The sequence below is a fragment of the Octopus sinensis genome, linkage group LG8 (genome assembly GCF_006345805.1).
Source record: "Octopus sinensis linkage group LG8, ASM634580v1, whole genome shotgun sequence".
Taxonomy (NCBI): domain Eukaryota; kingdom Metazoa; phylum Mollusca; class Cephalopoda; order Octopoda; family Octopodidae; genus Octopus; species Octopus sinensis.
In genome coordinates, this window is record NC_043004.1 from 5,205,521 (window position 1) to 5,266,468 (window position 60,948).

The 60,948-nt window shown below is 37.4% G+C and overlaps 2 protein-coding genes across 2 annotated transcripts; one reads left to right on the forward strand and one right to left on the reverse strand.

Annotated features, from left to right (window-relative positions):
* The first annotated feature begins 9,305 nt into the window (after positions 1-9,305).
* LOC115215091 (serine O-succinyltransferase) lies at positions 9,306-41,061 on the forward strand. Its single transcript, XM_029784255.2, has 11 exons — positions 9,306-9,617; positions 13,569-13,782; positions 18,612-18,724; positions 22,112-22,145; positions 24,135-24,221; positions 26,278-26,357; positions 28,369-28,518; positions 32,521-32,704; positions 34,602-34,755; positions 36,353-36,444; positions 39,678-41,061. The coding sequence occupies exons 1-11, from the start codon at positions 9,394-9,396 to the stop codon at positions 39,738-39,740; spliced, it is 1,395 nt and encodes a 464-aa protein (XP_029640115.1). The 5' UTR covers positions 9,306-9,393; the 3' UTR covers positions 39,741-41,061.
* Positions 41,062-45,071: 4,010 nt separating this feature from the next.
* LOC115215032 (UPF0428 protein CXorf56 homolog) lies at positions 45,072-54,490 on the reverse strand. Its single transcript, XM_029784162.2, has 7 exons — positions 54,223-54,490; positions 50,809-50,923; positions 50,061-50,102; positions 49,599-49,728; positions 47,924-48,013; positions 47,707-47,799; positions 45,072-45,711 (listed from the first exon to the last, which is right to left on the reverse strand). Exons 1-7 carry the CDS (start codon positions 54,341-54,343, stop codon positions 45,661-45,663), a joined length of 642 nt encoding a protein of 213 aa, XP_029640022.1. The 5' UTR covers positions 54,344-54,490; the 3' UTR covers positions 45,072-45,660.
* Between the last annotated feature and the right edge of the window lie 6,458 nt (positions 54,491-60,948).

Sequence of the window (60,948 nt, forward strand, 5' to 3'; positions counted from 1 at the left end):
TATGCGGGGTGGGGTTAAAAGACAAAAAAAAAATCTTACAGACTGCTTATGCCATAAGAATTTAGAAATTTTGAGAGAACGTGAGATAATTAATTTTTCATCGGTTGAACTCTATATTGATAAAACTATAAATAATAGCATGTAAATACCACATCATTTCACGTTCTCTAGAAGCTTCTAAATCCTTACAAGGTAAGTAACATACAATTCTCATTAGTAAGAACAAAACATTTAAAATGAATGGAGAAATTCGAAGAATTACTTTGGTCCATTAGTGGAACGTCTGTCGTTTTTACGAGAATATGTAGGTTCACGTCGCCTTCGGCTTTATCTATCCAAAGGCTTTTTTTTTACCCAGTATATACACGCTATTATTAATCTTAACAGAATATGAATAAATATCAACAAGCCACCCAATCGAAATAATAATAAGCTATAGCTTATATTTGCTTGAAATGATGTCAATACATTATATATACACTTGATAACACTGTAGACTGGGGAATGAACATTAGTAAAATAAATACTAACGCTAATAATAATAATTTATATCTTTATTGCCCACAAGAGGCTAAATACAGACGAGACAAACAAGGACAAAGGGATTAAGTCGATTACATCGATCCCAGTGCGTAATTGGTACTTATTTAATCGACCCAGAAAGGATGAAAGGCAAAGTCGACCTTGGTGGAATTTGAACTCAGAACGTAGCGGCAGACAAAATAATAATAATTATTATTATCATTGCCTTTCCACGGCTGACCAAAGACTGAAACAAGTGAAAGATAGACGATAAAAGAAACAGCATTCGTGAGTACGTATACATTATTCTTGTCACGCCAGTCTCTTTTCATGTTACATGGAGACAACAAATATCCCCGCAAATTAGAGATAGTAAAAGTTCCTACTGAGAAAAGCATTTAAATTTTCCTCTTATCCGTGATTACGAATATATTATCTTTGTCACGCTTAAACATTTTGATGTTACATAGGCACACAGATACAAAATGTGTTGATGTCCACACAGATACAAAATACTTCTGGTAAAATTCCTAGAAGGGCATTTAGACTCTCCTCTTTTTACAATTAATTATCTGTAATTATAAATACATTGGGTTTTTTCTTTTCACGTTTGCAAATTTTGATATGCACAGACACAACGAATGCCGACTGAAATACAAAACATAAGATTTTTTAGAAGATAATTTACTCCAGGAATTTTAAACATGGTCTGCGGCAGCAATATACGAAGATGCAATAATTTCGGGAGAATGCCAATGATTTCATAGCTCATGCAAACAAAATTGTTTTTAAAATTATTCAAAACTTGCAGCAACCGATTTCGGAATGTAACTGATTACAGAACAAAGCTAAAGCACCGCATTGAAGGGTCAGAGAACCGAGATAAATTACCCCAAGTGGGGTAAAAATTAAATACTTCGGGGTAATGAGGACTAATTAGACATCCTTGTTACAACAGAATTTTTTCTCCCGGCAACACTGCATCTGTCCAATGTAAAGGACGTGTAAATAGATTCATATGCAGTAATTTCTCGCCATATCGCGGCTCACCTATTGCGGTTTATTATTTAAGCTTACATCGATTCCTCCAAGGTGTTGTTTTACATTTATAATAAAATAAATATATACAAATTATAAAAATAATAATAAAAAAACATACAGTACAGCACTGTTTCTACTTCGCGGATTTTCACCTATCGTTGGGGGTTTTGGAACGTAACCCCCGCGATCAGTGGCGGACTGGGTATAAAGATATTGGTTGCCAGGAGACTAAGGGGGCCCACCCGCAACAACAAGGGGGTCCACCCGCACAAGGGGGCCACCCGCAAATACAATGCTATCATTTTTTTTCAACTGTCTACAAACACAGCCAGGCTGAAATAATTAATGCATTCTTCCAGGAGTGAATAAAAAATTCTCAACCTTGAGGGCTGGGCCCCTTAGATACTAACATGGGCCCCCATGTATGGATTCTAATGGCGCAGGGGCTCACTTGCCATCGGGCAAGCTGGCAACCTGGCCAGTCCGCCACTACCCGCGATAGTCGAGGGATTACTGTAAATAGATTCAATAAACCTTTTGAATTCAAAGAATCTATGATTCTCTTTTCAAATCAAAGGGGTAACGTTGGCGTAAATCAATATATTTTGGGGTAATTGGTTAAAAAAAGTTCTCCGACCCCTAGGTTAGTCGAATCGAGCCCAGTGCTTACTTTTTAGTTTGATACTTATTCAATTAGTCTTTCTTTTAATGAACCGCGACTTTACAGGGACGTAAACAAACCAAACCCGGTCGTCAAGCGATGGTGGAAGACAAACACGGAGACGAAGACACACGCGTGCACATATACACGACAGGCTTCCACATAGATTCTGTCTTCTAAATTCATTTGCAAGGAATCAGTCGGCTCGGGACTATAGTAAAAGGCACATGCCCAAGGTGTCACGCAGTGGGATCGAACTCAAAACCACGTGATTGGAAAGCAAGCTTCTTAACTATATAGTCACAACGAATGCCAACACAGATACGAAGCGTAAATGGTGAAATTCTAATTTAGAAGATAATTCAGATGAGGAATGTCAAACACGATCTGCAGCAGTCGTGTGAAAGAATGCTATAATTACGGAAGAATGTAAATGATTTCATAGTCCGTAGCTGTGTTGGAAGAAGTTTGCTTCCTAACCATATGGTTCCGGATTCAGTCCCACTGTGTGACACTGGGCTAGTGTCTTCTACTGTAGCCTCGGGTCGATCAAAGTGGATTTGGTTGACGGAAACTGAAAGAAGCCTGTTATATATATATATATATATATATATATTTGAGCAAGACACTTTATTTCACGTTGCTCCAGTTCACTCAGCTGTAGAAATGAGTTGCTACGTCACAGGTGCCAAGCTGTATCGGCCCTTGCCTTTCCCTTGGACAACATCGGTGACGTGGAGAGGGGAGGCCGGTATGCATGGGCGACTGCTGGTCTTCCATAAAACAACCTTGCCCAGACTGTGCCTCAGAGGGTAACTCTCTAGGTGCAAACCCATGGTCAGTGTCTGACCGAAGGGGGTCAAATAATAAGAATAATATATATATATATATATATATATATATATATATATATATATATATATATATATATATATATATATAGGTTTTTCAGAGGTACAGCCTCCTAAAAATCTCCTGCGTATTATACTAAAGGGCGGACTATACTCGAGGATTTACGGTATATATATATATATATATATATATATATATATATATATATATATATATATATATATATATATATATGTATAAGGTGAAAAGGAACACACGAGTTGATATATATGAAAAAACAAGTAAAAAATAGAAAATGCTAAAATAATTTTATAGTGAACATTTCTGAAATGTTCACTATAAAATTATTTTAGCATTTTCTATTTTTACTTGTTTTTTCATATATATATATATATATATATATATATATATATATATGAAAAAACAAGTAAAAAATAGAAAATGCTAAAATAATTTTATAGTGAACATTTCAGAAATGTTCACTATAAAATTATTTTAGCATTTTCTATTTTTTACTTGTTTTTTCATATATATCAACTCGTGTGTTCCTTTTCACCCTTATACATATATATATATATATATATATATATATATATATATATATACCGTAAATCCTCGAGTATAGTCCGCCCTTTAGTATAATACGCAGGAGATTTTTAGGAGGCTGTACCTCTGAAAAACCTAAACCTTGTGTATAAATACGCATCCCCTTCTCTAACTATATAGGAGTTCTATATAACGTCCTTGGTTTGTAAAAATGTACACGGTAACGTCCTTTATTGTTATTATATATATATAACATAATGCAAACGTAGCTTTTTTGTACATTTTGTTTGCAGAAAATAAAGAAATAACAGTAATAACGTCAGTGAAAAATAAATATTAAGTAAATTGCCTTTACATATTTATCACTATCAGTTACAAAAAGTAAAAACATTTATTCAAATCCTTCAAATTCAACGTCACTTTCAGCATCAAATAACTGTTCTACTTGTTCCTCTGTAAACATGTCAGCATCATTGTAGTGTAATTCTCCGTCATCGTCAGATTCGTAGTCAAAATCAGAAGATTCACTTTCATTCATTTCATCTTTCCATGCAACGTCATCCTGAGTACCATCCAGTGCAGACGATATACAACATTTGATAAAACTTTTCACAATAATCTGGGGATCAAGTTCATTCCATGCATACACGATCCATTTGCATATCAAAGTCAGGTCGGTAGCGCGAACCTTTCCACCTTTAGTGAACGACTTTTCTCCACTCGACATCCTTTCAGTCCATAAATCACTTTATGACTTTATTGCTTTCAGGCTTAGCTTAAGGTATTTTCGCGCCCGACATCACAAAATGCGTCTGAATAAACATTGCCGGACAGCAAATAGAAATTCGGACATTGCTTAGAAAATATTTTTCATTTTTAACCTCGTATATAGTACGCACTAGGGATTTTGACCATTAAATTTTGGGGGAAAATGCGGATTATACTCGAGGATTATATATATATATATATATATATATATATATATATGTGTGTGTGTGTGTGTGTGTGTGTGTGTGTGTGTGTGTATGTGTGTGTGTATATACACACACGCACACATATTTATATATAAATCTACGAAGTGGACAAATATATGTACCAGTCAATATATGTCAAGTCACTCTTACTGCTACTGGTAACTTGTAAGTTGGTACAACTTGCCACGTGGTTGGAGCAGCGGCGACTTAATCGGCGAACTTATCGAGTTGGCTTGGTAATGTGAGTGGTTTTTGTCAGAGACCTAGCAAGACAGAAATCAAGATATGTCAAAAGGCGGCTGAACTCAGTTTAGTCAACAACCATCCATCATTTTGGAGTGAAAGATACTTCATCTTTGATTAGCCATTTCTTTCGTGGAAGGAAAACTGATGTAACGCCTGCGATTTTGTTTGCAATCAATGATGTAGACAAGTTTTTTTTTTATTGAAGGGGGCTGGGGAAAATATATTCGTTGTTTGGAGAATGTGCAAGACCTTTCTTCATTTTAAAAGTTTCAAGTACAGGCAACATTTCAGTTAGCATTTTTGCTATGCGTTGCATATGTTGCATACTATGGCTGGCCGTAACCGAAACAGGGAAAACACTCAAAAGAAAAACTTCATGACGGAATGACAGCATGTATCAACGTGGGTGGTCAGCTCTCTGAACACCTGCTGCAAGAAGTGCCCATCATTGCTACATCCTATACAAAAGAATATCCGGACTGTTGCTAAAAGACGCAGAGTGAAGCCGCTTAGCAATGATTGACCTTGAACTCTGCTGTGCATGTGCACTAGGCTCTAACGTTCTAGCCCACTTCTGCTGTTTACAGCAGTGCTTGGAAGGAAGGTGTGTAGCGTGTGATCGTCACATTGACCATAACAGAGAAAGTTGTCCAGATGATACCTGCACAGAATTGCAGAAAGTGCATGGAGGAGTGTATGAGCCGCACACAAGTGTACGAGTAGTTCAGACGTTTCCAAGATGGCCGAAAAAATGTCGATATTGATGAATGTTCTGGGAGACCCACAACCAACAGAACTGAGATAAACATCGCAGATGTGCGTGCAGCTGTGAGGGGAAATCGTCGAACAACCATCCGTGAGATATCAGAGGATGTGCAGATTAGTTATGGTTTAGTTCAATCCATTATCACGTTTAAATATTTGTTGTGGAAGATTTTTTATGTGAAGTCGTGTGTTGAAACAGATATTGTTATATTCCGGAATGGTCATTTTGCCAGTTTAGCCAATAAAAACACACGCACTATATATTTGGTGTTATTTATTTTTTACATTAATCTTAATCTTATTTCGGCCAGAGTTCTTTCGTCACACTCCTGTGACCGCATCAGTGGTCCTTTGTTTTCTTCTTTCTTATTTGTGTCTCTCCTTACTAACCGTCAGCCGTTATTTCTATTGTATGTCTTCATTTGCGCATGCTTATATCTCTGTGCATTTATGTTTATTTAGTGTGTGTATGTGGGGGGATGCCTGTAATATTTGTATCTTCTGTTTATATATGTTCATGTAATTTGTAATTTTATATGTTCATGTAATTTGTATTTTGTTTTTTGTTTTTGTTGTTTTTGTTTATTCTTATTTTGTTCATGTGTTTACATCCACCTATTATTATCATTACATATGCTTGTATGTATGTATAACAACAATAATAGTAATAATAATAAATTGAATCGAAAAATATAGTTATTTATTTCTATTAGTTTATTTATCTGTGTATTTATTATGTTTTCAGGATCCTCTATCGTCATATGTTGTGGTGTGTGTTAGTGCTCCATTCTAGTTTTCTATTCAGGCTAGGTTTATTTTCTATTATGTGTATAGCTTCTGTAATTTGTCTAATTGTTGCATCTGATCTATGTGTGGATAATATTTTAATTTCTATGTTATTGATTGATCCCCTGTGTTCTTGTTCGGCGTGTTGGTCATCGATTCTGTACCAACACGCCGAACAAGAACACAGGGGATCAATCAATAACATAGAAATTAAAATATTATCCACACATAGATCAGATGCAACAATTAGACAAATTACAGAAGCTACACACATAATAGAAAATAAACCTAGCCTGAATAGAAAACTAGAATGGAGCACTAACACACACCACAACATATGACGATAGAGGATCCTGAAAACATAATAAATACACAGATAAATAAACTAATAGAAATAAATAACTATATATATATTTTTTTTTTTCGATTCAATTTATTATTATTATTACTAGTATTGTTGTTATACATACATACATACATACATACAAGCATATGTAATGATAATAATAGGTGGATGTAAACACATGAACAAAATAAGAATAAACAAAACAACAAAAACAAAAAACAAAATACAAATTACATGAACATATGAAATTACAAATTACATGAACATATATAAACAGAAGATACAAATATTACAAGCATCCCCCCACATACACACACTAAATAAACATAAACGCACATAGAGATATAAGCATGCGCAAATGAAGACATACAATAGAAATACAAAATGGCTGACGGTTAGTAAGGAGAGACACAAATAAGAAAGAAGAAAACAAAGGACCACTGATGCGGTCACAGGAGTGTGACGAAAGAACTCTGGCCGAAATAAGATTAAGATTAATGTAAAAAATAACACTGAAGCAAAATAACACCAAATATATATATAGTGCGTGTGTTTTTATTGGCTAAACTGGCAAAATGACCATTCCGAAATATAACAAAATCCATTATCACTGAAGATTTAAGTATGAGACGCATGTCTGCCAAATTTGTGCCATAACAGCTTTCAGCTGACCAAAATGACACTCGGGTTTCAGTTGCGCAAGATCTCCTTGATTGTGTCAAGAACGATGAAAACTTTTTGAAAACTTTGCGTGGGCTTCTGAGCAGGTATCGCCAAGCTTTTGGCGAAATTTGATGCAGATTCTCTGCTCAACTTTCTTTGATGTAGTCAATGTAACGATCACAAGCTACACACTTTCCTTCCAAGTACTGCTGTAAACAGCAGAAGTGAGCTAGAATGTTAAAACTTAGTGCGCATGCACAGCAGAGTTGACGGTCAATCTGTTCCAAGTGGTTTCTCTCTGCGTGCTTCAGTTTACACAACACGCACAACAAACACACATACACACACACGCACGCACGCAGACATGCACGCAGATACGCACACATGCAGGCAGGCACACTCACAGAAGGCCGGGCGAAAGTAAAGAATACGTACACTCAGTGTTAAGGGTTAGGGTTTTTGTTACGTTGAAAACGGGTGGTGTACTTATTCTTTACTCCCCCCCTCAAGATTGCCTGGAGAAATTTTGCGACGTAGAACGGGGCCACTTTATGGGCCTTGTCAGGTATTCCCAGGTTCTTCCTTGGCTTTTTACGGCCCCAGGCCAGCTACTGGGTGAATACTCCTTTTATAGGTCCTAGATGTTTTCAACTTTAATGACTAATGACCGAGTTTCAGTAACTCTTTCAAATATATACTATGAAACTCTAACTGCAGTCCGTTGTTTCAAAAACATGAAAACTTAAATCATAAAATATGCAAGTAACTCCCACTTCTTAAAAATTACTGGCTTTGTGCCCAAATTTGAAACTATTATTATTATTTTAATACAATTTATTGTGATATTATCAAGTCTGTAAGGGTGACACAGATGGTGATGTACTGAGTAGTCATTAGTTTCGATTATTAATGACCGTGTTCAAAGCCAACCAGTCAGCTTCGGCGTTACCTTTCATTCTACCATTGGTCTGCAAGAAATAGTTACTGTATCCATCCAGTTCTATGAACTACAGCAGCTCTAACACATTATGTATGTGTATAGTGTAGATACAAATTATATTATGCAACAGAATTTTGTGTAGGGTAAATGTGTCACCGACGAGGGAGTACAGCTAAACTCAAATAAGGGGGTATTCAGTGACAATAGAACTTCTCACTTTGTATATTTACGAAAGTAATATATCGTTCATTTTCGAAAGAAACATTTGCTTATCACTTCACGGCGTCATTCTTACACTTTTCTTTTAACAAAATAATACGTAGCTTCACTTTCTTTTCCTTTCTGTTTTTCTGTCTTTAATAAATACAAAAGGTCTTTTCTTCGTCACGTTTACACACACACACTTCTCTTTGAATTATTTTTAAAACCTGCACACACTCCAACCACACTTCTTCATTAACTTTTCCCCAGCAGTTATTTTACCTCGCTTCTTTATCTCCTATCTAATACACAGACACTCGAAATCTCACACACTTGTTAGTTTTCTAAATACAGACTGAACTGAACATTCTTCGCTTCACTCTCATTTTCTTTTTTTCCCTCTCTCATACTTTCTCCATTTATCACCTCCTCACTCTCTCTCTCTCTTTCTTCACTACACTCTTTCAAACATACACGTTCCCGCTCTTTTTGTTACACTCTATCACTCTCTCTTTGTCACACACTCTTTCACTTCGCCACACTATCTCTTTCCATTACTCTTTCACACACTCTCTCTTTCTGTCACACATATTCTCTTGTTCACGCTCTCTTTCTCTGTCACATACACACACTCTGTCTCTCTCTCTGTCATCCTCTCTCTATTCGTCACTATTTCACACTCTGTTTTTCTGTCACTCTTCCACACTCCCGCCCCCGTTACTCTCTCTATCTTACACATTCTCTTTCCCTCACACGCTCCCTCACACACAATTCTCTCCCTTCTGTCTGTCATATATAAACTTTTCCCCCACCAAGAACATCCGTCCATTCTTACTTTAATCCACCAACAATGACTTCTGTTCAGCTCAGTCTTCGACAGCTGAGACGATCGTTGTTAAATATATCACAATGCCAACGACGATCAATTCCTTCAACTTTTCTCGCTTCCAAAAGGCATCTTCCAGTAACAGCTTATAAGCAAAAAAGTTCGCTAGTTAAAGAAGCAGAGGAAACAAACGGAAACAATTTTCTTTTTAAAGGAATGGAGACAGAATTTCCCTGCGTTTCTCGAACGTAAGACAACTTTGGAATTCGATCTGTATCTGTTTTTGTTATTTTTTTTCTGTATTATATGTGCCAAAAAGCAAACAAACTAATAATGCAAACGTGGACATATGCTTGTATAAACTTTTTTTTAGTGTCAGTGGTATTTTCAGTTGCAAATATTCTGCTAATTCCGCCCCACTATTTTGATTTTCCACACACACACACATTCACACATGGTTTACTCGAAGTTTTACTGCTATGCGTGTGTGTAATATGTGTGGGTGGCCGATGGATGTAAGACTAGCAGAAACACAACTCGCCCAGGCAGAGATAGACCCTACGTAGTGGGAGGGAGGCCCAGGACAGAGAGATGTGTGGCAAGTTTGCATCTAGACCACTGCAAGCAATTTTGAGAAGACCAGAGCAACTGCAACGGATGAGAAAACACCAAGCAAGAAATTAACCATTGCCACGACGAAAGCCTATACATTTGCCTCAAATGCACTATATCCTGTTGTTCAATGCTCTGTTTACATTACCACTTAAAAGCTTGTCGCTCCTCCTTATCTTTGGACGCGAAGAACTATATATATATATATATATATATATATATAACTACAAAATTAGAAAATGGAGAAACATACTTAAATCAATCAAATATCAACCATCAGATGATACCCAATCAATACTTTATTACACCATTACATAACAGTAAAGGCATTATACAAAATATATAGTAAATATAATTAGACAAGGAAATAGAAATATAAAATATAATATATAATTATATCATATCTGACAGCTGATATATATATATACAATTGCAGCGTGGAAGGTGTTTATAAGCCATTTAAGAAACACACAAAAGCCGTTCGATTCACTTCAACATTTAAGTTTAATTTGTCAAAATATTTTCGTCGCTAAAATCCGCGACCTGTTCACTGACAAAAATCCGTGCTGCATCTGTTGAAGTGAATCGAACGGCTTTTGTGTGTTTCTTAAATGGCTTATAAACACTTTCCACGCTGCAATTGTTTTTGTTTCAGCACACAATCTCAGATCAAATTACTTGCTATGCGAGTACATCTCCTATATATATATATATATATATATATATATATATATAGTGGCTTCGGAGAGACGTCAGCCGTAGATTTTTCGAGCTGTCAGTTTCAGTACGCTACCAGTGACGGAATTTCAAAGTAACTGGCAACTGTTTACTATAAGTATTGCTTCTTTGCGTATTTAGTTACTATTTGTAGTTTTTGCGCATTTAAATTCAGTTATAGGATTGCAACCATGTTGGAGTACCGCATGATTTAGTCAAACAAATAGATACCAGTACTTATTCTATCGGTTTGTTGCTGTCATTTATCAATGGTTTCTGCTTGTTGCTATTTTCTATCAATAATAAATATGTTGGAATTTTTGACGACACGGGTATGCTAGTATGTATATATTAAAGATTAGTGTTTTTAATACACACGGAGAAATACAGTGTAGGAGAAATACAAACAGAGCAATTTTAACTATTTCTCCGTCGATTAAAAAAACAAAACAAAAAGAATGAATTGCCTCTTCATCAGTTTTCGAATCTTATTGGATAATCACCAGAAGTGTCCACATCATTTGACCAATCCTTGTAAGCAGCCAATCTGTTTATACTACAGAGAAATGAGGCTAAGAAGCTTACATCCCAACCACATCGTTCCGGGTTCAGTCCCACTGCGTGGCACCTTGGGCAAGTGTCTTCTACTATAGCCTCGGGCCTACCAAAGCCTTGTGAGTGGATTTGGCAGACGGAAGCTGAAAGAAGCCCCGTCGTATATATATATATGTATATATTTGTGTGTCTGTGTTTGTCCTTCCACAATCGCTTGACAACCGATGTTGGTGTGTTTACGTCCCCGTAACCTAGCGTTTCAGCAAAAGAAGCCGATAGAATAAGTACTAGTCTTACAGAGAATAAGTCCTGGGGTCGATTTGTTCGACTAAAGGCGGTGCTCCAGCATAGCCGCAATCAAATGACTGAAACCAAGAGTTGACCAGCTAATAACATTTAGCAGAGAATTCAGTATCCCTAGTATGTCTGTGCTACTCACACACATCCACTTTGTTTCCTCATAACTTTATAAATAAATTCTGTTTTATTTTTGTTTGTTTTTTCTTAATGAACTTATGCAGCGATTAAATTTTCGAAGGTATACATTGCAATTATGTCAATAGAAATTCTACTTTATTTATTCATTTATTTTAATCAGAAAGTGAAAGTCCATAGCTTTTTGACTACTTATACACGAGTGCGACTTATTCAGGAGTAAATACAGTACTTACACGAAAATGTTCATTAACAAAACTACTACATTTTCATTTTGGGTTTTTACGGCGTTAAAATAGGAAACAACCAAATGGAATGCGTTATAAACTTTCTTGTGTACTTTATTCTTTGTACTGTGTGTAAACTATGTCAGTGGAGAAGTTGTTATTTAGCCAGATGTCATTTAATAAAAGGCCTTTCAACCGTCTTTAAATATATCTTAGTCCACATTACTCCTGGTGTCGCCCTCACAAACGACCAGCAATACATTGAGAGTCCGGCGGGTCATTTTTTTCCTATTTTTGCTGTCCAACTTTAATTCTTGTAATTACGATTTGTTCAAAGTACATTTCTAAAAATGAAAATGGGTCAACACATTTAACGTTCCACTAATCAATCAAACTCACAAGGGAAAGACTTCCGCCCTTCCCCCCCACCACCATTCTCTCCCAAATTTGTTTATTTTTGTAATTTTTTTTTGCCAAAAATCCCCGTTTTCGGATACGAAGGTTCCGGAAAATTGCCAAAAATCGGCATTGTGAAATTCCCCCCTCCCCCCAAACTTTTTCAATTTTGACATTTTTCCGCATATTTAGAAAAAAAAATTCTAAAAAAAATTTTACAAAGATTTTTGGAAATTTTTTTCAGAATCATAGACTCCCTATTTTTCCGCATATATTGAAGAAAAAAAATTGGGGAAAAAGTTAAAATTAAAGGAAATGTCGATTTTTTGCCAAGCTTTCCTACTTTTTCCACTCAAAAGTTTTCTTCTGACGCTTTTGTATTGCTTATAATCTTTCTCAGCAAGACTTCCTTTTGTACCCTCCCAAAACACCCCTTTTTTTATTTAATTTTTTCTCTCTACACAAACCCCCATTCTCACCTATGGAGAATACGAATCTGCAAAAAAATTGGCAAAAATCAGCATTTTGAAATTACCCCTAAACCCCCAGCCCCTAAATTCTTCATTTTGAACTTTTTTCAGAAATTTTTTTGTTTTCAAAATATGCGGAAAAATACGGAGATTATGATTGTGAAAAAAGTTTCCAAACATTTTTCTACTTAGGGTTAGGTTTCAGGTTTTAGGGTTAGATTTACAGAAAAAAGTGAAAAATGAAGAAATTGTGGGGTTTAAGGGAGTGCAAAAAATTTCAAAATTCCGATTTTTGGCAATTTTCTGGCGTCTCCATATCTGAAAACGTGGGTTTTTGACAAAACAAAAAAAATTAGAATTTAAAAAAAAAACAATAATTTGCGAGAAAATGGGTGGGGGTGACGGGAGGAAGTTTTTCTCTTTTTACCAGCTCCTGCAAACTGTCCAACCCATTCCAGCATGGAAAACGGACGTTAAATGTTGCTGCTGCTGTTGATTATATATATATATATATATATATATATATATATATATATTGTTTGTAGGGTAGGTATGATATACCAGATCTGGCTGGTTTATGTATAAAACAAGTAGGATATTTTGGCTGGATGTGGTCAGTTTAAATGCTAGTGTTAAGGTGGTGCTCCAACATGGCTGCAGGCCAATGACTGAAATAAGTAAAAAATACAAGATGTCATATACATTACTTGTTTGTTGTTTTGCGGTGGTATTCACAAATCTCTCATCAAACTCGTGTATTGATTATTTTTATTTTTTATTGTTGCAGAAATATATCGGGCCCAGAACCTCAATATGACTTGGTTCAGTCTGGCTATGAAGTATTCACATATGACCAACCTTTCTATATGAAATATGGTGGTCGAATATTGCCTCAGTTAGACATTGCTTATGAAACCTGGGGAGAACTGAACGAAGACCGAGACAACACTGTAATGATATTCACTGGCCTGTCTGCCAGCTCACATGCAAGAAGTCACAAGGTAATGTATTCATTGTATGGGTGCAAGAAAAACTGAAACAGGTGTAAATTTCTAAAGAAGCGTTCCACAACAATTTGACCTTCTAAGGCACCACTGAACTAAATGGTACTAAGTAGTGTCTTATTTAGTTATACTCCTTTACATTCTGAGTTCAAATCCTGCCAGGATCTACATTATCCTTCATGATTTCTGAGTTAATTAAAATAAGTACCTGTCAAATATTCTTTGATTTCTTTTACCAAAGCTTTGTGAGTGGATTTGGTACATGGTAACTGAAAGAAACCTGTCATATGTTTCTTTGTGTGTGCACATGTGTATGTATATGTGTGCATGTGTACTGATGTGTGTGCATGTATGCGTGTGTGTTACTGTTCTTGCCTTGACATCATGTGATAGTTGCAAATAAGTGCCCCTGTCGTGTGAGTAATTTCCTTTGTCACCAATCTCCTGTAAAATCCTATCTAATCATGGGATATTGCCTTACTTGGGAACCAGTAAAGGTTGGTGACTGGAAAAGCGTCTGGCCATAGAGAATCCACCTCAACAAACTCTATCAATGCGAGCAGAGAAAACTGGACATTAAAACAATAATGATGATTACTATTACGTTTGACATTTGCCAGTGCCGCTGGACTGGCTCCTGTGCAGGTGGCATGTAAAAACCACCATTTGAGCATGGCCATTGCCAATACCACCTCACTGGTCCTCGTGCCAGTGGCACGTGAAAGCAACCACTACACTCTCGGAGTCGTTGGCATTAGGAAGGGCATCCAGCTGTAGAAACTTTGCCAGATCAGATTGGAGACTGGTGCAGCCTTCTGGCTCACCAGTCCTCAGTCAAATTGTCCAACTCATGTTAGCATGGAAAGCAGACGTTAAACGATGACGATGATGAGTCCTACTATGAGACACTGTTTCCTATGATTGTTTGCTTTGAATGTATGCAGAAATTTGCTTGTGTGCAAATTTTATCTTCCTTTGCTAAGTACGTGTGCATCCATGCAAGTAATCATTGCTTAGATTAATTCAGCTAAAAATTTTGTCTTCTTGAAAACCTTGTGTGCATATTTTTCTTTTTCTTTGTATGCAAGTTGTAAAATGTGTGTGCACTCAAGTGCACAGCTTAAAAAGAATATTGTACATTATAAAAATTTTATACGTTGCGTATACTTTCACTTTCATCTTGTTCATTCAATTTCAATATAAACCCCCATATTTTGTAGCCTGTCCATGTAATGTCACCTTGTGTTATTTAAACTGCATTCAATAGAAGGGCCCTGATTTGAGAGTTACAGGCTTTTGAGAAGTGTGGGTCCAACACTTGACCATTCTTGCTCCCAATTTGGAGTAGACCTGGGAACAATACTGCTCAAGAGCACTTGTTAGGGTCCCAGTTGTGGATTAATTAGCATACCATAGAATTGCTTTGGAAGTAGGTCACTTGCAGATAGAACATTGGATCCAGGACAGATGATGCCCTTCAGCTCTTTAGCTATCCCTCTAAGAGAAGGTAACTCTATACAAATCTTGACTCCTGATAACTACTGGGCTTGTGGTACTTGTTGTGCTAGACCAATGCATGTTTGAAGAACGAGATAGTAAGTCTGTAATATTCGTTGCACAAGTTGTTGAAGAAAACCAAGACACCAGCACCATCACACTTTTATCAGTTCTATGGAGATACAGAAAGGGGCAACGAGGACAGGTGGAAGATGCTTCTGGAAGTCTTCAGCTTTAACCTTGCACCCAGGCAGCCATTGGGTGATGACTGGTTTTTGTGGTTTTGTTTTTAGTTGTGACTTGCTGAACATTAATTCATCAAAGCAATGAGAGATCCTACCATTATTTAAATGATTAACGTGGCGAGTTGGCAGAATCGTTAGCACGCTGGGTGAAATGCTTAGTGGTATTTCATCTGCCACTACGTTCTGAGTTCAAATTCCGTCAAGGTTGACTTTGCTTTCATCCTTTCAGGGTCATTAAATTAAGTCCCAGTTGACTAAAATTTCTCAAGGCAGTGCCCCAGCATGGCCACAGTCTAATAAATGAAGCAAGGAAGAGATAAAAGATATCAAAGACAAACTAGATCTTAATCATAATGTCTAGATTAATTTGCATGTCAAACTGTCCAACCTGTGCCAACATGGAAAGCAGACATTAAACAATGATGATGACAAATTAATATTCAAATCAGTTATCATCATCATCACCATCATCGCTATCCTCATCACCACCATCATCATCATTATTACCACCATCATCATTATCACTAAAGCACCATCTGATCGTGGCCATTGCCAGCCTTGCCTGGCCCCTGTGCCGGTGGCACGTAAAAAGCACCATCCGACCGTGGTCGTTTGCCAGCCCCGTCTGGCACCCGTGTCGGTGGCACGTAAAAAGCACCACTACACTCACGGAGTGGTTGGCGTTAGGAAGGGCATCCAGCCGTAGAAACATTGCCAAATCAGACTGGGCCTGGTGCAGCCTTCTGGCTTCCCAGACACCAGTTGAACCGTCCAACCCATGCTAGCATGGAAAGCGGATGATAAATGATGATGATGATGATGATATTTACATGCTGTTATTTATAGATTTATCTACTTTGAGTTTTGCCATTAAAAATGAATTATTTTACATTCTCTCAAAGTTTCTAAATTCTTACAACATAAACAAAAATACAATTATCTTTAAAAACAAAGCTTCTAATATAGGTGGAGAAGTTCATAGGATTACTTTGGTTCAATGGTTGAACAGCTGTCATGTTTACAGAAATTGTAGGTTCAATTCCCACAAGCAGCCTTTGTCTTCTTTTATGTAAATGGTCTTTTAACCCAGTGTTTTACATGCTATTATTTCTACCATACTTAAGGCAGTGAGCTGGCAGAATTGTTAACACAAAGGGCAAAGTGCTTAGAAGCATTTCCCCTGGCTTTGTTCTGAGTTCAAATGCCACTGGGGTTGATAAAATACATGGTCTGATCAATGAGTAATAGAACTGTTGCTATAGTAATGAAGCTAAAGTATGCAGAGTGAAGCTGCTCGGCACAGATTGACCTTGAACTCTGTTGTGCATGCGCACTAAGTTTTAACGTTCTAGCTCGCTTCTGTTGTTTACAGCAGTGCTTGGAAGGAAGGTGTGTAGCTTGTGATCGTTACATTGACTACATCAAAGAAGGTTGAGCAGAGAATCTGCATCAAATTTTACTGAAAGCTTGGCGATACCTGCTCAGAGGACTCTACTGTTTACTTGTTTCAGTCATTTGACTGACTGCGGCACTGCCTTTAGTCGAGTAAATTGACCCCAGGACTTATTCTTTGTAAGCTTAGTAGTTCTTCTATCAGTCTCTTTTGCCGAACCACTAAGTTATGGGGATGTAAACACACCAGCATCAGTTTTCAAGTGATGTTGTGGGGACAAATACAGACATACAAACATGTGCACGCACACACACACACACACACACACACACACATACATACACATATATATGACAGGCTTCTTTTCAGTTTCCGTCTACCAAATCCACTCACAGGGCTTTGTTTGGCCTGAGGCTACAGTAGAAGACACTTGCCCAAGGTGCCACGCAGTGGGACTGAACCCGGAACCATGTGGTTGGTAAGCAAGCTACTTACCACACAGCCACTTCTGTGCAAAGTTTTCAAAAAGTTTTCATGGTTCTTGACACAATCTAGGAGATCTCGTGCAACTGAAACGCGAGTGTCTTTTTGGTCAGCTGAAAGTAGTTTTGACACAAACTTGGCAGATATGCATCTCATACCCAAATCTTCAGTGATAATGGACTGAACTAAACCATAACTAATTTGCGTATCCTTTGATAACTCATGGATGGTGATTCAATGATTTCCCTTCACAGCTGCATGCACATCTGCGATGTTTTTCTCATTCCTGCTAGTTGCAGGTCTCCCAGAACATTCATCAATGTCAACATGTTTTCGGCCATCTTGGAAACGTCTGAGCCACTTGTACACTTGTGTGCAGCTCATACACTTCTCTCCATACACTTTCTGCAACTTTGTGCAGGTCTCTGAGCAGGTATCACCATGACAACTTTCTCTGTCATGGTCAATGTGATGATCACACGCTACACACCTTCCTTCCGAGCACTGTTGTAAACAGCAGAGGTGAGGTAGAACGTTAAAACTTAGTGTGCTTGCACAGCAGAGTTCAAGATCAATCTGTGACATGCAGCTTCACTCTGTATGCTTTAGCTTCGTTACTATGGCAACAGTCCAGATACTTATTGATCAGACCTTGTAAATATCAGTTAAGTACTGGGGTCAATGTAATTAGCTATCCCCCTCCCGAAAAATTTCTGGCCTTGTGCCAATTTGAAATTGTTATTTATAGGCGTAGGAGTGGCTGTGTGGTAAGTAGCTTGCTTACCAACCACATGGTTCCGGGTTCAGTCCCACATAATGGCACCTTGGGCAAGTGTCTTTTACTATAGCCTCGGGCCAACCAAAGCCTTGTGAGTGGATTTGGTAGACAGAAACTGAAAGAAGCCTGTTATATATATATATGTATATGTATATATGTGTGTGTTTGTATATCTGTTTTTATCCCCGTAACATCACTTGACAACTGATACTGGTGTGTTTACGCCCCTGTAACTTAACGGTTTGGCAAAAGAGACCAATAGAATAAGTACTAGGCTTACAAAGAATAAGTCCTGGGGTTGATTTGCTCGACTAAAGGCGGTGCTCCAACATGGCCGCAGTCAAATGACTGAAACAAGTAAAAGAGCTTTATACATTGAAAGTTCTACTGTTAAAAGCCAACTAATCTTTGTTTTTCTCTTTCTTTATAGAAAAATCCAGAGCCTGGTTGGTGGGAAAAATTCATCGGACCAGGCCACCCTATTGACACAGACAAATATTTTGTCATCTGTACAAACAATATCGGTGGTTGCTATGGATCAAGGTAATTATATCAACAACAACACTTTTAACTCTTTCTAGTTCTATATTTTGAATTTGTTGCTTATTTGTTTTTAGTGAAACAAAGGAAGAGGAGGCAGTGTTGAGGGTAATGAATGTAACTGTAGCACTTTTTAAGTATTCTTGTGATATTTATAGTTATATGAGTGTGGGATTGTGGTTGTTTAACTCTGCAACATTCTGATTACACTGTCAAATGTGTAGTGGCACAAGCAGTCAGCGCCATATCGGATGAGATCTCGCGGCAGCCGTTGCCATCTCCGAGACTGAAGCGAGGCCTCACCCGCATCCATTTTCCATGCACGAGATCACAACGAGGCTCGCAATGGCAAACTGTATATAAGGGCAAAGCAGAAACTAATTCATTTTCTCTCTCCGCTTCTTTGCAACAGCGCTTGCTGAGCACACTTCACTGGCTAGGCCTGTCTGCATGTTGTACCTCCAGAGGCAATGTGCCCGCGCTAATGGAGATACAACACCCCGCACACAGCTCGAGATGGTTGCTGAGAGCAACGCACTTCACCTGTTCTGTGAAATTTGTAAATAAGCATTTGTACTTAAAGACTTCTTTCTTCGCCTGCCGAAGCCTGAACTACACAAAGAATAAGATATAATGGGAGAAGGCGATATTCTCCCGATATCGTAAACCTTGCCTTCCATTATAAATCTAATGCTTATTTATTCACTCTATTTTGAATTACTTGAAGCTTTGAGATTTCAATGACATGAATGTAAATTTCTAAAATGATATTATAGGGTAGGTATGAGAAACAAAAGCTGTTTTACCTGTTTTAATATAAAACAGGTAAAATATTTGGACCTGATACAGCCAGTTTAAACACTAAAGGATTAAACCCAAGTCAACTCTGATCAAGCAGACCTCTGGTCAAGGACATTCTAGCCATGACCATCATGTCTTTTTTCCCTCACATAATGTATCTTAGATCACATTATCCAATATATTCTTCCCCTGCCTTTTTAAGATGGTTGAATGTGATTTTTAGGGTAGTTCAGCTCACCAACACAAGGCCACTTAGTGAAATCCTCATAGAACGAAGATTTAAACCTGCAGGTCATATACTTTGGTTACCAAGGCAACACCATTCTAAAACTGCTTTCAAATAGATGCCAATGGAGGGAAAAAGAAATAAAAACCAAAAAACTACATGACATAGAACATTCAAAATCCCACCTAGATTGTTTTAAAATTGCATCCTTTTAATTTTAACGAATTAAAAAGCATTATCAGTTACTATAATGGATAATATTTATACCAGTATGTTACAAATTCTTATTTCATTGGTCTTAGAAAGATTCAAAGGATAAATTCATATGCTTTAAAATATGATACAAAATCAAGCCTATTCTACCACAATTCCTCCTTTTGAACTTTATGGTTCCATAAACAGAAAAGGGTACATCTGATGTGATCAAAGTTCTAACAAATAAACTTGATCACTAATTCACTTCCAAAGCAGCAACTATTAGAAATTTTGGCTGCCTACTTATTGAAATTTATGTCCCTATTTTATTTGTATGGATACAATTCCACATTGGTAGTAGAGTATGTTTTCCCAAAATGTTGTTCTGTGGTATCAAAGCCAGAACCACATAGGTGTGAAGTGACTTCAACCATATCTGTTTTTATTTGAATGTGAGACCAAGATATGACACAGAAAAATAGTCAAGCTTAAATTTTCCATAAACAATTCATTAATTAGGTGAGAAAGGAGGAAGTTATATATAGAACTAATTAATATCAATGTAAATATCAAGTTTTTTTGTTATCTGTTCTGTCAACCAGTATTAATGTTTCCATAAACAAACTTGATAGTCTTTGCTGTCTTCTACACTTCTCTCATTAGATAAGAGATCATGAAAACCTGTTAAAGCTTTACCTGGATCTAACAAAGGTCCTATATAAACCCTGGTTTTCATATTTTAAAAAAATTTCCTATTTAATGAACAATGTTTTTAAATCTGGTATATATATATATCATCATCATCATCATCATCGTTTAATGTCTGCTTTCCATGCTAGCATGGGTTGGACGATTTGACTGAGGACTGGTGAACCAGATGGCTGCACCAGGTTCCAATCTTGATCTGGCAGAATTTCTATAGCTGGATGCCCTTCCTAACACCAACCACTCTGAGAGTGTAGTGGGTGCTTTTACGTGCCACCGGCATGAGGGCCAGTTAGGCGTTACTGGCAGCAGTCATGCTCAAGTGGTGTTTTTTACGTGCCACCTACACAAGAGCCAGTCCAACGACCTTGCTTGAATGTTTTTCACATGCCACTGGCACAAGTGCCAGTAAGGTGACACTGGTAACAATCACGTTTGAATGGTGCTTATTACGTGCCACCAGCACTGAAGCCAATTATCTGCTCTGGCAGCAATCACACTTGGATGGTGCTCTTAGCGCTCCACATACACGGGTGCCAGTCATTGAATTTGCGAATTTGATTTGATTTCGATTTCACTTGCCTCAACGGGTTTTCGCAAACAGACTTTAGTGTCCAATGAAGGAACGGTACGCATAAGTGGGCTGGTTACACCCCTGGCATAGGCAACAGTTATGGTTTCACTTGACTTGCCGGGTCCTCTCATGCACTGCATATTTCCAAAGGTCTCGGTCACTAGTCATTGCCTCGGTGAGCTCTAATGTTCGAAAGTCGTGCTTCACTACTTCATCCCAGATCTTCCTGGGTCTACCTCTTCCACAGGTTCCCTCAACCGCTAGGGTGTGGCACTTTTTCACACAACTATCCTCATCCATTCTTGCCACATGACCATACCAGCACAGTCATCTCTCTTGATGCTTCTTAGGTCCAACTTTTCTCTCAAGGTACTTACACTCTGTTGACTATGCACACTGACATTACACATCCATTGAAGCATACTGGCTACTGACTTGGTCACCTAGGTAATGGAAGCTATCAACTACTTCTAGTTTTTATCCCTGGAATGTAGTGGAAGTTGTTCTCTGCATATTTTCAGTACTTATTACTCCTGAGCATCTACCACATACAAAAACTATCTTCCCAGTTAGCCTTCCTTTGATATTGCTGCACCTCTTATGTGTCCATAGCTTATACTGGGTATATTTTTTTTCACTATTTAAAATGTTTTATATAAGCTTGCGTATATGTCAGTTTGTTATATTTGATTTTAACTGAAAAAAACTGGAGCATGACACAATGCAAAGGTGGTAACATGTTTAACCATGAAGGGGAAAAAATTTTGTACCAAGATTTAAGACTAAATTAGGGGTGTGACTTATACATGAGTAAATATGGTAAGAAAAACTTCTGTTGTTCTCGTTTTGTTTTATTCCCATGCTTCTAGTCAAATGTTTTGTATTTCAGTGGTCCTAGTTCATTGAACCCAAGTACTGGAAAGGTGAGTCTGAGGAAATATTTCTCCCTTATAAACTGTATTTTAAAAATTCTTATATAGTTCTAGGTAAGAAATTTTATTGTATCAGTGTATGTATATAAATGCGCACACACACACACACACACACACATATGGATATATGCATGTAAGTATATTCATATTTGTGTTTATATCAATCATCTCTGTTGTCTCTCCATCATTCATCTGATTGTTTCTCCTGTTGTCTGTCACCTGCCTCTCCATGACTCCAGTCACTTGCCACTTGTCTCTCTGTTGCCCATTTCTTCATCACTCATGTCACCTGTCACTTTCTCTCCATTGCCCATCTTTTTATTCATCACTCATTTTCCCCATTGCCCAACTCTCTGTCGCTCATCTCCCCATCACTCATGTCACTTGTCCCTCTATCACCTGTCTTCCTATCTCCCTCATCTCTACCAGCCATCTCTCCTTCTGGCAACTTTCTCTTGCTCACTGCACTGGATAACTGAATTCCTGCTATTCACTATCCCAAGCTGTCCTTGTAGGGATGGCTTTGGACCTACCTGAACCCCTTATCTCTCTGACGTACACCCACTCTCTTCTAACTGAGCCATACTGCCCAAGTAAAGAGGGATGGCACTCGACCTATTTGTACTCAAGCCCTTCCCTACCCTACTACCATTTCTGTACTAACAGTCAACACTCAACAGTCCCTTTTACCTCCTCTCTTAAGCCTCTCCCCTTTAATTCCACCTCTACCATAATACACTTGTCCCCTTCATCCTCAAATCCTAGTTTCTCACATCATCTCTGTCTGCTTTTCATTCTCTTCATTTTTCATTGCATGAATGGACACTGTATAATCTACCAAGAAACCATTAATTTTACAGCGTAGAAGGCAATCCAACTGACGTTGGTATCACAATAAGATGCACTTGGTACACTATTTGGAGGCGCATGGCCTAGTGGTTATGGTGTTGCACTCACGGTCATAAGATTGTGGTTTCAATCCCAGGACCAGGTGGTGCATGGTGTTCTTGACCAAAAATTCCTTTCATGTTGCTCTAGTCCACTCACCTGTAAATAAGTAACTCTGCGATAAGCTGGTAACTCTTACTCAGGGGGAACATTGTGAACTCAGTCACTTACACACCATGGAAACCAAGTAACCAGCTTGATGAGTCCCCAGACTCAAAGCAGTAATGTCCAGAAGTCGATGATGGTGATGATGATGAGTAGACTCTGTAAAGTGGCTAGTTATTGAACAGAGACAATATAGCAGCCAGAGCACTCTTAGCCTAGCCAACTCAAGGACATTACAACCTCTCTATTGTTCAGTTCTATATTTAAGAGATGAGGAATCATGTATATATTTTACATTAATTACATTTGACGGATATTTGTCCTCATCTTGTTTGTTGTTAACACATCGTTTTGGCTGATATACCCTCCATTCTTCATCAGGTGTCTTGGCATATGGTATAGTGGTTAAGAGCGCAGGCTACTAACCCCAAGATTCCGAGTTCAATTCCTGGCATTGACCTGAATAATAATAATAATAATAATAATAATAATAATAATAATAATAACATCGAAAAATACCTTAAGAATGAGAACCCAAGTTTGAAATTTCCCGAAGACACCTGATGAAGGCTTGTGGGTATATCAGTCGAAACGTTGTGCTAACAACAAACAAGATGAGGACAAATATCCATCAAATATAAATAATGAACTCTATTGTTGGTGCCACAATAAAATACTCTCTGTTCACTCTGTAAATTGGTTGATAAGAAGGGCATCCAACCATAGAATCCATAACCAAAGTTGTGGTCCTTTTGAGCCTTTTAGGAGAGCAGTAGCTCCAAATGAGATGACTAATACTCACCTTCAAAATAGCTCGTTTTGTGCATAAATTACTACTACTACTACTACTACTAAATAAAGTTCTGTTATTATCATTAAATGAAATTCTGTGTGAAATATATTTTTTCTGTTTCATTTCATTTGCAGCCTTTTGGTACTACATTCCCTTTGATTAGTGTCGAAGACATGGTTCACTCATCATTCTTGTTACTTGATTACCTTGGAATTAAAAAGGTAAATTAGATTTCTTCTTCTCACCATCAAGTTCTTTTGTATTTCAACTGTATCACTTAAACTTTGAAGTTTTAGGCTCCCTCCCTCTCTACACACACACATATATATATATATATATATATATATATATATATATATATATATATGCTAGCATGGAAAACGGACGCTAAACGATGATGATGATGATATATATATAAAAAACTGAGAATGTGTGTGTGTGTGTTTGTCTGTATGTCTGTCTGTGTGAATCCCTAAAACTTGAGAACTACACAACCAATTTCATTCAAATTTTACACATGCCTTACTTAGGGTCCATATAGTGTCATGGCCAAAAAAATTTTTAACTTCTTGCCTAGGGTGAGCCCACAGCAATATCATATTTTCTCCACTGTTTCAGTATTACGTGTCAAAAGTGAAAGAAAAACATCTTTATATATAAGTTAGGCCATGTCTAACTTAATACCACCACCTGATAGGATTATCTAAATCCTTTTTAAGTCATGTTTTGTGGTATCATGGTCCATTTGAGTAGGGAGTTCTTGTTGTGTGAGTTGTATCCAGGTATAGGTGGCTTATCTGGTATTCCTCGAAGAAATTTGTTCAGATTCTATTTAAAGGTGATGGGATCCTTTTCCTCTTTGATCTGTTTTGGGACAATGTTAACTAGGGTAGGGCCTGTTGAGGAAAAGAAATTGTGTTGCAGTGTATTTATGTGTTGTGATCCTGAATTGGGTAGGGGACGTATGACCTGTGGTCTTGGATGAATTTTGAAGCTAATGTTGAGGTCATTTGGGCAATGCTGGTGGTATATTTTTATTCTTGTATGCATGTTACCTTAAAACTATTAACCAAAATAATTCCATGTTGCATCAACTCAGCCATTTACTTCTTCATATTAATTCAATCCTAACAGCTATTCAGTTATTATGTTAACAGTATCCATGTGCTACTCCAACCTACACCTCATCCCATTACGGTGTGGGGTGTGTGTCAACAAACTCTTTTCAATTCCCACCCCTATCAAATTGAGAATAACTCCCCCCTCACTACGTATTTATCTCTTACACTTCTCACTATTTATCACTTTATCATTCATGAATCCTGTGATAAATGCTCACTGATTCAACAACTGCAAAACACGTGTCATATATCTCAAGCAAACAAAACTACTGTCATGTGCTGTTTCCTCTACAAGCAAAATACATAGCTGGTTTCTTCAGCAGGATGCCCTTCTTAACGCCAACCACTTCATTGCATAATACAGTTCTATATTCAAGAGATGAGAAATTATGTACATTATTTGCATTTGACGGATATTTGTCCACATCTTGTCTGTTGTTGACACAATGTTTTGGCTGATATACCCTCCAGCTTTCATCAGGTGTCTTGGGGGGAATTTCAAACCTGGATTCTCATTCCTAAGGTATTTTTTGATATTATTATTCGGGTCACTGCCTGGAATTCGATTCCAGTCAGTGACCTGAATAATAATAATAATAATAATAATAATAATGATATTGAAAAATACCTTAGGAATGAGAATCCAGGTTTGAAATTTCCCCCAAGACACCTGATGAAAGCTGGAGCGTATATCAGCCAAAACGTTGTGTTAACAACAGACAAGATGTGGACAAATATCCGTCAAATGTAAATAATGCACTTCATTGCATGTACTCGGTATCTTATTTCTTTATCTTATCACGTGATCACATGATTGATTAGACTATCAAATGTTGTTATACATCACTGGTCACAATGCTTTTTGCGTCATTTTAGCTTTTGAATGATGCCACTCTGTTGGCTAGGCTAGCAGGCCTACATTGCTCCTGGTCAAAAGGCTAGTCCATCACAGGGCTACCCATTTACAGTTGAGTAAGAAGAAAGAATGAGTGTTTTAATTGATAGTTTATTGGTTTGGGGTTTTGTATTAACTTAAAAGGAAGTTATTACAGAAGATTAGGATTTTCTCAAGCAAGATTATATTTGTAATGCTTTCAACTATAAACTTTTTCATGAAATAGTCTTTCATTTTGTTCATCTCGTTGCTGTCCAATAGGTACATGGATGTCTTGGTTCCTCATTGGGTGGAATGATTTCATTAATGTCAGCAGCACTTTATCCTGACAGAGTTGGAAGGTAAGCTGATTAACGTTCTTCATATAATTATCTCTAATCTTCAGGGTGACATTCTAGAGCAGGGATTCTCAACCATTTTTTTATCTATGGACCCCTTTGATTACTATTTTATTCTGGTGGACCCCCATAATCTTTTGATGTTTAAAAACTAGTTTTATAGAAACTTCATTCAAAATTCCTATTTTGTTTCTCACATGTTAACTTTTGTAGGTTGAACTGTGTAAAATGCTAGAGAAAAAAACCTGTCTGTTTCTTGCAATACATACCAATACATACATCAAAAGCAAAATTTTTTAGGGAACACATAAAATCCTATTGTGGATCCTCGATTTTCTATTTTGTTGCATAGAACCCCAAAAATCTTATATGGATGCTCAGGGATCATATGGACCCCAGGTTGAGAATCACTGTTCTAGAGTGTTAAACTTAAGTTTTTATTTGGTAACTTAAATTTGTAATGATTACACTGCAATCACCTTTACTGTTTATTTCTTTGGAATTGATGAGGTAAATAGCTGTAATATATTAAGACACAGGTGTGGCTGTGTTGTTAAGAAGTTTGATTTCCAATCACATAGTCTTAGGTTCAGTCCCACTCTGTGGAACTTTGAGCAAGTGTCTTTTAAAGCCCTAGTCCAATCAAAGCCTCGAGTTGATTTGCTAGATGGAAACTGAAAGAAGCCCCCCCCTCTCTCTCTCAATATATATATATATGTTGCCTGACTGGCCCTTGTGCCAGTGGAATGTAAAAGCACCCACTACACTCTCGGAGTGGTTGGCGTTAGGAAGGGCATCCAGCTGTAGAAACGCTGCTAGATCAGATTGGAGCCTGGTGCAGCCATCTGGCTTGCCAGTCCTTAGTCAAACTGTCCAACCCATACCAGCATGGAAAGTGGATGTTAAACGATGATGATGATGATGATATATAGATATATGTGAGTGTGTTTGTGTTTGTATCTCCTTATTTTGACATTGCATGATTGTCGTAAAGAAATGTTATTTATTTCCAATATTCTATGGAAAACATCTGTCCATGGTGAAATATTACCTTGCTTGGAAACCAGTTATATTTGGCAACATGAAGGGCATTTGGCTATAGAAAATCTGCCTCAATAACCTCCCTCAGACCCATGCAAGCATGGTAAAGTGGATGTTGAAATGATGATGATAATGTGCTAAAAAGTTGGTTGATTCACTTATCATCATCATCATGTAATGTCTATTTTCCATGGTGGCATGAGTTGGACAGTTCAACAAGGATCCAATAAGTCAAGGACTGCATCATACTCCATTGTCTGTTTTGGCAAGGTTTCTGTGGCTGGATGCCCTTCCTAATGCCAACCCCTTTGCAGAATGTACTGGGTGCTTTTTTCCATGCCACCAGCAGTACTGGGATCACCATGTAGCTCATAAATCAACAAACCCAGGAGGGGGAGAGTGTTGCCTCTGTATAGTTAAGGTATGAGAGAAAAGGTTGGGGTTATGTAGGATCTTGTTATAGAGGAGCTACATGGCTATTTACATTTAGAAGAGTAAGTGAGAAATGATTAGAGGTATATGTGGCCATGCTGGAGTACAGGCTTGAAGGATTTAGTAAATCAAATCCAACCCCAGTACTTATTTTTTAAGTCTGGTACTTATTCTATTGGTCTCTTTTACTGAACTGCTAAGTTTTGGGGGGATGTAAAAAAAAACCCAACACAAGTTGTCAAACAGTTGAGCATCCCCAGCTCACATGCACACATACATATATATCGATGGGCTTCCATACAGTTTCTGCCTATCAAATTCAATCACAAGGCATTGGATAAGGCTATAGTAGGAGACATTTGCCCAAGGTACCACACAGTGGAACTGAACCTGAAACCACATGATTCAAAGTGAGCTTCTTAAGCTCACAGCCATACCTATACCTATAGTTATTTTAATTTTAAATTCTTACATCAATAAAGTTTTATGAACTTGGAAATTTGATACAGACTTGATCTTGTTGCTTTTCCCATTCTTTCAGAATGATCTCAATATCCAGCTGCAGCCAATCACACCCTTCATCCATTGCCATGAGATACATTCAGCGAAAAATCATCATGATGGACCCTAATTGGAATAATGGTCATTATTATGACCATCAGTATCCAGCAGTTGGAATGAAACTTGCTCGGTAAAAACACTGGTTTTTGTAATACAGGAGTTATTTTATGAGACGTATAAATATTAGTTTCTGTAAGAATTGTTTTCGTTTCCAGCACATGATCTCATATCAAGTCACTTGCTATGCAAGTACATCTCTGTAATGTTTAAAACTAATATAGTTTCATTTTAGTTGTAAAGTTTTTTTGTAACATTTTGGCCTTTTATCCTCTCAATTAATTGATTGTGAGTTCAGTTCTACTGCCTGGCACCTTGGGCAAATGTCTTCTACTTTGGTCTTGTGATTGGATTTGGTAGATGGAAACTGTAAGAAGACCATTGTATGTGTGTGTATGTATGTATGTGTTTTGTATATTTATTTGTCTGTCTGTCTGTCCCTGTCTTGACGTCATATATGGTTGTAAATGGATGTCATTCATTTGCAATATTCTGTGAAAATGTCGAGCCATTGGGAAATAGGTAAAGAAAGAATCCAGCTGTAGAAAAATCTGCCTTAGTAAACTCTATCTGATCCATGCAAGCATGGAAAAGTGGACATGAAGGAGGAGAAGAAGAAGGAAAACAAGAAGAAGAAGAACAACAACAACAAAATACTTTAGTCCCCTCCATTTGAGTCCATGGAAATTTATTTTCACACTTTTGCCTTTCTGATTATATTTTTTCTAATCAAATATTTGAACGAATTCTTGGAAGATAAATTTATGACTAGAAATATTTTTTTATACCAGCCATTGTGGATGATTTTAGGTGATGTAATTCTGGTGTTTTACTAATACATTTAGTGTAATTCCTGTACTAGGGTTAGAAATTATAATAAAATGTGGCACAGACAGACAACAGAGGGACATATGAAAAAGCAAGAAAACACATACAATGGACATGAACATGCTAAACTTCAATTATTGACCAAATATCTAAATTTTGACACTTTCTGATAATATTGTTCAGTTTAGCAGTGTCAGCTGCTGGGGTGTGAGTGGATGATGTATGAACATGAACAGAAAAAATAAGTCATATGATTACAAGGAAAGATGAGTTTTTTAAACAAAATGTTAAAAATGAAAGGTTACGAGAACAGTAGACTATGAAGCCCATCAAGTTTCCTGGATTAGTTTTGGAAATCTATTCCTGTATGCATGTTACCTTAAAACTATTAACCAAAATAATTCCATGTTGCATCAACTCAGCCATTTACTTCTTCATATTAATTAAATCCTAACAGCTATTCAGTTATTATGTTAACAGTATCCATGTGCTACTCCAACCTACACCTCATCCCATTACAGTGTGGGGTGTGTGTCAACAAACTCTTTACAATTCCCACCCCTATCAAATTGAGAATAACTCTCCCCTCACTACGTATTTATCTCTTACACTTCTCACTATTTATCACTTTATCATTCATGAATCCTGTGATAAACGCTCACTGATTCAACAACTTCAAAACATGTGTCATATATCTCAAGCAAACAAATCTACTGTCATGTGCTGCTTCCTCTGCAATCAAAATACATAGCTAAGATAATAATAATACTACAGCACCAACGTGTCCCAACAATTTCTAAAAAGCTCATTTGTATGAATGTTCACAAAAGACACTTGATAATACAGCTATTCTGTAATCCACATAGCTACATTATATTACAGCTTCTAATTTATATTATGGCCGTCTAATGAACAGTCTAGATACTCTCACTATTAGAGTTCAGAGCAAATTACAAAGGCCACCCACTTAGAAATGGAGGTATCTTTACTGAACAAAATATTGAATCTATATTTACAAAAATCTCTCTCTATATAAACGGCAGTTTGTCTGTGCGTTTTCTGTGTGTCTGTTTTCTCGTACCCTCACTCTGACCACGGCTTTCAACCGATTCTGATGAAACTTGACACACACATAGTCCAATGTCATAATTCAAAACTAATGCAGCGAAAATTTTGAAAAGTTCCTCCAGTTCTGAAAAAAATCGATAAATTCGACATGGGGTCGAGAATCAGAAACCCAAACCACAGACCGTCTAGGGGACGCAACTCCACCTTTTTTAACTCTCAAAAAAAATTTACCATAATTTGTTTTCCATTTTTTTGCTATTTTTTGGCTATAACTCTCTAAAAATGCTTTATAGTTATTTCCCTTACAAACCTGAGCAACGCCGGGCGATACTGCTAGTCATTTATAACTTATATTGAATTACTAGTTTCTTCTTTAGACTTAAACAGTTAGCCAAATGATCACCGCTTTTCGTAGTCTGTAAGTGTGTCTGGAAGTTTAGCATGCAACACTTGGCTAAATTAAATCTTCTTCCAGTATAGATGTGTGGTTGGTCTGAAACGAAACAACATGGAGGCGATGGTGGTGCTAGTAGTGTGCGTGAGAATGCCTCCAAGAAGGTGACATTGTTTGTTCAGTCTGCTGGCTCATCGAGAGAACTTGCTGAGCAGCCAACAGAACTATGTGCCAAGAGAGTTCTAAAACGAAGGAAGGAAAACTCTAGTGAGAAATGGTGACTGTCATGCTTTATACAAACGCCAAACTGGAAGCAGAAGGAAACATGCCATTCTAACCAATCACAGAGAACGATACAAAAAGTGCAACCACACAAAATCGACTGAGCCAACTTTGAAATGGAGAAATTTATATTTGCATGTAAGCCAATATCAAACACAGTGCTGCTACAAACACTTGTTTTCATATGTTTTGCAGACATCATTGGGCAGTTTCAAATTTGAATGCAGGTAAAATTTCACCTACAGGCATAGGCTTCCCTACTTCTGGCCTATCTAGATATTCCTACTTGAGTCTAGATAGCCACACTACAGTCTACATACTGATAGTACAATCTAGAAACCTGTACAGCAGTCTAGAAACCCAAATAATATTACAGGTACCTGTAAATATCCACACTGTATTACAGATATCCATCTGGTATTACAGATGTCCACATGGTAGTATATATAGATTTGCCTATATTGTAATGTAGGTATCTAGCCTGCCCTAGTATGTAGATAAGCTAGTGATATTTACTGTAGTGAGCATTAAATAACTATTTAGAAATATTTGTGTTGACAAAAAGATAACATTAGCTGAATGACTAATAATAATAATAATCATCATTATCATCATTGTTTGACGTCTGTCTTCCATGCATGGTTGACAGGAGCCAGCCAGGTTGAAGACTACCCCAGGCTACTGAGTCTGTTTTGGCAGGGTTTTTACAACTGGCTGGCCTTCCTAACAGCAAACACTCCACAGAGTGGACTTAGTGCTTTTCACGTGGCACAATCACAGACGAGGTCAGTTTTGGCATAATTTTTACAGCTGGATGCCCTCCCAAATGCCAACCACTTTATAGTGTGGACTGGATGCTTTTTAAGGGTCACCAAGTAACTTTGCAAGACAAGGAATTTTGAGAAAGGAGGAAGCATTGGTGGAAGGGATCTTGTGTCATGATAAAAGGTTAGTGTGACAGAGAGGCAGAAACACGTGTCTTGCTATAGAGGAGGGGGCATTGGGGGAGGTGATCTTGTGTCAAATAATGACAAGAAAGAGGACAGAAATAGGTGTGCTGACGTAAAGGAGATACTTGGTTGCTTAGCAAGAGGGGAAAGCAATATTTATGCAAATATAGTGACATCTTAACTTCAAATATGTAATGTTCTTTTCTACTCTAGGCACAAAGCCTGAAATTTTGGGGGAGGGGGCCAGTCGATTAGTTTGATCCCAGTATGCAACTGGTACTTAATTTATTGACCCCGAAAGGATGAAAGGCAAAGTTGACCTCTGTGGAATTTGAACTCAGAACGTAAAGACAGATGAAATACCACTAAGCATTTCGCCCGGCATGCTAATGTTTCTGTCAGCTTGCTGCCTTTCAAACATGTAATATTACAATTGCTTCTAACAGATCATAGTTGCACTGCTGGTTTTACTAGAGGAAAGATGTCTGTATTTGTAGTTTGTACAAGTTTAATATTATATGAGATTTTGAAATGCTGTATTATTGTTTCTTAGAGAGATAGCTACCATGACATACCGCAGTGGACCTGAATGGAACAAGAGATTTGGCCGACAAAAGATAGACCCAACTGAAGAGCCTACTTTGTGTCCAACTTTCAATATAGAAAGTTATCTTGAATATCAAGGAGAGAGTTTTAGTAGGAAATATGATCCAAATTCCTTACTTTACATATCTAAGGTAAAATACTTGAATTCTCCATTTTACATGTTTTTTAAAATTAGTTGATATATTCGTGTGTGTGTGTGTCTTCATGATCATCATTTAACATCTGTTTTCCATGCTGGTATAGGTTGGAGAGTTTGACAGGAGCTAGCCAGCCAAAGAACTGTTTTGGCAATGGTTTCTACAGCTGGATACCCTTCTTAATGCCAACCACTTTACTGAGTGTATTGGGTGTTTTTTGTTTTATTTATATGGAACTGACATATACATGTTTTATACATAGCAAAGACATGGGTGCTTTATATGTGTGGCACCGGCACAGGTGCTTCTTACATGGCACTAACATGGTAGCTTTTTATGTGGTCCCAGACAGGTGCATCTTACATGGAACTATCATGGGTGTTTCTCACGTGGCACTAGCACAGGTGCTTTTTACATGGCACCAGGAAGGGTGCTTTTTACCTGGCACCAACATGTGTGCTTTTTATGTGGTACCATGGCACCAGCTCCTGCAAGCCTGTATGTACAGATGGCCACTATTTTACTTAGCTTGACGTGTCTTCTCTAGCACAGCAAATTGTCAGAAGTCTTAGTCCCTTGTCATCTCCACAGTGAGGTCTAGCACCACCCCCTATTCTATTTAATCCTATTCTATTTAACCTTTCATTATGTTGCTTATTCAAATTTTCTTACCAGTTTTTTTCTTAGGAACATCCAGCTGTCTTCATTACTTTCTCCCCTATCACCTTCACACATATATCATTCTATTGGACTGTCCAGAAAGTTCATGCCGATTTTTAAAGGAAAGTAAAAGATCAATAAATACTTGCCATTACATTTTAATCAACCAAATATGAACCATTTTGTTGCACAATGTATCTCCATCTTTCCTTTAACTTGAAAATACCCTCTTCCCAGAATTGAGGGGGTTTCATGGCAAAGAATTCATCAAGGTATCTTTTTACGTCATCCAAGGAATTGAAATTTTTACCATTAAGACTATTCTGCAGAGACCTGAATAAGTGGAAATCTGAAGGAGCAATATCTGGTGAATATGGAGGGTGGGGTAACACATCCCAGCCGAGCTGCAGCAATTTTTGTCTGGTTCCCAAAGCATCAAGTGCCGAAAATGAACTTATCTTCCATTTTAAAGGGTTACAGAATTAACACATTTTATAGGAACATAACCCTTCTTCCACGAAAAGATAGCTTAAACTGTGCTCTAAATGGCGGTGTAGTCAAATCTTATTTTATGGACTCAACCATGTTCTAAAATAAGTTGAAAGGTAAGCTACCATAAATCGGCATGAACTTTCAGGACAACCCAATATTTCTCTGATCACACTCATACTATCTCTCTTCTGCAACCCTCTTGGTCAACATTCCCTCCTCTATTTACACTCACAGTTGCCTTTGTTCTAAACAAATGGAGATAACAAAGAGTAGAGTAGACTGTTTAGCCTTGCAAGAGACAAAGCAACCTCTCTTATGTTGATGCCATGATAAAATGCACCCACCATAAAATATGAGTTGATAAAACAATGAAGACAAGGTAGTGAGGAGGAGGAAGGAGAGCTCTTTAGTTTTTGTAGAGGTAGCCTCTTTCGTGCTGTTGTCAAAATAAAATGCACCCAGTACACTCTGTAAAGTGGTTGATGGTAGGAAGGGCATCTAATTGTAGAATGCATTCATAAAAGGGATCGATAAAAAGTGATGGGTAAAATAAGACTACACTGAAGTACTGGGATTCATAAGATCTGCTAAAACTCCTTGAAGTCTGTGACACAATGTGGCCCCCAGACTTCACACCCTTTACTATAGAGTGTATTGAGCTGTTTAACGTTTAAACAAACTACAATATGTGCACATGTTAGCTAAAATTTATAATAATAATGATTTATATTTTTTCAAGGCAATGGATTTATTTGATATCCAAGATGGTTTTGACACCTTAACTGAAGGTCTTGCCCGAGTTGCTTGTCCATGCATGGTTATTGGAGTAAAGACTGATATTTTGTTCCCTGTTTGGCAGCAGAGAAATCTGGCTGAAAGTTTACAAGAAGCTGGTGAGTTTATATGTCTTGAGTTTTAAACATCGGTGTGTAAATGATAAATTTTTTTATATGTTTAAACAGATTCCAAAGAGACAGGTGTTGGTCTGTCTCAGTAAGATTTGTATTATCTAGTAAAATTAATAAAAAAAGTACAATGAACTTGGCATGGGGGCTGGGTGGAAAAATTTGTCTGAAACATTGGATTTCACTTTCCCTGTGGTAAATTCACTGTATTTTTTTTTTAGCAATTTTACTAAATAATATATTTTTTAGTCTGTGAAATTAGCTATTCTACCATTTCCAACTTTCTTCTATTTTTTTACTTGTCTCAGTCATTAGACTGTGGCCATGCTGGGGAATCCCTTTGATGAATTTTAGTTGAATGAATCAACCTCAGTACTTAGTTATTATTATTTTTAAGCCTGGTACTTATTCTATCGATCTTTTTTGCTAAACCACTAAGTTACAGGGACATCAGTACACCAACTTTAGTTGTCAAGTGATGGACACACATACACACATATATATATATATATATATATATGATAAGCTTCTTTCAGTTTCCGTTTACCAAATCCACTCACAAGGCCTTGGTCAGCTCGAGGCTATAGTAGAATATACTTGGCCAAGGTACTACACAGTAGGACAGAACCCAGAACCATGTGGTTGGGAAACAAGCTTTTTACCACACAGCCATACTTGTCTATACATTTAACATCTTTACAAATGTGTTACATTCTAACATATTTTCTATATGAAAGTCTTCCTATGATGAGGGCTTCATTAGAAATGCTCTATCATGGCTACTGCTCTGTGTAATATAATTATCTATGGCATGCTAAAACGATTTTATGGCAGCTCTTAATTTTGAAGGAACAATATAAGACTGCTTCCAAATGCTTAGATACTTCTACAACACCCCAGATCACTACTACAAACCTTCCACATGGACACTATTATAAGACCTAGTAAAACACTATTTCTCCCACTCAGACCAAACACAAAAATAGCTGCAGTATCAATAGACTCTTTAAAACTAGTGCTCTGTCAGTTATGATGAGTGTTCCAGTTGATCCGATTAATGGAACAGCCTGCTCATGAACACTCCACAAACATGCATACCCTTAACGTAGTTCTGAGGGAGATTCAGCATGACACAGAATGTGACAAAGCTGGCCCCTTTTGAATTACAGGTACAATTCATTTTTGTCAGCTGAATGGACTGGAGCAACATGAAATGAAATGGCTTGCTCAAGAACACAATGCTCAGTGTTGGTTTGCTTATGTGCCCTTAACTTAGCAGTTTGGCAAAAGAGACTGATAGAAAAAGTAACAGATTTATAAAAAAAAAATATGTAATTGCTGGGCTCAATTTGTTCCACTAAAACCCTTTGAGGCAGTGCCTAAGCATGGCCAGAGTCCAATGACTGACCCAGGTAAAACAAAAAATTTATTCACAAATATTATTATGTATTAGTATACAAAGACTGGTGAAGGTAAAGAATATACACACCTGGTATTTAAGGTTAGGATTATGCCAAAAATGGGTGGTGTGCATATTCTTTACCTCTGCCCCCAAATTATCTTCTACCCCTTCTTTTCTTTCCAGGAAATGAAGCTGTGACTTACTATGAACTGAGCTCTATATTTGGACATGACACTTTCTTGCTTGATTTAAATGGTGTCGGTAGTGCCATGAAGGTAAGCTAAGGTCAACCTGGATCTTCAGACTCTTTTATTATATTTGTTTTCTGAGGACAGCTGTGTAAAGAAGTGCCAATCTCTAACTGTGGAGGGAACCTGTAGTAGAGGTAGACCCAGGAAGATATGGAATGAGGTGGTGAAGCATGATCTTCAAACTTTGAGAGCCTTGCAGAGGCAATGACTAGTGACCAAGACCTTTGGCGATGTGCTCTGCTTGAGAGGACCCATCAAAGAAAGTGAAATCATAGTCGTGGTTGATAATGGTGTCACATAAATGGCAACTAAAGAACATCTTTCAAGCATTGGGCTTCACTGAAGTAAAGTGACTGAGTTCCTTTTGAGTGTTGGGCCTCATGATGGCAATGAGCGAGACCTTTGGCAATATATTGTACTTGAGAAGACCCAACAAGCCGGGCAAAACTTCCATGCTTCCTGTGATTCGCCAACACTACATTTGATTTTCTGCCCTCCATACACACGCTAGCATGTATCTGACTCATACACTGTTCACTTTTCAGTCATTTGTACATTACTGCATATGCTTTATACGTACTTTTGACAAGTTGTAGTGCACCTGAGCACTGTATACAATAACTTCATTATTATTTTATTATAAAATCGCAGTTGTGGCAAAAACGCAAATAACACCTGTGTCAGTGGTATGTAAAAGCACCCATTACACTCTAGGAGTGATTGGCGTTAGGAAGGACATCCAGCTGTAGAAAACCATGCCAAATCAGACTGGAGTTTGGTGTAGTCTTCCAGATTGCCAGCCCCCAGTCAAACCATCCAACCTATGCCAGCATGGACAATGGACGTTAAATGATAAGAAACTTTTACTTGAAGTGAAATCTTTGAACTTTTTTTAAAGAACTCTGCTTTCTTACACCAACAAGTGTACAATGATCTTTTAGTAATTGTTTATTTCATCAGTACTTCAGTAAGTAATAATGAAGATGCATGACTTAGTGGTTAGGGTGTTGCATTTACAATTGCAGGAATGGTGTTTTCTTTCCTGGATCAGGCAGTGCTTTGTGTTCTTGAGCAAAACACTTCATCTCATGTTGCTCTGCAATCAGGTTGACATCTGATGTATGGTACACTATACACTTGTACAGGCAATGTTGATTTGATGCAGGGAGTGAGTTGATGTACAGTGCAAACATTTGATCACTATAAACAAATCATCTGTGTGGTTTTTCAGCAAGAAATTGCAGAACCCTCATCTGTCCTCTACAAGAGGAGAGTCCATCACTTCAGTAAGCACAACAAAAGCTATGCTTTTCCGATGAAGTCAGAATAAGGCACAAATACATTAAGAATTATCTCCCATATTTGTTAGATAACTGATAATACTAGTCATAGACTAATAATGTTTTTGCCTTACCTCACATTTAAACTTAACATTTTTAAGAATAAGTAGAAAGATATATTTTCAATGTGTAAACACTGATAGAACAGTATATATAGGATAAAATCCTTTTTCAAGAGCAGAAAAATTTGTTGGCAACCAGCCATGGTGATTGAACTCGCACTCCTCTAATATCTGGTTAGAGTGCTCTACTTTTAAACTAAACTGCTGACCGACAAATTCTTCTGCAAGAAGTTATAAAGTCATCCAGAAACACTAGATGTCATATAGATTACGTCATGTGTAAACAAAAATAGGTTTATTTTTGGAGCGTTGAAATGAATTGTAGAACAAATAGAAAGATATATTTTTCAATTTGAAAAACCTATCTTTCCACTTGTTCTACAATACATTTCAACACTTCAAAAATAAACCCATGTTTGTTTGCATATGATGTTAACATTTTCATGTTCCATGTATTAGATATATGTTAAACACAAACTAAGATTTTAAAATTCACTTGTTTTGATGTAAGAAATCCTGTCATTTTCCCTCTTCTTAACCAAAAGTACGAGTGACCTTACTTAATGTTTATCTGAAGGTTATTTTGTTTGAAAACTAAGGTTGACAAGAGTATACGGTTAGAAACTACATACTGCCATCTATTCACAGATAACTTGGAATCATTTAATTATATACAGAATGTGGTGCTTTGCTTTGCCAAACACTTCAATATACAAACTAGCAAACTCACTTACTACGCTGTACTGGGAAAACATAGAACTGATTTGCTTTAGGTAAATGAGGAGATACCTGGTGGAAAATTTGCAATGCATAGATCTATGTATATATCTTTAAATGTGGCTCCTGGAGTATCAACAGATTGAAATGTCTTTCAGTAAGTAAATTAACATCCCAGTGCTGCAGCATGTTTTGTGTAGTTTGTACAATTGGAAAAATCCAATGCATAAAAATAAATGTATAATATTAATAAGCTTTGCCAGATCGGATTGGAGCCTGGTGCAGCCTTCTGGCTTGCCAGCACTCAATCAAACCGTCCAACCCATGCCAGCATGGAAAGCGAACATTAAACAATGATGATGATGATGATGATATAGGTGCAGGAGTGACTATGTGGTAGGCTTGCTTCCCTACTGCATGGGTCCAGTTTCAATCCCACTGCGTGGCACCTTGGGCAAGTGTCTTCTGCTATAGCCTCGGGCTGACCAAAGCCTTATGAGTGGATTTCATTATCATCATCTAGTGTTTTAAATCCGGGTTTTGTCCCCGTTAACGGGGGTGGCCAGATCTACCTCAATGTCATAGCAACTTCCCTAGCACCATCTCACTCGGTTTTGGGCATCCTCCTTTGGTAGACAGAAACTGAAAAAAGCCCGTCTTATATATATATTTATGTGTCTGTGTTTGTCCCCCCACCATTTATTCAATTAAAGGCAGTGCTCTAGCGTGGCCACAGTCAAATGACTGAAACAAGTAAAAGAGTACATATTATGGATGATGTAATAGAAGTAATGTAAACCAGAAGTGACAATATAAGAAATAACACATATATTTGCTTAATCACTTCTTGAACCGAGTCCCAGGACTCCTAAGACCAGTTGCCCAGTTTCTATGGGAAAGGGACTGAGATCACAACATTCCCCTCGACCAGGATGCCGGGCTGTTGCACTCATATACAACCAAGTGGATTAGAGCAATGTGATATGAAGTGTTTTGCTCAAGAACTCAATGCGTTGCTTGGTCCAAGAATTGAGACCACAATCTTGCGATCACAAGTGTAACATCATGTCTACTGGGCCACATGCTTTCATTCATTGAAGTTAATATTCGTTAATATTGTTAATTATTATGCTTTCAGGGTTTTCTTGAGACTAATATGAAAGAATATGGAAGAGCCATGAAAAGAAAAGGAAAAGCTTAAACCAAAATTCTTGCAAAACCTTTTATGGTTTGATACAAAAGAACAAGAGAATAAATGGCATGTTTCTAAACCAGCTGAATATGTCTAAAGATTATGGTCCAAATACAAATGAAAGTTTGGTTTCTATGAATAAGTAAGTCAAAAAGGAGAACTTCAAACACTGATTACCAGGAAGAAATTCGCCAATCAAAACTGAATTGATTGCAACTTATTTCTACAGGTTTTTGAGAAAGAAACATTTGAGTGTTGAAGAGGAAATCTTTGAGTGCTTTAATTGTAAATAACAATATATTTTTGACAAAACTAGTCTCTTTGACTATAATAAAATTATTTTTCTAAACAATAACAAAGCATTTAACAAACAATAAAAGATGGAGTATTTTGTATGCACTATATATATATATATATATAATAACAACAACACTAATTCTATGATGGAATTTATAAATATTTAATGCATCGCTGCAAGCGTAGCAATGTATTAAATATTTAATAATTCCATCCTAGGATTATTATTATATTTATCCTACATTATATCGGTATAACCATGATGTAACCCAAAAAAACTGACTCATTAATCTGTTTCATTAGATGGTAGCCAGTATAATGAAATAAAAGCTTTATTTGCATACCCTTAACATTACCATAAACGAATTTAATAGATATATATATATGTAAATATTCTGTGGGTTATCAAGGCTACCACTGGTTTCATGCCAAGACTTCTCAGCAATTGTGAATACCTTATCCAAGATGGAGATGAGTACCAACTTCCCAAGTGGCAGACTTGATAATTGCTGACAGTTCTCTGCATGAAACCAGTGGTAGCCTTGTTAACTCACAAATAAAGAATATTTATCCACCAATGCACTGCTGAACACTCGTTGTCACTGTTTGATATATATATATATATAGTACATTTACAAAGTTTATGTTTAAGCCTGCTAGCTTACAACTGTTTGATGTAAGCTAACAGTCTGACAAAGGTGAGCAGACCAAAACTTCGAAAGTCACTGACAATCCTCCTTGTAAAAGTATATTATGCATTCTACAAAGAATTGAGTAATTCCTCAGTTTAATGTCAAATGTTTTTTTGCTTTTTTTTATAACACATTAAACATACATATATAAAAACTGAGTTCCTCACTATTACTCATCATCTTATGCAATCTTTTGCTTCAAAACCATATTTTAAATTATATATGACTAAGCTCTATACCATGTATTGAGCACTATTTTCTAAATATTTGGTGATATATGCACACACAAGTTTTAACATCATTTATTTTTAAATGGTATGGTTTTAACCATATTCAATCTATAGTGTTTTAAATGTCATTAAAATAAAATATTTGAGACATAAAGTTAATTTAAATGTTTATGAAACTCAATAATTTGTCCTTTTGTAAGAAGTTATATAAAATACTAATTCAGATATATATTTCACTCACCCTACCCTATTAAACCAAACTACACCTCTTTTTCAGGTACTTTGTCCTCGCTGCCCTATCCACTGTATCCTTGCTATCCTGTTGTCCTTCTCTATACATTCAAGTTCTACCAATCACTGCATTATCCCCTTCTCCGTCTTTGTATTTATGCAAACTCCCTACTCATGCAATCTTGGCAATGCTCGACCATCTCATTTATATTCTCATCTTTGTACCTCATGAGTATGCCCTGGCACAAAACCACTATCTCTCTCCCTCTGACTCAGGTAACCACATACCTCCTCTACAGCAAGACACCTATTTCTGTCTCTTTCGTATTCTAATCTCTCATCACCTGACACAAAACCACCTTTTCCAATACTCTCACCTTCTCAAAGGATCTTGGATGATCTCAATGGTGTTACTGACACATAAAAAGCATACACTCCACAATGTAAAGTGGTTGGCATTAGTAAGGGCATCCAGCTGTAAAATACCATGCTAAAGTCGAGTTTGGTGCAGTTCTCTACTTTACCAGCTCCTGTCAAACTGTCCAACCCATGCCAGCACGAAAGACAGACATTAAATGATGATCTCTCTCTCTCTCTCCATATATATATATATATATATATATGGTGCTCCAGCTTGGCCACAGTCAAATGACTGAAACAAATAAATGAATATATATATATATATAATTATTAATAGTAGGGAATATAAAATTCCAAATCAAAAGGGGAAAACAAACTCAATTTAGTAATACTAAATCAAATTTCATGATATATATATAAATATATAGAATTAAGAGACAGAACCTCCATCAAAGTAATTCAATTAATAGTGAAAGATATTATCTATAATAAAGTATAAATTTAAATATATTATTAATATTCTACGAAAAATTACTATACTAAATAATACATATTAAATCGACTACACGCATTTCATGACGATATATTCAAATCGACAATATCAAAATCATTAATCTCAAAGATTAATATTAATTCGATCCAACGATACATAGCAACTCTTCAGGTCTAAATAACATAAAATAAGTTTACAACATAAATGAAGACGTTATAATTAAACTATACATTTAGAAATAATCGATAAAATTTAACAGTATTAAAGAAAGTAGAAGCATAACTTATCTTATTGATGAGTACCAGTTAACTCTACATATTAAACAGAAATCATGCCAAAGCAAACACTAGAGCAGGGGTTCTCAACCACTTTTTATCTATGGACCCCTTTGATTACTATTTAATTCTGGTGGACCCCCATAGTCTTTTGATAAACTAGTTTTATAGAAACTTCATTCAAAATTCCTATTTTGTTTCTCACACGTTAACTTATGTAGATTGAACTGTGTAAATTGCTAGAGAGAGAAACCTAGCTGTTTCTTGCAATACAAACATTTAAATCAAAATTTTTTCAGGGACACATAAAATACTATTGTGGACCCTTGATTTTCTATTTTGTTGCATGGACCCCTGCATTAGAGCATGATACAATTCTTCAATTCATTGGGTCCCATTCAACCTATGCTAGCATGGAAGATCAACATGATGACTCTCCCTTTAGTCTTCACCCCATCATCTATTCTTCCTCTTGTGTTGAGGTAGGTTTTGTTTGGCCAAATGCCTTTCCTGTCACCAACCACTACCTGTTTCCAAGCAAGGTAATATTTCCTATGGCCAAACATATCTTTCACAAAAGACTGGAAATGAACAAAACTTGTATGGTGGTGATGATCCTTTATGACCATCACAAGATATCAACATAAAGGTAAATACATTATATATATATATGAAGAATGTACTCCCCAACATGGATTAGTAGTTAGCGACTTCAGGATCAGAGCTAAATGGTTGCCCAGAAGAAGACCAGCTTGGAGGAGAAGGGTCTGGAAGCTTAAAGATCCTGCAAATGGACAGAGATTTAGAGACATACTACTCGAAGCCTCTGACGAAATAGAAGGGGATATAGCTTCACTTAATGTGGAAGACAACTGGAGATTCCTACGGGACAATCTGCTGACAGCCACTGACCAGATCTGTGGATGGAGCAAAGTACCATCTCGATCCAGAGTAACATGGTGGTGGAACACTGTGGTTGACGGGGCTATTAGACAAAAGAGACAGGCTTGGAAGGACTGGAAGAACGGTAGTAGCAGGGAATTGTATCAGACAGCCAAAAGGGAAGCTAGGAGACAGGTTTATTTAGCCAGAGGGGAAGCGGATAAGAAAAAATTTGCCAATGTTCTGAGCCGTGAGGATGAAAGACTAGATAGATAGATAGATAGAGATATATATGTGTATGTGTGTGTGTGTGTGTGTGTCTGTCTGTCTGTCTGTGTTTGTCCACCACCATGGTCAACATAACTTCTTGGTCACTTGTCTTGAAAGACCTTAGTATCCATCCTGCCAGTTGTCTGCACTTCGCTGCCATCTTGGTAATGTGCATATGAAATGATGCATCATTGCACATGCTGATCCATAAGTCTTTCACTGTGTGTAACACTGGGACTGCAATGCCTTCAGGTCCTGTGTACGCAGGTCGTGAGTCGATAGCGCAGTGCTTGAAATTTTCCAGTATTAAACTGCATGTTATTTACTTCAGCCCACTTGTATGTTGCATTGAGGTCCCGCTGTAGGCTTGCGACGTCATCTGGGTTTTTTTATTGCCTGTGATAATTTTGTATCATCGGAGTAGCTAGTGACAGTGGCTGTCCGAATGACCGTGGGCATGTCTAAGAGGGCTATTATAGACAGTAACGGCCCCAAAACAGTTTCCAGATGTGTAATGTCAGTGTACTTACTCGACAGAGCGTTAGTACCTTGAGAGAAATGTTGTACCTAAGAAGCATCAGTTGTTGTGTGCAAGAGAGACGATTGCGCTGGTATGGTCATGTGGCGAGAATGGATGAAGATAGGTGTGTGAGAAAGTGCCAATCCCTAGTAGTTGAGGGAACCCGTGGAAGAGGTAGACCCAGGAAAACCTGGGACGAGGTGGTGAAGCACGACCTTCGGATGTTAGGTCTCACCATGGAAATGACTAGAGACCGAGACCTATGGAAGTATGCTGTGCGTGAGAAGACCCGGCAAGACTAGTGAAGCCATAATCCGTGGCCCCTACCTGGGACGTAGTCAGTCCACCTGTGCATACCTTCCTTCTTGTGACACTTGTGAAGACCTGTTGAGGCAAGTGAGAATCGTATCGAATCAAATCAAATCAAATCGAACCAAATCAAAATAGATGAACATCAATGGAATTTGTATCCTTGTGGTACCAGTGCCGGTGGCACATAAGAAAACCATCCGAACGTGACCGTAGCCAGTACCGCAACGACTGGCCATCCGAGCGTGGCCGTCCGCCAGCCTCGTCTGGCACCTGTGTCGGTGACACATAAGAAAACACCATCCGAGCGTGGCCGTTAGCCAGCCTCGTCTGGCACCTGTGTCGGTGGCACATAAAAAAAACACCATCCGAGCGTGGCCGTCTGCCAGCCTCGTCTGGCACCTGTGTCGGTGGCACATAAAATCACCCACTACACTCTCGGAGTGGTTGGCGTTAGGAAGGGCATCCAGCCGTAGAAACACTGCCATATCTGACTGGCCTGGTGCAGCCTTCGGGCTTGCCAGACCCCAGTTGAACCGTCCAACCCATGCTAGCATGGAAAGCGGACGTTAAACGATGATGATGATATATGATGGGTTTCAGTTTCTATCTAACTAAATCCACTCACAAGGCTTTAGTCAGCCTGGGGCTATAGTAGAAGACACCTGCCTGAGGTGCCACACAGTGGGACTGAGCCTGAGACCACATGATCAGGAAGCAAGCTTCATAACCATGCCTGCACCTAAAATAAATTTTTAATCAATAACTATGAACAAAATCATACAAAAATACTCAAAATTTTATAAACAGCAACATAGATTTCTTGACAAGGTACAAGACCAGTATTTTGTAAAAGAATCATATAATCCATAATGTCCATGGTATATTACTGGTACTTATCAAACATATAAAGGATAAAGCCAGCAGGATCTGGACTTCAAAATATGAAGCACCAAAAGGTAATGCATCCAAGCCAATGTTCTATAGCCTCATCCAATTCCACTGTCGTATATATATATATATATATCAGCATCATTTAATATCCATTTTCCATGCTGGCATGGGTTGGACATTATATATATATATATAAAATGAAAATCTGTACAGAAATGTCATCATAAAATAGTGGTTGATGTTTTCAGATAGAGTTCATATATATATATATATATATATATATATACATACAGCACTTTGGCCCCTTTGTTAGTGTATTGTACCTCATACTGTGAAGTTGAAAGAGTCAGAAAATTATTTCAATTACAAGAATATAATTTAAACAGATTAAACTGCTTTGATGTCCTCTTCACAGCAGAAATGCACCAAGAGAGATCAGGTTTTAAAATTCTCAAGTAAACTTTCTTATATTTCCTTCATTTGTCAATGAGTGTTCCCTTGGGGCGCTTTTTAGCTTCTTCTTCTGCCTGTTTAATAAAAGAAAACCAAAACTTCAACAAAAGGTCAATCTTTTAGACTTCCTCTCTCACACATGCACATAATTTAAAGTCAGTTAGCCTTCTATGTATGAAACTAGTTAGATAAACAGAATAATTTATCAAATGTGAAACAGTGTTGGAAAGCCCCTCCATTATGATGTGAAAATATTACAAATTGGTGATAAACCATTAGCAAGTCAAATCTGAGGTCGAGCTATTTCACTTCACTTGCTCTCTGTACCAGAAATTTAAATCATCAGCTAATGTTCCAAAGTGAGATGGGTTCTGAAAGCCAGTTATTTTCCTTCAGTTCTTTGAAGATAACCTTAATTGTTGACTGCCAACAACCTAGTAACAGGAGTTTTAATTTTTCTTTTTTTTACTTCAGTATCATGAAAGATTGTGGAGGCGCAATGGCCCAGTGGTTAGGGCAGCGGACTCGCAGTCGAAGGATCGCGGTTTCAATTCCCAGACTGGGCGTTGTGTTCATTGAGCGAAAACACCTAAAAGCTCCAGGAGGCTCTGGCAGGTTGTTGTGGTGGCGACCCGTTGTACTCTTTCGCCATAACTTTCTCTCACTCTCTCTTCCTGTTTCTTGAGTTACGCTGCAATGGACTGGCGTCCTGTCCAGCTGGGGGGGGGGGGGGAGAGAACACATATACCACAGAAACCAGACCCATGAGCCTGGCTATGCTTGAAAAGGGTGATATTTATCGTTTTTATCATGAAAGATTACTGTAGTGTATTTAATTACATATATTCAGCAAGAATAAAGCAGAAATATACAGTGGATGGAAGCGTTCCGTTGGTTACGACGACGAGGGTTCCAACTGATCCGATCAACGGAACAGCCTGCTCGTGAAATTAACGTGTAAGTGGCTGAGCATTCCACAGACACGTGTACCCTTAACGTAGTTCTCGGGGATATTCAGCGTGACACAGAGAGTGACAAGGCCGGCCCTTTGAAATACAGGTACAACAGAAACAGGAAGTAAGAGTGAGAGAAAGTTGTGGTGAAAGAGTACAGCAGGGATCACCACCATCCCCTGCCGGAGCCTCATGGAGCCTTAGGCGTTTTCGCTCAATAAACACTCACAACGCCCGGTCTGGGAATCGAAACCGCGAGTCCGCTGCCCTAACCACTGGGCCATTGCGCCTCCAAATATACAGTATGTGCATGGCTAACAGAAAGTAAGAAAAGTATCAAACACACACACACATATACAAGAATTATTTAATGGACTCCATCAGCTTACAGCTGTTTCCACTGTAAGAAGCAGAAATACTTTCTGAAATAAACACACTTCATTTTAATGTCTGTGGAAACTATAAGATGTTGCAGAAGCACTCAACTCCGAGTACACTGCTTCTTATAGCAGAAACAGTGTAAGCTAATAAGGTTGATCATGTAATTCCTGTTCCCTTGTTACCCATTGATTTATATTATGCTCTGTACGTGTCTAATGCTTTACTCTTAAACACAGTCTAAACCATAAATATACTGAGTTCTAACAAGTGGTTATTAGTTTTGCAATGCCTAAGCAGAATCATAAGATATACACATGCACACATACACACATACTCAGCTTGTGATCTACAGGAACATTGCTTATTCAATAGGTATCACGTGAACTTAATTTCCTCCATGTCTCTTGAGAATACAACACTAATCACTCCAGTTTGTCTTCTTTCAAATTAATAACTAGATGAAGATACAGTCTTCATCAATACTGTAAGAGCCCAATAGATCAGAGGCAATTACTGAACAGTATTAATGCAGAAAAAATGTTAAAACGTAATTTTTACAAATGAATATCACCTTTACCATTCCTTTAGGCTGGCAAACAATACTGAAATCAGATTACTAGTGTAAAGTGCAGTAACTTAATCTCTAAGACTGTCAGACTAAACAGAGAAATCATTGTATATCTGGCATCAAGAATGATTAAAAAGAAAGTAAAAGCGCCAACCACACACTCTTACCTGTTCCATTAATTTCTTTTTACTCATTCCTTTCCTTAACAGTTGTTTCTCAATAACTTTAGCATTGGCAGCATAGGAATCAGCAATTTCTTTCTGGAAGAAATAAAAATAATTGTGATTAGAATACAATTCCATAAAAATAAACATTTTGAACATGACTCAAATCAGTAAAAGAAGATAAAAGCAAAAATAGTAGCATAGACATTAAATTACTTACAGCTTCTATTTCTTCTTCTTCTTCATCAACAGTTGATACAGTAACAGAACTAAACTTGCCCATATTTTTGGTATGTTTGGTTAATGTAACCTGGGAAGATAAAAGAATATTTAAAAGTTAAGAAATTCTTTTTCCAACATCTCTTTCAAGTACCAATGTATTGATTGGAAATGCTATAGAAATAATTTACTTGCTCTATCACAATACCAACATCTATCTTGAACTGGGTTAAGTTGTCAAACTAATATATGACACCACTGGTTTGTTTATAAAAAAAAAATGTCTCAAAAAATCGCCCCTTGGTCCTATATGCAAAACTGGACATCGCATTACCTAATTTTGCTCCTGACACTCTTTAATTCCTGAAAATGCCCTGCTGAACTTGGGGTGTGCTGATATCCCCAAGTATCTTTTATGCCATCAAATGCTGTATATAAAGTTCCATGATACCTGTTCTTTTATTCTTTTACTTGTTTCAGTCATTTGATTGTGGCCATGCTGGAGCACTGCCTTTAGTTGAGCAAATAGACCCCAGGACTTATTCTCTGTAAGCCTAGTACTTATCCTATCGGTCTCTTTTGCCAAACCGCTAAGTTATGGGGACGTAAACACACCAGCATTGGTTGTCAAGCAATATGGGGGGGGGGAACATACACACACACACATATACATATATACGAAGGGCTTCTTTCAGTTTCTGTCTACCAAATCCACTCACAATGCTTTGGTTGGCCTGAAGCCATAGTAGAAGACACTTGCCCAAGGTGCCATGCAGTGAGCCTGAACCTGGAACCATGTGATTCGTAAGCAAGCTACTTACCACACAGCCACTCCTACACCAGTATTTAAAGAAATATATGGTACTGCCAACTATTTTAGTCTTGAAAGGGTTTAGGAAAACTTTTGTTGATGCAATGTAAGTTTCAAAAGAGCTATTTAAGAAGAAAATTCTTGAGATAATCTGTATAATTAGCATCAGTCCCATAACTTACTCAAATCCAAATTTATTGGACTCTATGTAACATTAATATTTTCTAACCTTTAATATGTCATGTAATCACTAATTAATGATACAGGAAATCATCCTTGGTGTAACTTTTAAGCATTTACCAACTATAACATTTTCTTTACTAAATCCTCAGATGAAAATAAAAATAAAATTCCAAATCCCAGGTAGGATGAAAAAAACACTTTGAGAATTCAGTGTGTTACTAATATGTGTTTTCAGTTTTGAACTATAATCCTTTTGAAGTCCCCATTACTATTCAAAATGGTTACAATTATTTGTGAAACTTACTTAACAATAAATTTTAGTACCAGTGAATTAAAATGAAAGATTAACCACCCTACAATGGTTGATGGCATATAAGACACACAGTTTTTTTTTTTCTAAATGACAAAGTCTCAAAAAATCACCTTGGGTCCTATATGCAAAGTTGGGCATCCCATGAGCAAATTTTGTTCCTGACATTCTTTTTCCTAAATATTCCCTGCTGGACTTGGGGTGTGCTAATGTACCCATGTGTCTTTTATGCCATCAGATACAATATTGTGTTTATTTTGAAGAAATATTTGATACTGCCAACCATTTTAGTCTTGAAAAGATTTAGGAAATCTTTGTACATACATGGTTTCAAAAGAACTAATAACAAAGAAAACTGTTGAGAATTCTCACCTTCTTTGGTTTGGAAATCTGACTATATACATCAGTCTTGACACCTTCTCCAGCCTCTCTAAGCGCATCTTCCACTATGAACATGACATTGCTTTTACCCTGGTGATGGTAATATAAGCAAAGTCCGCATCTGTCAAAATAACAGGTATTTCTTCTGAAATATCATCATCTAACAGGATTCTAACCAAACACATGATGTTAATGACATAAAAATTACAGAACGTCAGCTGCTTATAATATTAAGCTGGCCATTATACCTTTTTATCCCTGATGAGTTGGGCCTCTAAAAGTTTAATGGTTCAGTCAGTTATGGTACAATGCTAGTGACAGAATGAAATCAAGGAGACTTTTTCTCTTGCAAGTTAACACTCTATTAACTTAACCAGCTGAAATTTTCTGTAAACAAGAATGGTTATGTAGAGAAAAAGTTAAAAAGGTATAATACTGTCAATTAATTCTTACCGTTTGCATTTTTGTCGATACTGTTTTTCAACACCTTCAGGTCTGTAAGAAGAAACATGAATAGAAAACTGGGTGAAAAACTTTTCAGAGTATTTGAATTTATATAAGCAAACAATCATTTGAAGAAAACAAATTATTGGTAGTTTTAGCTTATAAAAAAAATGTGATATCTTTTATGCAACATCATCATCATCATCGTTTAACGTCCGCTCTCCATGCTAGCATGGGTTGGATGGTTCAACTGGGGTCTGGGAAGCCAGAAGGCTGCACCAGACCCAGTCTGATCTGGCAGTGTTTCTACAGCTGGATGTCCTTCCTAACGCCAACCACTCCGTGAGTGTAGTGGGTGCTTTTTACGTACTAGACGAGGCTGGCAAACGGCCACGATCAGATGGTGCTTTTTATGTGCCACTGGTACGGAGGCCAGTCAGGGCAGCGCTGGAAATGGCCACGTTCGCAACAGTTGTTAAATTTGGTTTCAAATTTTAACACAAGGCCAGTAGTTTCAGGGAGAGGGTAAGTTGATTACATCAACCCCAGTGCATAGCTGGTACTTATTTTATCGACCCTGAAAGGATGAAAGGCAAAGTCGACTCCAGCGAAATTTGAACTCAAAACGTAAAGACAGGTGAAAAGCTACAAAGCATTTAGCTTGGTGTGCTAATGATTCTGCCAGTTTGCCACCTTTCAACAATCATTAATTTAAAAATGTGTTTAGAAAACAATAAATCTTGTCGTCTGTAGATACCTTCTCAAATAGATAATTTCGTCTGGGTCACATGTGATTTTATGAGCATGTTTCTGACCATCTATCACTCTAGCACCATCTCGTTTCCTCAGCGGCAACTTCTCCATGGGGCAATCTAATAAAACAAATGATAAATAAAGAAGACACAAATAAAAATTTGATTTTAGACACAGACAAGGCCTTGAATTTGGGAAGTGGGAGTGTATAGTTAATACCATTGACATGACTGGCATTCTATTTTACGGATGCCAGAAAGGTGAAAGATAAAATTAAATGAGACGTTTTGGTATTGCTTGTTTTGTGTCACTGCTTTGAAGCTGACTTATTTGACACCAGACATTTTCATGTTTTTGTCTGTTTGTCGGTCCCTTTCTCTCTCTCTATGTCTGTAAGCATATTTCTCTTAGTGCATGTTTGTATCAATCACGTTCAATTAATAAACTCTAATGTCTATTTATCTGCACATGTACGAGGTCTGATTAAAAAATATCAGAACCGTTGCTATGGTAACGAAGCTAAAGTACACAGATTGAATCTGCTTGGCACAAACTGACCTTGAACTGTGTCATGCATGCACACTGAGTTATAACATTCTTGCTCAGTACGGTTGTTTATTGCAGTGCTTAGAAGTAAAGAGTTCAGAGAGTGGTCAACTCAAAAAGAAGATAGGTTTTCAGCAGCAAAGGATCTCCTTGATTGTGTCAATCATCATCATCATCATTGTTTAACATCCATTTTCCATGCTGGCAGGGGTTGGATGGTTTGACTGAGGACTGGCAAGCAAGTATGCTGCGCCAGGCTCCAAGATGATCTGGCAAAGTTTCTACAGCTTGATGCTCTTCCGAACGTCAACCACTCCAAGAGTGTAGTGGGTGCTTTTTACGTGCCACTAGCAAGGGAGCCAGTCAGGTGACATTGGCATCGACTACGTTCAGATGGTGCTTTTTACGTGCCACCGGCACAGGAACAGTCGGGGGTGGAGTGGGGGGACTGGCATCGACAATGTTCGGATGGTGCTTTTTACGAAAACCTTTCGAAAACGGTCATAACAGATGACGAATTGTGACTATGACCTTGAAAGCAAGTCTCAGTTTTTGCAGTGGAAGAACCCGACAAGGTTTCAAGACAGCAAGGAAATCCAAAAGAATGTGACAAGGTAACTGCTAACTATCCCCGCAAAAAGGAGTTTCAGGAATGCTTCCATCAATGGAAGCGATGTTGAATAAAGTGTGTGGTTTTAGAAGGGGACTACTTCGAACGAGATTAAATACCGAATTGCTAGTTTTCGTTTTATAGCACCAGTTCGAATACTTTTTGATCAGACCTCATACATGGGTGTGTATTTGCCTCCGGCGCCAAAAAGTACTGTCGCCCAAACAGTCAACTATGTCAAATCATCACATTTCCCAGCAAAATCAACCCCAACGGGATTTTCGACTTAAAATGCGAAGGGACGTAACTCTTCCGCTTATGTCAATCCACTCCAAAATTTCAAAAATAATTATTTCAGCAATAAATATTTTCTGGTCTATCAATCCTCTCCTCGTGCATTTTTATATTTTATGCCACATTTCAATTGATCCAATCTCCGATTGTTTTGAGATATACAAAGCGGAATGGGAATGTGACATATTAGTCAAGGATATAAAGACCCCGTATAGGAAAGAAAGGGTTGTTTCAGGTTCGTGCTACAGGCGAGGCTACTCTGCACAGACTATTGCACACAAGAGACGTCACACTTTAAACTGTAAAATTCTGTTTTGCATTCAGGTTATTTGTTTAATGCGATGCTTATTCATTCACGTGAAGAATTCCGGGCAGAAGTAGGGGTTCACCAAGGATCAGTCTTCAGCTCCCTCTTATTTATCATTGTCCTCCAGGCAATAACAGAGGAATTCAAGACAAGATGCCCCTGGGAGCTCCTCTATACTGATGACCTTGTTCTCATAGCTGAATCACTACCAGAACTAGAGAAGAAATTTCAGGTGTAGAAGCAAGGTTTAGAATCGAAGGACATTAGAGTCAATTTTGCAAAAACTTAAATCCTAGTAAGTAGGAAGGCAAACAAACCCCTTCAGGTAGATGGCCCTGCTTGATCGGTAGAAACTCCATAAGATGTACCCAGTGTAAGCTATGGACACATAAGAGGTGCAGCAACATCAAAGGAAAGTTAACCGGGATAATAGTTTCACTGCTTGATGCAGCCTCCTGGTTTGCCAGTCCCCAGTCAAACCCATGCCAGCATGGAAAACAGACGTTAAATGATGATGATTGTTTCGAATTAATCATGCATTATCTCAAATATATTTATGCATTATATCATTGAAATCTCAAAACTTTGTAGCTTTGTGATTTCGATGATTTGCTTATGTGCTTTGAGAAAGACATTGTAGTGTAGGTGTGACAGGCTGAATAAAGCCAGTTTGAACATAGAACTGGTAAAATATTTGGGCTGGATGTGGTCAGTTTAAATGCTAAAGAGTTAAATATTAATCGCTCTGTCAAAAGAGATACCAGGAAAATGTACATAAGTATACACAGGGATAGGACACCTAATGAAAAAAAAATGATTAACTGAAATTTAACATGGTTATAAAATAAGTGGTAAACTTGAATTTGCAAAATTTCATCTCAGAATTTTAGCCATTTTACATTAGATCTCTTTTGGTGAAAAATTACATTGTTGGTTCCAGGTTTTCAGTGTACCAATCACTGGTTCTTTGGATTACTGATTGCAATAAAGATATAGGCGCATCAGTAACTTGCAACAGAACAAATGTCACAAGAGATTTCATTTGAAGAGCATCAATTTTTTTTTGTTGCTATATATGTCTGAAAGATATATATATATATATAATAGGTATCAAAGCTGGAAAGAGTTATAGCCCAATTAATTAGGAAGAGGATTAGCCTGGATGAGATGCAGTTACATAGTGTTCCCACTGCTTACAGGAGGTGGCCAGGACATCACTATGCTAGCTAGATCTAGTTTACACCTAAGGAGGGCTGAGCATTTCACGATTACTTCTCTTACGCAATGTTGACAACTTGGACGCGAAGATCGACTCCGATTTCTACCACCATCAACTTTCTAACTTATTCAAAAATTTATAATCATAGTAGTAGTAGTAGTAATTATTGTTCTAGCAACAATACCGCTATATTCAATAATAAAAGTGCTGTATTTGAAGGAATAAACAACGCAAGAATATATTAGATGTAACACAATTTCAGCAGCATATATTCAAGGAAAACAATGTGCCAGGACCAAAATTGTCTCATAGGGAACTTAGCTATGAATAAAGGGCCCGGAGCGATTTTTTGAGACTCTTTATTTTTATGGCAAAGTGTGCCTTCCATAACATCAAAGAATGTATTTAAGCGAGATAAATGTGCAAAATGCCTAATACTTGCCAAGAATCAACGACATTTGCCCACATATACAGTAATAAATGTAAAGTGGTTTCTCTCCTTGATATTCTTCTTGATCTTTAGTGTCAGTACAAACTACACTTCTGGACACGACTTTCGGCATTTTGTCCGATAAATTTTATTTCGACTTCGACTCACGATAACCGATCTTTACAAAAACTTTTAACAAACAATCACAACTTCCGTATCCGGTAAGTCCATTAACTCTGACTTTCTTAAAAACTTAGTTTTCATCATTCATTTTGTTTTCATATTTTAAGACTCATTACTGCCCATGGACCTTTTTTTGGCGGAGGTAAAGATCGAAATTTTGCAAATTTTTTTTTTCAGAATCATAATATCCGTATTTTTGGTTTTTTTTTTTTTTTTTTTACGGGAACACACTATATCGATGGCGGAGATTCTGAATCTGCAAAAAAAAAAAAAAGCATTTCAAAATTTTAATTCCCCCTCCCCTCATTTCTTAAATTTTCACTTAAAAAAAATTTCTTTTTGCCGAAATACGTAAAAAAAAAATACGGATATTATGATTCTGAAAAAAAAAAAAGCAAAATTTCGATTTTTCAAAAACAATAAATAAATAAATAAACACCCCCTCCCATCCACCCTATGACAAGAAGTAAAATTAAAGTGTTTTCTCTACTAATGTTTCCTGATGAACATAACCCAACATGTTGTGGTTGAGGGTCTTTTGGAATTAAGAGAGTTATGTAAAAATTAGATTTTTTACCCACAACAAAATGACATTAAAAATTTTTTTTTTCTTTTTTAGTAATTCGTGTTTAGAAAGTCGATATTTTTTTTTCGAAAAATTGAAATTTAACGAACAATATTTTTTAGAATCCTAATCTCCGTATTTTTCTACGTATTTCCCCAAAAAATATTTCTAAATTTCTAAAATAAGTGAAGAATGAACAAATTGGTGAGGGGGGTGGGTTAAATTTTGAAATTTTTTCTTCTTTGGTAATTCGTATCAAAATTTTGAAACCGTGTTTCTAGCATGTCAGGTTTTCTGTTTAGGGATCTGTTCGGTTTGAACGGCAGTTTTTAACATAATTTCTAGGTAACTAAAAAATTTTAAACTTCGTATGCTGGTAGAATGTGTTTTTTTAAAACATCTTTTTCTCTTGGCTTTATTGAGAACATTCTATAATTTGTAAGATATTTGTTGTTTTTTTTTCTTCAATTTCTGTAATTTCAACCAATCACTGACGTCTATTGAGGTAAAAAACACATTCTGTGCCGTATGAATATGTCCTTCGTTTAAGAAACAGATTGGGTTTATTTACATTTGTGAAGAAAAAAAGATACCCTTCCTCCCACCCTAACCCTAACCCAGATTAATGCAATAGATCGATACTAGGGTCATAATTATGGGTGACAATTTCATATGACACCGCTAGAAAAAACTGCCGTTCAAACCGAAAAGGTCCTCTGTTTAAATACTTTTTGCGCCTGCTATTTTATAATTCTATGCATGCGTGAAAACATTAGCAGAGAAAATTTCACTTCTTGTCATTGGGCAGATAGGAGGGGGGGGGGGTATTTATTTTTTTTAAAAATTGAAATTGTACAAATATTTTTTTCAGAATCATAATCTCTGTATATTTCTACATATATCGTACAAAAGAATTTTTTAAAAAAGTGAAAATTTAAGAAATTGATTAAGAAAGTGGCTGTGTAATAAGTAACTTGCTTACAAACCACATGGTTCCGGATTCAGTCCCACCGCGTGGCACCTTGGGCAAGTGTCTTCTACTAGAGCCTCGGGCCGACCAAAGCCTTGTGAGTGGATTTGATAGACGGAAACTGAAAGAAGCCCGTCGTATATATATATATATATATATATATATATATATATGTGTGTGTGTGTGTGTGTGTGTATGTATGTGTATATGTTTCTGAGTCTGTGTTTGTCCCCCCAACATCGCTTGACAACCGTTGCTGATGTGTTTACGTCCCCGTAACTAGGCTTAGAAAGAATAAATCCTGGGGTCGATTTGCTCGACTAAAGTCGGTGCTCCAGCTTGGCCAGTCAAATGATTGAAACAAGTAAAAGAGAAATTTAAGAAAATTTAAGAAATAGTGTGTGGAGAGGGGGATTCAAATTTTGAAAATGCTTAATTATTTATTTATTTGCAGATTCGGAATCTCCTCCCTCGATATAGTTTGTTCCTGTAAAAAAAAATCCCAAAGCAAGAGCGGTTCATGATCTTTACCTACGCCCCTTTTGGCAATGTCTCGTTTGTAGTAGCCCTTTTGGCAATGTTTCGTTTGTAGTAGCACACGTTTCCGTCGATTTCCTCCGTCGATTTCCGTAAAAAACTTTTATTTTTTTACATATGGCTTTGCGGGAATATTTGAAGTAATGAGAGCGAAAGAGACTAAGAGGAAGCGATTTTATGACGAGGGAATTTCTTTTTGAAGTCCCCGTGTGTGTGTTTGATGGGGTGTGGGAGACAGACAGTATGTTGTGTAAGTGAAGTGCTTCTGTTAGTGTGTGCGAAGAGACAGAGAGAGTAATGTGTGAAAGAGATAGATAACTGAAATTTTTTACTCGGTGTATGTGTGTGTGTGTATGTATCTATGTATGTGTGTATGTATGTATATGTATGTGTGTGTATGTATGTATGGCCGATTCAGTGTAATTTTTTACTCGGTGTATGTGTATACTAGCAGTATCGCCCGGCGTTGCTCAGGTTTGTAAGGGAAATAACTATAAAGCATTTTTAGAGAGTTATAGCCAAAAAATAGCAAAAAAATGGAAAAAAACGATGGTAAATTTTTTTTGAGATTTAAAAAAGGTAGAGTTGCGTCCCCTAGACAGTTTGTGGTTCGTATTCCTGATTCTCGACCCCATGTCGAATTTATCGATTTTTTTCAGAACTGGGGGAACTTTTCAAAATTTTCGCTGCGTTAGTTTTGAATTATGACATTGGCTATGTGTGTGTCAAGTTTCATCAGAATCGGTTGAAAGCCGTGGTCAGGGTGAGGGTACAAGCAAACATACACACAGAAACACGCACAGACAAACTGCCGTTTATATAGAGAGAGATGTATGTCTGCATGTATGTGTGTGTTTGTGTATGTATCTATGTGTGTGTGTGTGTGTATGTATGTGTGTGTGTATGTATGTATGTATGTATGTATGTATGTATGGCCGATTCAGTGTTTACATTTTTTACGGAAATCGACGGAAACGTGTGCTACTACAAACGAAACATTTGCCCCACTTTTTTTTAGGAGTAGAAGCATAATCCATCATATTTCTGCAACACCTGGATTTTTCAGAGATATCTTTAGATAGTCATCAAGACTGACGTGTCTTTCCAATATTGTAATGAATCTTTTTTAATATATATTTAGTATCAGATAAAGTTGTATTAAAAAAAAAGATTTTTGGTAAAAAAAAAAAAAAATTGGGCACTAATGGGTTAATTCGTTTACTTAGGTTATTGGACTGCGACCATGCTGGAGCACTATCTGGAAGGGTTTTAGTCGAACAACTCTCCACACGCCCCAGCACTTATTTCTTTAAAGTCTGGAACTTCGTCTGTCATACTCTTAGCCGAAACATTGTTTCAGGCACACAGACCAGCACGGGTTTCCAAACGATGGCGGGATGATACACACACACACTCTTATTAAGGCCGCAATATACATATATATATAAGTGAAAGGAGTACAGTGAACTTGCCATGAGGAGTGGAATATCCAACGTTTCGGATGCAATCCTTCGTCAGGGGGTGGAGAAAAAGAGAAGCTGAAGTAAAACAAAGAGTTTTACATGCCTCAGCTTGAAAAACTGGCTGCAAATGATAATGGACGCAGAATAACATGGACTACAAACGTGAAACAGAAGTTATAGGAGATGGCGTGCAGAAAGGAGGAGGAAAGGGTGATGGAGAGAGTAGAGGTAAGTAAATACGGTAATGTTGCAGAGAGAGGGTGGAAGGAAGATTAAAAAGGGTAAAAAAAGAATCGAGAGGAGGTGAAAGAATGAAAGGAAAAACGTTCATTCATACTTGTCAGGGACCTGGTGCCAATGTCAAATATGAGACATTGCTCCTTTCATTTCCTAGGGAAGTGGGAGTCCATGGTGTAAGGCAATGCCACACACTGGTAAATCTGCAATAGAATGATTCACAATGTTGAAGTGGGTGGCGACAGGTTGGCCTGGCATACGTAACATTATGCCTCTGAACATTTAAAGGTTCCTGGTTTTGCGGTGCCGGGAGCTGTGAAGCTTCTAACAAGGAGATTTCCAAGGAGAGGCGGTGTGGGAAAGATAGGCTAGTTGTTGGATCAGAAAGAAGAATGCGAAAGTTGTGGGTAAGTTTGTATTTTAGAGGGAGGGTGGACGGATGGTAGGTGAGAGAGAGAGTGTGTGGAAAACGGTCGGTGGAAGTATGTGAAACTCCTACAGAGAGTTTGCCTCTTAGGGACAGCAAGGATTATTAGGAAGATTCTAAGCACTTGAAAGACTGCTGAAAACGTGTGGATATCTAATGTTACAGATAGTAACCCACTACCATATAAATCCTACAGGAATAAGACCAAACCCAGCTTTGTTTCTATAATAATAATAAGAAGAAGAGGACTTATTGGATGTGAACACAGCATTAGCGCAAAGGAAAACAACATAGCATGGTATGTAAAAAATGCTACAGAACCGCTGTTACTAGAAGAAAGTGAGGCTTGTGTAGGATGAAAGATTGCAAAGATAAAGCACTATACAAGAAATTGAAAACGAATGAAACTGAAAATGGGTAGGTAAAGAAAAGAATGCATGGTCTATTTCATAGGGATGTTGAAAATAAGACACAGAGAGAAAAAATGGCTGTGAATGACTAAAAGTGATTTAAAACCGGAAACGGAGGCTCTAATCTGTGCTGCCCAAGAGCAAGCACTAAGAACAAACTACATAAAATACAGAATTGACAACACAGCAGAAAGTGATAAGTGCAGAATCTGTGGACAAAACGGTGAAACCGTATGGCATATTACCAGCCAATGTACGTCACTAGTCCGGAAGGAATATGAGACACCACGACAATATAACCAGGCTTGTCCATTGGACACTCTGCAACAAGTACGGACTTGACAGCGCAAAAAATTGGTACAACCATAAACCTGAAGGCATCGTCGAAAATAGAAATGCAAAGATCCTATGGGATTTTATGATTTAGTGCGACCATAAGATAAAGAATAGGAAGCCGGACATAGTCTTGAGAAAGAAAACAAACTATGCTGGATCATAGATATAGCATGCCCAGAGAGATATGACAGGTTAGTTTGGGAAGGTAAGCAGTTGTGGTCGATGAAAAAGGTAGCAGTAATACCAATAATTGTCGGAGCCCTGGGAACAGTGAGCAGAAATTTCGAGAAGTACGTGGAACAAATAGGGGCTGCAATAAGAGTGGAGCACTTTCAGAAAACAGCACTGCTTGGAACCGCTCGAATACTCCGGAAGGTACTCGAAAAATAAGAGGTGTTACCTTAGTTCACTAGTAGTGAACAGCAGACACCCTAGTACGTCTCCAGCGTTAGAAGCTGTGCAAAGGCAATTATAATAATAGTAATAAATAATGGAAATCATTCAAGTGAGTGGCAAATAATTACACTAGATTTATGCCTCCATTCTTCGTTTACGAGGGGAATTTCAAATGTCTATTTTGCATTCGTCATACCTACATTATCTTTTATATAGATCTATTAATTCGCTTAAATTTGACTCACTATTGACTCGCTGAAAATATTTCTTTTAGTTCCTTTTTTTTAAAAAAGAAATTAATCATTTTGTTGCAAGTTAAAATTTACTGTAGCTCAATTTCTAGATGTCATTTTTTTTTTATCGATTATTAACCGCTTATAAGGTCTAATAAAATCAAAACCTGTCTTCCTTACCTGTAAAGAAAAGTCAGATTTTCTCTTAAGCATACAAATTAATTTCTAAAATAATTTCTTGAAATTATCTCCCCTTCTCTTTGAGGGTCGCTAACAATTAACGCTGAGTTTCTTTTTTGTAAAATTAAGAGGGAGATTTGTATTGATTGAGAATTTTTGAGGGTTTCATTCCCCACTTAACTCAATGGTTTTCAAACTGACAGATACAAGGTCTCTCCTCGACTACAGTATTATTTCAATTATTTGCTCCCTTTCACCTCTTTATTAACGAGGATAAAAAAATAGTATTTGCATCGATACAATATGGCAATCATCTGGAAATAAAGGTATGAAATATTTTCGGTACAATCGTTTTGGTGCTGCTTATTTGACGGGGCTGATTCAACGCTGTTTTCTTGCCATCATCTATTTTGTTGTTTATTTCTTTATAATGTCTCTCTCTCTCTCTCTCCCTCTCCCTGCGTTTAGGTGTGTCAGCATCTAGTTATGTTTCGAGTATGCATAATATCTTCTCCCCGCTCTCTCTTTTTCTCTCACTCTATTTGTATATATTTCTGCGCAAGTGTATGTATGCCTGTGTTTATGTGCTTGCCTCCAGTGTCACAAAGTGCTGTCACCAAAACAGGCTGAACGTCCAGTCTGCCGTGTCAAATCCACAACGTCCAATCGTTTCATTCCGCAGAAATAATTTTCAAAAGTGAGGTAAGGCAAATAACACAAGTGAGTCAATGGCATAAATAACAATAATTCATTCGCTTGGCGAGAATGAAGTGGCAAAAAATTCTGTATGGGAAAACAAGA

Coding starts and splice junctions, on each gene's coding strand:
- LOC115215091 (XM_029784255.2), top strand. CDS start 9,394: ATGACTTCTGTTCAGCTCAGTCTTCGACAGCTGAGACGATCGTTGTTA. Junction 22,146..24,134: donor TGAACCCAAGTACTGGAAAG/GTGAGTCTGAGG, acceptor TTTCATTTGCAG/CCTTTTGGTACTACATTCCC. Junction 34,756..36,352: donor TGAAAGTTTACAAGAAGCTG/GTGAGTTTATAT, acceptor TTTTCTTTCCAG/GAAATGAAGCTGTGACTTAC.
- LOC115215032 (XM_029784162.2), bottom strand. CDS start 54,343: ATGCCGAAAGTCGTGTCCAGAAGTGTAGTTTGTACTGACACTAAAGAT. Junction 50,103..50,808: donor GAAATTATCTATTTGAGAAG/GTATCTACAGAC, acceptor TTCTTCTTACAG/ACCTGAAGGTGTTGAAAAAC. Junction 48,014..49,598: donor AGATTTCCAAACCAAAGAAG/GTGAGAATTCTC, acceptor TTATCTTCCCAG/GTTACATTAACCAAACATAC.